The sequence below is a fragment of the Netta rufina genome, assembly GCF_964035555.1.
Source record: "Netta rufina genome assembly, chromosome: 5".
Classification (NCBI taxonomy): domain Eukaryota; kingdom Metazoa; phylum Chordata; class Aves; order Anseriformes; family Anatidae; genus Netta; species Netta rufina.
This window is the reverse complement of record NC_140128.1, coordinates 32808545-32869492: the sequence shown is the minus strand read 5'-3', so window position 1 is coordinate 32869492 and position 60948 is coordinate 32808545. Positions and strand designations below refer to the sequence as shown.

Genomic DNA, 60948 nt, shown 5'->3' with positions numbered 1-60948 from the left:
TTTCGTGCCCTCCTGAACCAGCATCTTTGTCACAGGTTTAAGACAATTAAAAAAAAAAAAAAAAAAAAAAAAGGAAAAAACAACAACTTGAGCGCAACCCAGTCAGTGTTATAAAATACACCGTGGGTCTTATTAACAGTCAACAGTAGTTAATGGACAAAAACGCAGTGCTGTACCAGCTACACCTCCTGTACTGGGGGGAGCAAGGCAGCGGCCTACGAGGCCCTCAGGTGGCGGCCATAGGCAGCGCCGGGCAGGGGAAGGGGCAGGGAAATGGAGTCTCTGCCAGCAGGGCGCTACGGACTACAAGTACCAGAGTGCACCGCGCGGCAGGTAGCCGCAGGTTGCTCCCGGCGGGCTCTGTGCGGCACCCTGGGTAATGTAGTTTACCCGCGCAGAGGCGCCTGGCAAGCTGGAGGCGGGGCTGGCCGAGAGGCGGACTACAACTCCCGTCAGGCCGTGCGCCGCGGCGGGGCAGGAGGGCTGCTCCTGCGGCCGGTCGCCGGCGATAGTCGCGACTTGGGTGTCGTGTCGGGGCGGCGGGGCCATGGACAGCCGCTGCTACGGGTGTGCGCGCAAGTTCGGCGTCTTCAAGAAGGAGGCAAGTGTCGCGACAAGCAGGCCGCCGTCGGGTGTCACCCGCCCAGCTCTGCCTGCCTGTTAAAAAAAATAACTAATTAATAAATTGGTTAATTAATTAATTAACAGCGGCGTTCTGTGTCCCCGCAGTGCGGCTGTGCCAGCTGCGGCCGGGCCTTCTGCTCCAGCTGCCTCAGCTTCAGCGCCGCCGTGCCCCGCTGTGGAGGCGGCCCGCAGAAGGTGTGCAAGCAGTGCCACGGCAGGCTGACCGGGTAAGGGGGTTGCTGAGGGGGAGCCGTGCCTTCTGTATACACAGGCACGCTGCCTGTGCTGCGGAATTCACAGAATTTCTAGGTTGGAAGAGACCTCAAGATCATCGAGTCCAACCTCTGACCTAACGCTAACAGTCCCCACTAAACCATATCCCTAAGCTCTACATCTTTACAGTTACAAGCCCTGCCGTCGCTGAGCTGCTGTTTTGTGAGCTGTTCTGTCCAAAGGCGTGTACCAGGGTTTGTGAGGCTGTGCTCTCTGGTGTCAGCGTAGCCTGAAAGAACTGCGCTTAAATCTTCATGGATGGACCCTGAATATCTATAGATGTCCTAGTCAGAGGAGACCAGGTTACACGCCACCATGTGTTTGCTCATCCTTCCAAAAGCGCAGCATTTTCAGAAGTGTCATAGTTCAGCAGCTTAACGTTATTATCAAAGTAGTACCTCTGAGCAAACAGCATCTCAGCTACTCGTTTTTGAGAGGTCTCTGCTATGTGTGACCTGAAAACTTAAATTTTGAAACTTAGAATTAATTTGCTTCTGAAAGAAAAAAACATGCAAACGTATCCTGTAGGTTGCCTGTTGAAAACAAACAAATTAATTCAGTAACAGTGTGGGTCATACACGTATATGAACAAGTAACACAAGTACATGAGAGCCCCTCTCTCTACCAGTTCCTCTGTGTTCTCTTCCTTCTTTTGCATTTCTTTTACCTCCCTTCCCTGCTTTTCTGCTAGAGCAAGGAAGTTCTGCTGACACGAGCAAATGGGAAATTTTCTTGTTCTGCAGTTGTCTAAAGAAGAGCCTTGTATTCCACAGGTCTTTACTTCAAAAGCACTGGCTTGTGAAAATATCATCAGCTGTTGATATCAGGTGCAAATACAGAAGTTGCAGTATTTCAGCTTTGAAAATTTCTGACTTCCCATACTCCAAAGCCATTTATAAAACAGCCCAGCCTTTTCCCAGGTCTCTCTTGTTGATTTTTTTTTTCCTTATCTGTTTAATGTCAGTACTGTAGAGTTACAACAGAAAAAAATTGTTCTCTGACTGAATAGCTGGTAGATAGTATACATAGACTGCTGTTCTGTGGGCTGCACGGACTGAAGTTCTTCATGCAAACAGCTTTCACAACTGACACCTTTGAGCTGGAAAGTGGTCCAGTAAAGACATTGCCTTTGTTTGTTGTTATACAGGCCTTAGCACAGATGATTTTGTAGCTTTGCCTTCTAAGAATGAATAAAATATGCTACCTTACGTAAGTGTGTGGTTTAGCAGATCAGCATGAACACAGGGAGGTAGGACACAGTTACACAAGACATGATTGTGTTGTGCAGTGTTCAAGTGTCCTAGAAGAAGTCATCGTGATACTGGTGATTACATAATGATTTTTGTAACATTTTATTTAGCTTATGCATTATATAATTCTGTTTGTTGCATGCCACAACCCCTTTCAGAGAGTTGTACGCTTTGGAAGCTAATTACACTGGGAGGCTCATCTAACTGCTCACTCTCTGCTTGCTGAACTGGGATGTGCACGCTCTGGAAGGTGAGGGTATTTCAGCCCTACCTGGTGTCCATATTAACCAATTCTTTGTTCAGATGCAAAACAACAGGAACAAAGGACTAGAAGTGAAGTTCCATACTGTCCAAAGCAGCTATATCATCTTAATCTCTTTCATCAGCTAATCACCCCCCATATTAGTGAGGTTATGAAAGGGACTCTACCAGGAGGTCAGTAAACGTGTATACTGATTCCTCTTGGGTTCAGAGAGTAAATGACTGAAGCCTTTAAGTGGCTGGAGCCTTGAATTCAGAGATGTCAATGTTTTTGTCTTTCAGACAGGAACCTCAGAACAGTTCAGCAAAATGGTCACCACCAGAAAACTACAAAAAGTGAGTAGCACTTGCCAGTCACCCAGTTGTTTCTGTTGTAGAGTGATCAGAGAATGGTTGAGTTTGGAAGGGATCTCCAGAGGTCATCTAGTCCAAACCCCCTGCTCAAGCAGGGTCACCTAGAGCATGTTCTGGGCCCTTTCATATTTCCCCATGGAGACCACAAAAAGCGTGGGGGGTTGTGTTGTGATGTGGGTATTTGCTTGATCAGAATTAAGGATGGGGCTTTTGCTGTGCTGTTTGTTTCTTTTGTTGTGAAGGATATAGGGCACTCTTTTTACTTTTGAATAGACTCAAGAACAGCAGCCTGCCAGTGTTTATCTGTGACTGGTTGTGGTTGGCTTGGAAACAGGAGCCTGGTGGTGAAATGTTCCCTGGCTCCTCAGAGATGGTGCCATGCCTACTACATCAATGAGCTGTGGTTTTCCTTACTCTTGGCAGTACCTCATTGTGCCAGTATGGGAGAGCCTGATACAGGAATGAGTGGTTTTTGTTCTCTTTTACACTGACATTCTTCACATAGCCTGTTGGGCTCACAGAGGGTGTTTTCATATCTCAGGATTTAAACTCCCCTCTTTTCAATTGTTGTGTCTTTTTCTATCCTTGTCACAGGCGTGTGGCAGCTTTTGAGGCTAAGCAAAACCAGATGAAAGGACAACAGAAGGCGGCTGCCAAATCCCCAAGTCAAGCTGACTCCAGATACCAAGGGCTCTCAAAAGAGGATAGAGCTATTGCAGAGAGATTGCAGAAGCTCAGAGAGGAAAGGAAACCCAGTAAGTTTTGAAAAGCACTGGAGATTCCCTGGGTGGGAATGCTGCTACTTGGGAAGCGTGGAACCAGGAGGGAGAGGGAAGTGCTGGACGCTCAGTGTCTGTCTTTAGGAAATTTAAGGGTTAAATGTGATCAGAGCAGCCACATCTTGTTGCCACAGTGGCCAGGTTCCACAGTGATTTTAATTTTTCACGTTGATTTTGTTCTTTGGGGTTTTTCTTGAAACTGCTTCTCAGTTTTAGGGCAATATCTTACCCATGAAATCACTTCCACATTTTCCATTGTTTGGGGTAAAAGTCTGGGTCAAACACAGTAGCAGCAGAATGAAATGAGCTTTTTTTGGCCAAACCATTTTGCAGAAGTTTTTCTGTGGTTCATTTTGCTGGACCACAGTGGTACCAGTCTCCATGGGATTATGTTCTGGCCAGCCTTGCTACACAGAGGACAAAAAGGGACTCTGATCCCAGTCTACAGCAGTCAGATATGGGGCTGCCTCAGGGTGCTTGTGGGAGAATAAACTTTTTAAAATGCTATACGGTCTCTAAAAGGGAAAGAAACACTGCAAAGTGGTTACCTTGTTGTATAGGGTATTTTTTTTCAGCCTGATAGGCCTGGGATTATGTTAAAGAGTGTGGGAGCAATGGACTGTACTGCCTAAATGGCACGCATTTCTCTGCCTGTCCATGGTATCCCTAGTCAGCTGATTGCCAAATGAGGTTACAGTAACAGTGGTCTCATGGCTGGAAGATAAAACGTGGAGGAGGCAGTGACTCGGGAGAAGAGGGTAGCAGTTAGCATTAGGGTAGCATCCAAGTCACTGCTGCATAACTCCTCCTTCAGATCAGGGGCCGAGGGAGGTTTTTGCTCTGGTGTTCAAAGCCTGATTCCAGAACAAAATACAATCTCACTGAAAACAAATATCTTCAAGTTTTTTTCTTAACAGAATAACCCCCTACCTTGGGTTATTCTGAATTGCAGAGTCCATCCCTTCTCAGGCTGAGATCGAAGCTAGGTTGGCTGCGCTGAAGGAGGATTACCGGGGACCTGTTCCATCCACGCAGGAAATGGAAGACCGTTTGGCTGTCCTGCAAGGAAGATGTCCTCCTTCCCAGGCTCCCAGACCAGTAAGCTCCTGCATCTGTTTGACCAGCAACGTGTTCTGAGCTGGCACAGTAATTCCTGTGTCCCAGCATGTTAGTCTTTCTTTACCTTTCAGCTTTTTTGTGTCCAGGTAGCTCATTTTGCATCATTGCTTCACTAGAAAATTTTTGGCTAACTTTTACCAGTATGCTGAATCAATTTCAGTTATATTTTCCTTAAGAACAAAGGAACATATATAGTACATGTGTTGTTTTTAACAATAGACGCTAGCCTTTTTCTTCTCTACCCATTTGTGTACCTAAATGGCTTGATATTTTTTCAGAGCCGTTTATTTGTGGTTTTGGGCTTATCCACCCTGCATTCTAGTTGTATCTTGTGGTTGTTATTGTATCCCCTCTGAACAAAATCCTGTTAATTATTCCAGAAATGGAAGCCCAGGGCGGTAAAGTGATTAGCCTGAGACTGAAGAGGAAGGAGATGGATTTTCTGCCTTCAAGGCTTATATGAATGATCTTGTCCCTGATAAGTTGTTTCCTCATTCTCCTTTTTCAGCAGTGCTGTGCACACAGCTGTTCTCTTAGAACTCAGTGGGGCTGGTAGTTGGCACTGCTGAGAATGGGACCGTGTTTACTTTGAAGGTAGTGGCAGAGCTGGGGCTGGGTTTCAGCAGCATCTATTCCTATACATTCAGCACCTCCTTGCCTTGTTTAGCTGATTGCATTTAGAGTTGTGGGCATTCAACAGCTCTGAGAATGAAGCCTTGAAAGTCTTACACCAGATACCCATAAGCTGAGACTCACAAGATCAGTAGCTGCATCTTTTTATGCTGATTCTCCATAGGGTGATGTTGCTATCTGACTTTTCCTTTGGTTGAGTATGCTGCTTTCCTCTCATTTGCTTTCTCTTATGTCCTCCTTGTTTCTCAGGTACATCGACCCCCTGATACCAGAAGTCTGACACAGCAAACAGATGATCTGTTAACTCAGCTGGCTGAGGAAGTTGCCATTGATGAGCATTACAGTCCAGGAGCCCAGCCTCAAGGTATCTATTTTGGAATCCAAAGATCTGTGTCTTTCTAATAATGTATGTGTTGCCCTGTTCATCTTACAGGTGAGCTTGGTGTCCAGTTTATCTCCCCATTGTGACTCCCACATTGACTAAGAACAGCCATCCAGCTTCGTACTGGGTCTCATCATCTTTACTTGAGAGATGGTTCCATTTTCTCAGGGTTGTATTACTCAGATTGCTTCTGTCTGTTTCTGTAAGGCCACACTTCCTAGGGAGGAGCTGCTGCTACTCCTAATGTGTCTGTGCTCTGTTGTAAAACATCAGATTGTGGGATACCATTACTTTTCCAGCTACAGTGCTTCCTCTGTAATCTCCCTGTAAAGTGCAGATTAGCTCACTTTCTTTTCTTCACGTACAGCGTGGATACTGTTGTGTCATGCCTTCTCCCATTATAATCTGGATTAATGGAGAGCTTCAAGCTTCTCCCATACTGTCTGTTGCTTTAGTGATGTTGGCTGTACCAAAGAAACACTGCTGCTGAGTCACCAGCATGTTCTTTCTGCCTGTCTGTTTGCAGCTGTTAGTGGCCAAAACTTGAATGACCTCAATCGGGAAAGTGAAGATTTTGCTTGCCGTGCAAGTCTGGACCCAAAACAGCTAGAGGAGGAGAAGAATAAACTTCTGGCAGAGGCTGCTGCTGAGCTGCGAGATGAAAACACTAGGCAGGAAAAGATCTTAGAAGTTGCTAAGAGATTGGCAGTGCTCAGAGGTCAGGACCCAGAGAAAGGTGGGTAGCAGAGGAGAATACAGTCCCAAGAGAGGGACCAGGTTCCTGTGTCAGTAATTTATTTTCTGAGAGGCTTTTTATCCATTTAATTCCTCTGTTCTGCAAGAAACAGACTGATTTTGTTGCCTGTAAAGTTGTAAAGATTCGTTCATCCTGAAATCAGTATGAAAAATCAGTATGAAAGACCTTAGCCTTAGCATCTTAACCTCAACTAAGACATCGAGGCTGGAACTGTAAGGATGGCCTGCTTTGTCTTGTACCTTTCTTTGAGATAAATCTTGCATGCTCTGTCTCTCATTCGTGCAGTTACACTGGAAACTTATAAACTCCCTGACAGTGATGAAGAATTGGATGAGGAGGAAGCCATTCGGAGAGTGCTAAAACAGGTCAGAAGTGGCACCTGTGGCCTTGTTTATCTTCCTTTCAATCAGTCCTGGTGTGCAAAAGTCCTAGGCTGTTTAGCACAGTTTATGCCTCCATTTCTGTCTAAAATGTCTGTGAATTGTTTTGCAGGCAGACATGAGCTTTCTGTGCTCATATTCCTGGCTGATGACACACCACGTGTATGGTTAGCATGACGTTGAGCATCTGCTGATAGCTGCACTGTGAAGCAGAGTGCATTAGTTTAGGGCCCCTGCTGTCACACTGACTGTTCACAATGTACACACAGTATTCAAAGTGCAAGTAGAGCAAGCTCACAGCTGTCCAGAGAACACCAGACTGATGTGTTCAGTCATCTCCAGTTACTGCATGGGGGCAAGGGAGGTTTAGAGTCTAGAATGAGACTCCTAATTTTGTTCTAAACAAGAGGCTTCTTTCTTTCTGTTACTACCAGCTCACAGAGGAAGCGGCCCTGGATGAAGCAAGTGGATTCAACATTCCTCCAGATCAGACCACCCAGCCAGGACCCTCACAACAGAACCTGCATAAGAAAACAAAGCAAAAGGTCAGTGAACTGGTGAGGATCTCTTGAAATGATGTGCTTCAGGATCCCAGGAGAGTACAGCTCTGCAGCAAGAGTTTGATGTATCCTAGGCTCAGTGCAGTGAAGGGAGTAAAAAACCAAAACAAACAAAAAGAGCTTCTCCAAGGCAGACAAGCTGAGAAATCAAACGTCTCAGGGGCGTCTGCATAGCTGACCAACCCTGAGCACAGCTGTGACTCATCCTTGTGCTTGTAAAAGAAATTACTCATACCCTGAAATCCAAATCCTTTCAGGCTGGCTTTCGGCTGAATGGGATAGTGTCCTCTAAACCCAGAGAAGTCAATCAAAATTAGCTTGCCAAAGTGGATATCAGAGAAGGGATTTTTAACTCACCCATATAATTAGACCAAGAAGGCCATGGTCTAGTAGCATACAGCCTGGAACAGGGTAAGCGGGAGGTTTTCCAGTGCTTTCAGCATGTGCAGAATAGACTCTAGGTAGTAATCAACCATCTGTGTTCTCTTGAAACGTCAGAGGAAGGAATTAGCAACAAGATACCCTACATTCAGAATGGATTCCAGTGTGTTATGGAAATACGTACACCTTCTCCAATGTATATTATGTGAATTAAATGGACCTGTGAGTCACAGACACCTGACAGTCCTGTCCCTGGTAAAAGAAATTATTTAATTGTAAGCATTGTTGCAAACAACCATCTCATAGGTATGTCAGCCACCTTGCACTTTCGGGATCACTGATGTAAAGGCTAGTGCCATCTTACTACTGTTGTGTTAGGAAGCTGCCTTTGTCAGTGTGCAGGCATTCTATTTTGGTGTGCATATGGCTGTTCAGTTCTACAAACTCTCTGTAAAGCACAAGGAAACAATGGATGACCTTGTGAATACGTTCCAGATTGTGATTTCAAAAGATCTTTTCAGCCCAACCTGAGGTGCAGATCAGTGGTAGGAGTCTTTTGGCAAATCACTTTCTTTGTCCCTCAGTTTTCTTTGTATAATGTGGAGAAAATAGAAACCTCAATTTTTCCCATCTTCCCACCACTTTCCCTCCACACACAGCTCCTTTCAACAAAACCAGTTGATCGCTTGCCATTGCAGCAGGCATTGTCTGTCACTTGGTCTTGCTGTTGTGCCTGCCAGAAGATCTGGGCTTCAACCTTTAGCACAGTCCAGGCGATGCGGGTGTATATTGCTGTAGGCACTGAATTGAGGGTGTTTACCTTCCAGGGAATACAAATTCATAAGCAAATGCTGGTAGTTTCTTGGGTGTTTATTTAACAGTCTAGATACGCACATACATGCATATGGAGCCTATCCTTGAGCTCTGGTCAAGTTCATCTTGACTTAGGATCAACTGAGAGTGAACATCCTTGGGCTATTTGATTTGTCACCATGGCCATAATGCATTACAATGGAAGCACTGTGTCTGTATTATGTCTGCTACGGTTTGAATTCCGTGTCTGTTTTCTTTGTGAATCAGAGCCAGACTCCAACCAACACAGCTCTTGCCAGGACAGATGACAGTGACGAGGATGAATTACCCTGGTGCTGCATCTGCAACGAAGATGCTACTTTGCGCTGCCATGGCTGCGATGGGGATCTCTACTGCCAGCGCTGTTTTCGGTAAGTCTTGCGATCCCTCTTCATCTGAGGGGCAGGTCACAGGTAAGCTTGGCCGCTTTTGTTTGTTCATCCAGTTGGGCAGAAGAACAGAAAGTAGGAAGGAAGATTCGAAGAACCCAAATCTGAGCTGAATGACCAGTAGTTACCCCAGGCCTCGGGGACTAAACTGGCCCTGGGCAGCAATGCTCTGTCTGTTCTGCTCCAGCACATGTTTGGGCACATTGTTTGGCCGATCTCTGGAGCAGCTGATGCATGTGGGATGGGATAAGTGAGTCCATTGTTTAGTGACTTCTGTGGCTTTTTAAAGACGTTGATGAATAATCTAGGTTGGATTCTCACAAGAGGGGAGATCAGACAGTATAAATTTCTGAGGATTTTCTTAGGTTGAGACCGTGAAGTCTTAAACCACATTAAAAATGTCAGGTTGTTGAAATATATGGAGAAACTTCTCTTCCTCAGTTGGGTCTTGCAGTGGCTACAGTCTTACTGCCTAAAAACCCGTAACTTGATTTTTGACAAAATGTTGCTGTCTCAGATTTGGAGGGTTAATTCCCTTGAATACAAAGTTATTCATCACAGCCTGAGTGGTTTCTCTTTTTTTTTTATGTCTTAAAAGCATTGAGTAGTTGGCTGTGTTCTCATTAATTCTGGATGACATTTAGGTAGCAAGATGTTAAGGATCTGGTTGGGAAAGTAAGGGATGCTTTTATGTGTATTCTCATTTCCTGCAAAGGGGTTTTATAGAGAGATGAGAACGGAAAATGTACTAAAATCGTAAGAAAACATACAACTGGCAATATCAGATGACTTAAAAAGAAAAGAAGCAAACAACAGATCAGCCAAGCTTCTATAACAGCAGAACCAGTGGTGTGTCAGGTGAGTGAGTATATCAGTTGTATGCTGGAGATGTGAGCTCATGTCTTACTCAACACTGCCAGCTTCTCAGCATGGTTAAGACAGCTGCCAGTATGCTGCATTTTAGCCATGACAGTTATTTTTCAGAGCTGTGTGGAGCAGACTGTCATTTTGGCTGTTGTCATAGGAGTCACTAACATGCCTGTGAATCACAGACATGGTGCTGAAAGTAAGCTACCAATTACAGGAATCTCTCAGAGAGGGAAGGAGTCAGAGAGGCCTGTTGTCATTTCCCATGCCAGCAGACAAGAATGAACAGAGCTTTTCACAAAGTACATCAGAATCTTCTGCTCCAAATAAGTGTTTCAAGTAACCAGTCTACGTGGCTGCCCGTGGGGTCCTATCAGTTAGTCCTTGGGATAAGTTTCTTATAGGGCTGCTGGGAGGCATCCTATGCAGTGGCTAAGGGTGAGTTTCCTGGCTGGGTGTTTACTCCTGACTGCAGCTTGTGTTTGCTTTTTTAGGGAAGGCCACGATGAGTTTGACCTGAAGGACCACCACACTTCCCGCTATCACCTTCCTCGCAAGTAGAGGTGATCACATTCTTCATGGGCAGAAAAGGAGATGGAGAACGGGAAAAGAGGGAGTCGGCCAGATGGGAAGACTCCAACTGGATTTGCAGCCAAAATGGGTGATGTTTTGGACAGTAAAAGGATGTGCTGTAATCTGAGAGAGGCTTGGAGGGCATGTATCGTTGTCCTCACGAATGCAACCAGAAAAGTGCTGGGTTTGCCATGCCTGTTTGGGATAAATAAGGACTTGATGTGAGGAGGTGGATATGCATCTATATATTTATAAAGTCAGGCGATGTGGGTAGCAGTAAAGATGTGTGGTTAAGGCAGTGCTGGCTGATAAGCAACTTCCTGCTTTTGCTAACTTACACATTGGTTCACAAGGCAGCAAAGCACTTTGCACTAAGAAACTGTCTACATCATGGTCATGTGTGATGAGAACTTCCAAAACATAATAAAAACTATTTACGGAGGCCTGTGTTTAAAGTCTTAACTGGGAATGCCTGATAGCTCTTTAGGAAGTGTCACCCTCCTGTGATATCTCAGTCCTTCTGTCAGGTGGCTCAGGGGAAGATAGTAAGGATCATGAAGTCACAAAAAATGTTTCTGTGGTGTTGCTGGGGAGGTGCAGAGGAGTGATGGTTACTCCGCCTTGATGAGCAGTGTTGCTCCTGTACTTGAAATGAAGGTTGCTTTGTAAAGGTAATTTGCTACAAACACACTACATTGTGATCTGCAGTGGCAGTGCCTAAATTCCACATTATTTGTTAGCACGTTAGTCTGGAAGAGTTGTGTGTTAATATTAAGATGGGGTTTGGCTCTGTTGGTCCCCTGGTAGAATAAAGATGCTACTTGTATGATGCTGTTTATCTGGCTGTGAGAGAAACTCAGTTTAATTTACTTATATCCGTCCCTGGAGATAGTTCAGATGCACGTGACACATGCCAGTGGCCACAGCACCCAGATTTGCTTGAAATACCTGACTAAACTTTCCAGAAGTCAGCTGTAATCGGTATGAGCTCTTCCCAGGGCTACAATGTGACTTCTGAGACAGTTGTCTAAGGTTGACAAATTCTAGGAGTGTCAAAAAAAAAATTAAAAATAAAATCAAGGATTTGTCTTTGACAGAGGGTTTCCAGTGAATCTTGCCTGTCTGGTTTGACATCACCACTCCCAGCTGTCTGCCCTGCCCTGTGCTGAAGGTCACTGCCTCTGTAGGTGAGGTAACAAAACAGTATTTGCCTGCACTTCAGCCACCCCTGCTCAGAGCACAGTAAATACCTTAAACTACCTCTGAAGGTGGGTTTATGTTGGGCTGGATCAGGTGCTTCAGTAGTAACCCGTATCAGACAATGTGGAATAGTAATACTGCAGGTTGACCCAGCAAGAACTGCTAGCGTGTGTGTCAGTACTGCCAAAACCCTTTGTTAGGAAAGGGTAGCAAAACCTGACTCTTGTGGAGGATGTTCTTTCCCCTAAGAGTCCTTGCTTCAAAAGTGCCTGCCACTTTGGGATGGACAGAGAGGAAAACTACTGAATTCTTCTGATGCAAGAGTTTACAACGAGTCCTGTGTTACACAAGATTTAAGTAGATAGTTACTGACCTGAGGGGTTTGCAGTCTTCAGAATGAAAACAAAATGCTGTTCTAGCTTTGTATTGTTGTGGGAATGATGCTTCATTTTTATTTAACCAGGATAATTAGTCTGTCTAAAAATTCTCTCTTAGATTTAGGCAAAACACAAAGTATTTAACCTGTATAGAAGAAGATGCAAATACCTGGTCTTATATCCCATGTAAGGCTGATCCACTCCCTTGGGCTTCAGCCTGGGTCTCCCAGCTTTTGCTTCCTCAACAACAAAACTTTGAGCTCCTTGTGCAGTTAGGCAGCCTGAGTCCTGTGAACCCTGCCCTGTGCACAACAGTAGTAAAGCAGCAGTTTACAGCCTGAAGCAGCTTATTTAACTTCCTGGATTTGTTTCTGTGGGTTCATCCCAAGAAATCCAGAAATGCACCCAACCCAGCACCTGAAATAGAACTTAGTCATACGTCGAAGACTCTCTTCAGTCATACAAACACATGCTGACTCTTTCACTGTACTAATGGACGTTTTTGTGGCTGCTGAGCTTTCTGCATGTAATTGGCCATTTTAATGGCAGCCCAATCACTTTCCCCTTGAAAAGCCATTCCCACTGTAGCCCTCTTTTCCCTCTTACATGGAGGTCACTGAGGCACAAACTATCATAGTCAGCTGTCTGCAGGAAGCAAACCTAGCTGAATCTGTAATTATGAAAGAAGAATGCTGTGTGACCTTTAACTGGGCACAGTTACCTAGTAAAGGTACTGGGAACCTGTCGGTTCCTCACTGGCCAGGTCAACTTCAGTCATAGCCATTCAAGGACGTGAAGAGAATTTGGTATCTGCAAGAAAGAATATATTTCTTTCCTTTTATCTTTGTAGCTTGCCATGAGGGCACAAGAAGATTTTCTTTTATTCTCAAAATGTTTATGTGAACTATCAAAAGTAGGTTCCTCCCCAAGAAGAACTCAAAGTAATGGTAACAAATGAAGTTGAACTCAAATTAGCTTACAAAGGGAGGTTTCAGTTAAGCTTCATTAACTCGCAATTGTTGTAGTTTGTGAATATGCACATTATCTTAACTGCTGTAACAAGTGTGAAATGTAGCAGGCTGAATATTTTTAAAGGGAACATAAGTGTTGCTCATAATAAAGGAAAATTGATTTGAAGGTTATATTATACACCTTCATAAGCCTTCAATTAGAAACGCACATGAACTTTCACATGATCTGAGTTATCTTGGTATAATCAAGAGGCCAAAGTTTCCTTTAAGAAACCTTCTCAAACAGTATCCATATACCAAATATTACAGCCTTATGCTAGTGATGGTGATGAGAAACAGCGAATATAACTGGAAGCTGTTCATAAGCAAAATGTAGTTCAGTCTGTCCTTATGGGTTAAGCTGAGAGTAAAAAAAAAAATAAATAAATAAAAGCAAGTTTGACTTACTACTTTTAAGAACCAATTTTAAAAGTTCTTGCACCAGAGCCAAGAAATCAGCTAGCACTGGCCATATCTTGCTTTGTTCCTGTTATCACATTTTGCTTGTCTTGAGTGCTCTTTTGTGCTGTAGTGATGTTCCTATGTACCAGAAATAACTGCATGTCACAGGGGCCACAGCTTACTCTTTCTGCTACTTGAAGAGGACATATAAAGACAACTTCTCTCAAGCAGTGTTTCAAAAGCCTGTTTTTTTTGTTTGTTTGTTTGTTTGTTTTCTGGGTTCTAACAATGTCTGCATACTTACAGCTAAAAACGCTTTTTGCATCATTCCAAATTGAGTGGGTACAGAAAAATGTGCAGCATGGAGAAAAGTCTCTCTTGGGCCAGAGATGTGGCACTTCAGGTCTTGGTGCTATCACAGCTCAGCAGAAAAAAAACAAAGCCATCTTGGTAGAGTGTGTCATTAATCTAGACACCTGTGAGCTTCTGTGCTGCGGCTAATTACAGCTATAGTTTAGGACACTTAGCTCATGATCTGTCCACCTGGGTCTTCCACCTGAACTTCTGTTTGAACCTAGTTGGTGATGTTGAGAGGGATTAGAGCTCTTGGCCAGTATGCTACTTTCCTTTCTTGAGAGCTGTGATATGAGTGGTAGCAGGTGTAAATCCATGAGCAATGCCAGATCTACAGCAGGTACAGATGTGAACTGATTTTTTTCTGTTGTTATTTTACTTACAAACTGGAGATTTCAGGAGGGCAGGCATGTCCTCACGGCCCCTTACTAAGCCAAGGAGGGCACGTGCCCATGGACCTGATATGGTAAACCTGGTGGATGAGGTTTAGAGCCTCTGGGAGCAGCAGCCTTAGGACAACTGTGAGCTGCATGGCTTGACAACTCAAGAACAGCAAAGACAAGCAAGCCCTTACATCACCATTGTTACAGCAGCAAGGATTTTGTCCTTGGTGAGAGATGCACACAGCCCACATCTTGTTCACTGACACCTCTTCTGAAAAATAGGAGGGATGCAGAAGGTAATAGTCATCACTGTTATTGATGATGATTAAGAAGCTAATGTATTTAAGATATTACTAGTTCAGCCCCAGTCTTTGTTTGTTTTAGTTTACCTTCATGTCCCTTTTCTTGCAAAGTTGGCCCCTTTGTCCCTTCTTGTCTGACAGAATATGTACTCAAAAGCTAGCCTTGAACATACTGGTATGTAGGAGCCCCTCTGGATGCAACTCCGCAGCTCATCCCTTGCGTTTGAGTGGCAGACATGAGAGTCTAGGGGCAGGACATAACATGAGACTGATCTGCCTAACCAGACATCCTCCATTTGCTGTCTTATTTCCTTGCCACATGTGTCAAGTTACTGACTTGCTGAGAAGCTGGATGTAGTTTCCTCTGTATTTTTCCAGCCACACATTAGTTACAGCCAGAAGAGTGTGTGCAGCAAGTCACTGTGTCCTACTTCACTTCTCATTTGGGAGACCTACCTGTCTGCCAAAGACTCGCTCTGCAATTCTCACTACAGGGAAATTAGAAGCAGGTATGTTTTCCATTCAATTTTTCCTTAGTGTCTTTACAAAAAAAATTAAAAAGAGCAAAATCAAGCAGCACATAGCTGATTTTCTGTGTTTTAATATACAAAATAAGCATTTTTAACGTCTTTTTAAATGGTGAGAAAATCATTCCCAGGCCTTCAGAAGACACTTGTAAATCATCAAGCCCAAATTCCATAAAGAGGAATCACAATCTCTTCCATTAGCCTTAGCAGCTGTTTCACCAACTTCCCCTTAAGTATTGACCAGATGCACTTGGCTGTTTTCCTTCAATCCTACTGTGTATTTTCTGTCCAACCTTTGTGAGTGACAGAGGCTTAATCAGACAAAGTATGTTCAATCCTGTAGAGTTAGGTGTAGTAGTAACAGGTAGGAGATCACAGTCAGGTCCCAGCCAGACTTGAAGCAGGGTGCAGCTTCACAGTAACTGATTTTCCATGTTGATGAATGAGTGATAACCAGTGCCTTGTTTTCCTTGCAGCGGGTGGAAGAAGTTTTGATGACCTGCTGAGAATTGTATTCAGTACTCCCCAGCCAGCATGGAAATTCCTAGAAGAAACTAAAGGAACGACATCTTGTCCTGTTCCCACGGTTAAAATGCCATTTAAGAAACAAGTGAATATGCAACATAGCTCCCTGCTGTGCACGTAGATGTGGAAGGAGTGGAAACTTCAAACCACTGGTACAAAGTTCACAAACATGGTGATGTGTCTCAATAACAGTAAGTCCTAAGCATATTCTGAAGTTATCTTGCTGATCCCTTTTTTTTTTTTTGTGGGGAAGATGCATGTTTCCTTGTGACCAAAGCTGGTGTCCCTTATGGGTGAGGTAATTTCTTCTGAGGATTGGTGATTCTCCGGAGACCTTTCAGTCGACTGAGCAATTCTGTAATGAAGTCCTACAAGGAGAATTGTAGAAAGAAGGATGTTGTGTTAATTCCATTGCTCACCAACCCATAGAGTACTATCCCTTTTGCATTACTCCCCCATTCCTCTTCATATTGAGCAGAAACTAGGATTTCTATGTGGATGGAGAAAATGTATCTTTTGGCTTAGGAAGGGGAGACCTTTTGATAGGTGAAGAGGGGTCTAAAAGCCCCTCTGTTCTCTACCTCCCCTGGATCCCTCTCGTGTAGCCATGTTTACTTTATCTGCAGCAGCTAGCCTGCTCTCTTCATCCCTGATGCCTGTCTGTTTTACCTTGGGATGACCTCAAGATGGTGTTGTCTCTTTTAGGCTCTACTGCTTCCTGTTGCCACCATAACCTCCTGCCCACTTCTGCTGCCCTCCCCATGTAGGGCAAAGCAAGCCGTCCCTCTTGTTGTTTCCTTGTTCAACCTGTAAAGCTCCATGTTGTGGACTGCAAACCACGCCGAAGCTGTGCCAATTCTAGAAGGAAGTGGCTGGCAGAGAAGGGGGTGGAACAGAACACATGGAGGACTAATGATAACCTGGAGCAGGGGTTGAGGACTGGAAGACCAGATAGATGAGCAGTTAATGGAGATAAACCCCAACTACTTTGCTGACACAGCCAAGGACTATGAACCAAACTGGACCATCTGGTTATTCCAAGCAGAAGTCAAAGTGACTAGGGCAAACTTTACCATCTTCATGGCAAGTAACATCACTGTAAAGGACTGTGCAGCTTTTCTTCACCCGAAGAGGTTATGTACATATCCTTGTAATTAGGCAAGGTCACCAGAGGTACTGCAATTTGCTATGGTTTGTGCTGTGTGCAAGCCCAGCTTCCTCACTCCAGTGATCAGAGTTTGCCTGCCACAGCATGCTCTGGAGGTAAATGCCTAGGATTGTACCTTTGTATTCAGTCCCTTCAGAGGAAACCAGTTTGTTTCCTCTGTCTTGTTTCTGTGAATAGGCTGCTGTGATCTTTCAAGGGGACTGGATTCAAGATTACAAGGGTGAGAGCATATACTTTTGCCAATGAGGTAGCAATATCTAGTTGTAGTTATCAAGAAGCATACTCTCAGCAAGACACTTCCATGATTGCTGAATCATTAGAGCAAACTATTTTCAGTTATCTCTCTGGGAAAGTGGAGTTCTTGCCCAAGATCTGAAGTTTAGACACGCTGAAAACCATTTCCCTATTGCCAGCCTTGTCTGCCAGACCCATGTTAGAAGACTATCCACGATGCTTGTTAGTTTAATTTTGATGGGAGTAATTCATCCATCTCATTTTCTGCATGTTCATTGCTACAGCTACATATAAAGGCTGGACAAGACATTTAGTAATATCTGAGCACAACATTAATGTGCAAAGCACATGACTGAAGCAGGAGTAGGGGACCTTATTCTGCACACAGCAGTGTGCAGCAAAGGTAATTGCTGCGTGATGCACACACTACTCTGCAGAGTACTAAGCTGTGCTCCTTTGAATGCTGTGCCAACTTGTGAGAGTTCTTTAGCTCCCTAACTCAAACCAGGACTTCTGGAGATCACAGGGTGGGGGTGAAGCATGTGTTAAACTGACCTAAAGGGGTTAAACAATTATCTGCCTAGTCCAATCTCAGGGCCATCCTACATTCTTGTCATTCATACACTAGAATTTTGTAAGTTGAAAATGCATTTAATTAATGTCATGCAAGATGCTTATAGGAACTGTCTATACTTTTTCCACACTGAGAACCAAGTATCATCTCAGCCTGGTCACCTCAGGATGTCAAAAACATGGAATAAACTTTAGCTACACAGCAAAATCATTCGTCTGCTCCACTGCTCATCCTCAGCTCAGCTATGTAGAGCTGAACATATTTTTATAACGTATCAGAACAAATGTCCTAATACCTCCCATTGGAAAGTAAACACATATGCAGTATCATGTTAGGCAAAGTAACACCCCGGCTATTCAGCCAAGTAGCAACAAACACACTCTTAGAGCACAGCCTAATATATACGTTGATGGTGTTTCACTCACCTCTGTTGGGCTGGAGCATTCATGGAGGATTTCCTAAAAGACAAGGAGGAGTCATTTTAGAGTTTTATAAATTGACACTTCCCTTGAGCTACAAAAAGGGCATACAGTCTTACAGTACTTGACAGGCTAAAAGGCAGAGGGAAGCAGCCTGTAACACAGGATGCATGTGTTCTGCAGCCCAAACACCACTGCCATGTTGTATTATGACAGCAGTCTCCCTAACTGAAAGCCACCAAGTCCCTCTATCTGACCTGTAGTTTTAGTTTCTGTTCTTCATTAGGGACATCCAGGAGATCTTCAAGATCAATTTCAGGTCCATGAACTTGTGCCTCTGTTTTCTCTCTCAGCTAAAAAGAAAAAAAAAAAAAAAACAACACACAGTTAATAAACCTTCAAGCTTTTAAGAACTCTAGAGGCCATCTAGGGAGAACTGAGCACCTGAGAAGTAGCCAGTTAAAATAGAACTGTGCTGCAAAGTTGAGGTCAAGAAATAAATCATCTCAAAATAAGGAGGTTCTTGTAAAGAGGGCATGTATTCCACAGCCCCTCTGTTGTGTCTGCTACAGCCACACATCTTGATTCATCATCTGCTCCCATCTCAACCCTTGATGGCTTCTCAGGGATCATGGGCCGCGAGGTGTTCCACCTCTTCAAAAATATTCAACATCAATTGCTAACTGCAATGTGATGTAACCCAGCTTGGGACAACCCACTTCCATGAAGCTTATGTACAGGTGTTCACCAAACAGAAGTCCAGCAGGCTTAAAGAGGCACTACTAATACAAGGAGATTTAAAGCTTTTTAGCTACATACATTTATGGGAATTAAAGTTGTGTTTTTGCAGTAGAAAACTCTACTAACCACCTTGCATATTCAAAAGTGATTGTGATAACAGTGAAAGTGATAACAGTGGCATAACAGTATGGAGTATGTTAAGCAGATAAGGGGACAGTGGAAAGTCCCAAAATAAGGGCAATAGGTGAAAAAAGCAAGACGAGCAGTGCAAAATCAGTAAAAACAACAAATCATGGACCTTCTAGTCATGAGAGAAGAAGGAAAAAAAAGAAGGGAAAAGGAGAAATTAAAGGTTGGTCAAATAATATTGTGCACATATGGTATAGTAACAAGCATCGAGTAGGTTGTGAACCTGTAGTACTCAGCCAATGAGGAAACAGGAGGTAAGAGAGAATATAAGGCTATGATATACATGTACGTGTGGCACGCATTCATGCTTGCTGGATGCCCACCATTGCAATTGCAAATAAAAATGCTGCTTCACTGAGATCCTCTCCTGAGCCTGTTATTGTCTACAGATTGTGTCTCACACATTCACATGGTTCGTATTTACACTAAGGATGTTTGGAGTCATAAAGAAACAACTATGCTTTTGGAAAGCTCAACTCTTTTGTCAGCTTTCTATAATAGGAATATGCCATAGTCTCCCTTAATGTGAGAGAGACCCCCTCCAAGCTTTGGTGATCAGAGTAATAGACTCATTATGTTAGATGGAAACATTTGTATACTTGGACCTAAAATGTGTCTATGTCCATACACTTCCAAAAGACTGTTAAGGATGGCAGGCTTTGTTTTCCTATGTATTTGCAAGATGAACCTTTAACAACATGATTACCAGTGATATTTTAACAGTAACCAGCAGAATAAGGATAATGAGTAAACAGCACAGCACCTAGTTGCTGGATAGCATTTACAGATGTATATGTAAAACATTAAACAATAAAGGCAGTACTTACGGAAAAGAAAGAAACTATTTCTGATCAGTCTCTGATACCATGCCATGGGGGAAGTAAAAAGCAGTAGGTATTCAGCTTGGCTACACAGCTGATTTGACAACTAGTAATAAAAGTTGCACTTGCTGTACTGTGACCCATAACAACATTTCTTAGAATAGTTTTCACGTGACTATTTAGACAACAGGTCTTGATACAGCCTGACTTTGGCTAAAGAAATAAATGGATCAGGAGGGCAATGTAGGATAAGGACAGTTCAATTAGGGACTTTGTTCCTACTTCCAAGCACAGGGAGTGGTCTCAAAAACCCAAATTGTCTCCTGAGTCTTAAATTTTTTGTAAAAAGCCTCGTGGCAGCAAATAGCATAGCATTCAGATTATCTGTATCGGGAGATGACATTTGAACCTTGCTGGCATTTGAACCTGCAGCGCTGTTCATTCCAACTCTGTCACACGGACTTCTGGAAGACTCTGAGGAGTATTGCCCTCACTGCCAAGGGCAGGTAGAGCAGAGGACAAGAAGGTGGTGTAATGGAAGGCAGTGGATCCAAAGAAGCCCAGCAGGGCTAACCAAATCGTCTTGCCACAATGCACAAAGCAGAGCAGGATCTGTTTTACACTTGGATGTTTACAAGTCATATATCGTGGCACATTTATTTATTTGAAAAGACAGTAAGCAAATTTCTGTGGTACCTTATTAACAGTCTCTGACGTGGAACAGCATCACATGCAGTTCCTGGCAGGAATCTCTTCAGTTGCCCCAGCACATCAGGAAGTCAATAAAACTATTGTTCTGGAGTGGTGCTAGCAAAGGCAATCTCCTGGCAATCTGTTCCCGTAAGGGCATGGCTGCATTTCTCACTCGTGCCTGCAGGGATTTTGTAGTAAGGAAAAAATACCTCCTTTGGGTAGCTGCTCCGATGACAGCAAACAGCTCCCAGTTAGTCAATTCACAGAAAACCACAAGTAACAAGGTAGCCTAACTCGTTTTTCTGAGACCTTTACAAGAGTAAATCTGTAGACTTAGACAACTGAGAGTAGCCCACAAGGAGTTGCATCTTGGACTATGTTACTGGTGGTACCAAGAAGTGCTTTTCATCTATCTCAAAAAAGCTTCTCAGAACCAATACATTAAAACTGCAGTAATTCCCCAAAGGGCAAGAGGTCCTGATGCTTGGAGCAGCAGCCATTCTCTCTTCAGAGCTACCTTACCACTTGTGCTTGCTTAGTCCTTCAAGTTGTGAGCATCCACTCCTATCTCTTAAACATCCACTGCTGAAGTCCTCCTCAGTAGGACTCTTAATTTTCTCCTTTTGCTGGCTTCATAAATGCAGATATCACAAATGTATACATATTTTAAGCTGGAAATGGGATCCTCTCCCATCCCCTCCTTCAGGCATTGCCTGTCAGGCAACAATGTTTTAAGTAACATTTGTCTCAGGGCACAGTGGTGTTTTGGTGTGGTTACCAATTCAGTGGCACCATTTCCCCTTGGGGAACATGGATAAATACAATCTGCCGGTTTCCTCATAGCAGCCTTGAACTGCTTGTCCTTAACTTTACAGTGGCATTACATGGAGACAGTAAAAATGAATAAAATAAAAGCAGTTAGGTGTTTAACACCATCTCAAGTGACGGGATGAAATACAGTAAATGGCTCTAGTCCTTGTAAAGCTACATAATCCAAAATGGAAAAAGCAGATTTTGTGACACGAGGAGGCTGGACGGAGCACATTGCCAGTCAGGCATCCAGACCTAGCTGCCTACATACCTAAATCTCCAGAGATTGCCAGGGTCTAGCCTGCCTCCAAAATGGCTGTGGACGGCACATACACCATGTAATCAAGAGGCCTCAGATACAGCTGAGCACTTACTACTATAATTTTATAAAATAAAGAAAACAACTGGAAATTCAGAATTATTAAGCTGTGAAGAGATTACAGCGGTTTACCCTTAGTCATTTTACTAATCAAGTTATAAGCTTGTTCAGAAAGTCTAAAAATGTTACTTAAAAGAATAGGAACAATATTATTTTCATAGCCATGCATTTGCAACCAAAGGAAGGCCCTCTTTCTCAGTATTTGTTTTCTCCTGCATGTTCTTTGCATATGAGAAACCAAAACAGAAGGTAACTATTTTTGTCTCCCAACTCAGCATGAGAACCCAGTATGTTCCCACAAATATCAAACAGAGATATAATAATCACACAGAAAACAATGATAATAAACAACAAAAATACCCAAACCAGCAACAACAATAATAAAAAGCCTCAGAGAGAGTTCCTGAAGTTCCCCTGCTCAGGGGAAGAGCTGACACTGTTCCGTGGTGCTCAGACATGGACAATCATGCTGGAGCCCTCCCAAAATAGTTAGAAATTTCTCTGTGCCATTGTGACATATAGCACAAAAATCACCTTTCCTGAACTGTTCTAGCATGTCCACTTCCACTGCTGATTGCAATTTGAAACTGGTGATGCTCAGAGTGGAACAGAGCATCAGAGTCCAAGTAATCATTGGCTCTTTTGTCCTCTTATCTCAAAAATGCGTTTAACACTGTACTGGGGTGTGAATATAGAAAACAGGGCAGAAAAAGCTTGAGAGTTAATTTAGTCCATTCCCATCCAGAACATGATTAACCTATTTTACACAACCTGTTAAACCCATCTATTCTTCTATTGAAGACACTTACGATCTACTGGGTTGTGAGTCAAGAAAGATATTTTTTCTTACAGCAACAGCTGTTACCCTGCAGATTAAAGCAAAACCACAAAGTTTCAAGCTATTTAAATAGGTTTGAGACCCTGAGGTGCAATTTACTACACCCTAAAGGAATTACCCCATCTCAAAAGTGGAAAAGCACTGTCCCCTCTGAAAGCTCCCAGTGTAGGTGCCATCTATAAGCACAAAATAGGAATAGAAGTGATAGTAATGGGTTAAAATTTCAGGGTACCCAGTCAGTGCTGACTTAAAGATCACATCTCTGTGGAAAAAAAAAATGCCACGTACCCTACAACAGCCTAAAGCAAATACTTGTACCATTCAGGTGCTGTACCTAGACACTCCTACTAAACCTTTCCTAGTTTGACCACTCTCAGATACGCAGGAAGGATTTGGGACTGATTGTTCCTCTAGTTAAGGAAAATGCAGGGAGGAAGACAGCTCTAGGGGTCTGTGAAGGTTTAAGGTCTCTATACACATCATCTCAGCGTGTGTTTTGTCTTTCTTCCCCTGCTGCCAGTAGTGTGTCCAGAGTCTGCAGCTACATCATTTATCCTGAGTGCCTCATTCAAACAGCAGCTATAGCCACACTGCTGTGACCAAAAGGGACAAAAATACACTAAACACCTCTAATCCAGCTAATACGGCTTGCAGCAAAGCCACTGACCACACGGAGCTTAGCAGCATGTGGCTTGGTACACCTGCCTAAGTTTTGCTACTTGTGCTGAGCAATAGCCACCCTCCCAGCAGGTGTAATACCAGACGGCTTACAGCTAGCTGGAATACATCAATACAGGCTTCTCTGACTGTGGGCACACCATTCAAAGAGAGTACTGTTGCAGGTGGCAATAGGACACCTGACAAAGATGGAAAACAAGGATCTGTTTCCAGTAAGGCAGAGGAAGCTTTGTCCCAGCACACAGAGCCCTTGGCCCATTCATCTAACGAGCAAGGGGCTGATTTGCCCCAAGTACTCACCGGGTACTGGTACAGCTCCTGCAGCTGGGCATCAACCCATTCCTCCAGGTCTAGCCAGCGCTGTAGGTCCTTGCGGTTGTACTTTATGGTTAGCTTGCCCAGTTTCCTGTGTGATGATTCCTCCCCAGGTTTCTCTGGAGTCTGGAAAGTCACCCGGGGCAGTGTGCCGGAGTTCCTGGCCATCCTCACTGCTTCTTCCTCCTCTTCCTCCTCCTCTCCACCTGCAGGAACTCACCTTCCCGTGGGCCGCTCTCCTCTGTCTCTTAACCAATATCTCCCTGCAGCTTGTGGCTCAGGGCACAAGCTCCTTGCTTTCACCAAAGGCAGGCAGCATCAGCGATGCCAGGGAGCACGGTGGGGGACAGCACACAGCTGGGGCAGTGTCCGGGCACAGGCTCTTGGGTTTCACAACCAGTGCTGCTGACGAGCAGGGAGGGAGGGGAGAGGGGTTGTTGTAATAGCATCTGCTGTTAAAAGAAGCCAAGTGAAGCAGGGAACTGATAAACAAGGTTTGTTAATATTTAACGCAAGCCAGCTCCAAGAAGTGGCGGGAGGTGGGGAAGAAGGAGGTTTTAAATTACTTTTCCTACAGGTGTAACTGATGTGCATGTGCAAATCCAGAGGGCTGATCCATACATCATTCATTAAATCCTGTGGAGTTTGAGCTCCACCAGCCGCTGTGAACTCCTATCACCTGCAGCTACAGGGTTTGGTTCCCACTTAAATGGCACAGGTGCTACAGTAGGGCTACAGCACTAGACCCACCACAGGTAAGGAGAATCAGTCTGGGGTCAGGTGGCCACATCTACTCTTTTATAAGAATAGGAATAGTGGGGTCAGTGCTGTTGCAAGCCAACCTCTGTCTCAGCAGCCCCATTTTACATTGTTCTAAGTTCTGTAAGTTCAGTCCAGCTTTCTCAAATATCTTTTTGTAGAAATCTTGGTGACGTGATCATCTGAGCAAACAAAATCTGTGCTCTTTAAAAAATTGTACAGGATGGGGTGTAATGGCATAACTATTGAGGGATAAAGTGTTATCTTCTTCTCACAGGAAGGTATTTATGGTAAACAGGAAACATCATAAACTGTTACGATATTCATCATTGATTGACTTATAGTCTCTTTCTTACTGGAATATGGGTTAAAGGTCTGCAACATTATTCCCCTATCCCATTTTAGAGGGACACGTGAGCAGCGCTGATCAGAGGGGCAGAAATCAGATGAGACGTGTTTATGAGGTGTCAGGGCAGCAGGAAGCCCGTCCCTGCTTCTGATGCTATATCACACCTGTTTATCCGTCTGTCCCCAGAGCCTTCCTATGACTGACCTGCACTGGGTGCTGCCCTGTCACACAGATCAACCCACCAAGCTTTTATGTCATGAAGCAGATCAGCACCTTCAATCCCATGGTTTGTGTGGAAATAATAAGTAAGGTGGAGACTGGCTTTCTCTGGAAGTCAGGCCCAGGCCCCCTGCCAAAACCACATCACTGTGCCCAGAGGTGGTGGCACAGCCAGCCAGCAGCAACTCCTACACAGGCTGGTAGAAAAATAAGCAGGGATGTTCCAGCCCTTCTTCTCAACTTGAGTTTGGGGGAATTAAAAAAAAAAAAAAAAAAAAAAGTATTTTCTGACAGACAATTCCACAAAATGTTTATCCTGAAGCTTACTCCAGCCCCATTAAAGGGAAGGATAAAGTATTAAAGTATACCTAAAACTGGTATCACGTCACCTGCTTTTCAGACAGACTGAAGCTTCTATTCAGAAACCAGCTATCAGCTAATTAATTTGCTAAGCTTGCCCCATTTTTCATCACTGCTTGACTGTATTCACCCCCTAGTCTCACTCCTAAAGCTGTCTTACTTACAGCAAAATTTCTCAGAAAAATCCATACTACCAGAGGGTGGGAGCATACTCCCTGAGGAGAGATTCTTAACAGTTAAAAATCTTGCAAAGCCCATGAATAAGCTTATAACATGTTTACAACTGTCGACTTTTCAAAGGTTAATAGACAATCCAAACACGAGGTAAATCTGGACCAAAGGACACACTTTGCCAGGTATTAAATTGTCTCCCAACAGAAGGGCTCTATCTTGGTGTTCAAAGTCTGACTTTTTTTTCAAATGGGGGAAAGCAACCTACATTTTCCTTGGTCCCACTGCCACAACTGCTGACAGATTTTCCTGCAGAACTCCAGGCAGGCTAGCATTAAAACAAGAAAAAGCAGTCCATCCAAAAATTTGCGGTGGCTGAAGCTGGCAGCGAATTTGTCCCCTTCCTTCATTACACATGCTGACCCTGGTGCTCATCCTTAGGCCAGGTGAGCTCTGCATGGAAGACGGAGCTTGCCCTGTTAATCCTCTGTCAGCTGAGCTGAATTTATGAAGCATGGGATGGGTGTGAGGAAGAGGGGAGTGCACCCTGCCCTAATGGCAGCTGCCTGTTCTTCGAGCAGATGGAGCCTCTGACTGGTAACCCCACTTGAGCATGACCAATGGGCTGAGATACCACACCTGAGAAGGTCCACAGGCAGATTCACTCCACTGTCTGTGCTTTATCAGCAAAGCTACGAGCAGCCCCTGGTGCCCTCGTGCTGCTTGGGCAGTGTCACCACACAGGGGAGCAGGTTGGTCACAGGGCTCTTGGGAGAGCTGCACGCCAAAGTGAGCTTCACTACAGGATGTTTATTATCCTGCTCTGGGTTATAAGCGCTTAGTCATGAATTCTTTGTAGCAAGAAGGTGGCGATGCAAAAATAAATGTTTACAGATAAAGTGGGCCTCCTTCTGTCACAAGCTGTTCTAATCAATCATTAAAGCAGGAGGAAGAAGCAAAAAGGCAATGTGTAAAATCACCCCGTGAGGGCGCGGTAGAGGTTCCTGTGGGCACAGGATCAGGTGCCTCGTGCAGGATGGGCAGCGTTGTCCCTGGGGAGGGAGGCAGCATCTCCCATGGGCACACCAGCCACCTGCCCTAGGAGGGAGCTTTTGCCTCTGAGAGGAGCGGGGTGGGATTCAATACCACAAAAGGTGAGCTTTTGCGATGGCCTAGGGCCCCAGCCGAGGAGGGCCACCAAGCTGAACACTAGTGTCATGGTGCCAAACAGCTGAGGCACTGGAGCAAATGAGTGCAAGAGATGGATCCAGTTACGCTCCTCCTGGAGCTCACGCTCTCCACCCTACACCTGTGACCGAAGCCAGTGCTCCTCTTTCTCTCCAGGCTGACGGCTGTTACGCACCCTCAATAATTCAGCAGGGCCCCAGCTCCTCTTTCCAGAGAAGCTGGATGGCCTCTTACCCTTGCGTCCCAGCGCAGAGAGGATTGTTTTTTTTCCTTCAAGACAGCCAGGAGCCACTCTCCACCTGCTTTAGAAAATAATCACTTTCCCTGTGGTTACAAACATGGTAGTTAGCACAAATTAAGCCGGGAAAGGCAGCAGAGGTGACTGTACCGATGCTACGTTGACAGCACAAGGTAAAGATGTTCTTCATTCTCTTGTGGGCAGCAGCAGGCACTGAAGTAACTCTGTGGATCAGAAAACAGACAGGACTGGAGGTCAGAAGAGCCCTGTACCCCTGCACCCCAGCTTCCACCAGCCACTGCCCTCTCCCTCTGGTGCCTCCCCTGCAGCATGGAAACAGAAAAAGCTGCCCTGTTGCCCCCGAGCTCTTGCTAAGCAAGGAGACCACATTGTCCATTCCCAGCCCCTGAATATCTGGGGAAGCAGCCGGGGTGCTTCAGCACACACAGCCCTCACCCGAGAAGCAGTGCTGCCTTCCCACCTGCAGGTGGAGAGCCTTCGTGCTCCTCAGTGGTGGCTAAGTACTCCTCCTCTCCGGAATACTGAGGGACAAACAGCTCCCAGTATTTGTATTTGACTGGGGAACCCCAAACTGGGGACTTGGCACTGCCTCAAGAAGCAGACCAGTCCCAGCAGTAAAGGCAAGGGTCTAGGAGAGGCAGCCCGCAGCCCCCTCAGCCTTGGTAATGCAGTCAGAAGGGTGAGGGCTAAAGGATCTTGTTAAAGGCAACGTGAATTAAATGCCACTAACTGGGAGTCATTGAAAAATCCATCCATGCTATTTTTGGTTCCAAAAACACGTGTTTTGATCTCCATCCCCAAATGCAAGGGAAAGCAGAGGAGGTGCTGGCAGCTGGCCTGAAGGTGTCGAAGACTACAGCTTCCCAGGGGCTGTGGTGTCTGCAGGAAGGGAGGGAGAAGGGGGAGCCTGGGGAACACCACAGCCCATCAAGAACAGCTTGGGTCACCTGTGGGAACTTCAATGGGAAATGTTAAATTTTATCAGCTTCCTGCAAATTGAAGGCTCTTTGCTTCACAAAAGGAGCCATTTCCATAGCTATCTCCTTATAGGAGCCTACTGCAGACATGGTGAAAATGCAGATGCTTCTGCAGCATAACAGGTTTCAGCACAATTTCCCCTTCTTCCTTTCCTAGCACTCCTGTACTTAACAGCTTACCGTGACTAGCAACAATAAAATAAGAGGCACAGCACCGTGCAGGATGACAGACAGGAACTTCCCCACAGAAACAGTCCTCCCTCCCCACAGCTGCCCTTGGTAAGGTGGGAATGGCTCTGGTGAGGACTCAGCAGCCTGTCACCCTTTCCCTGGCTTGGCTCCTCAGGACAGGTGGTTAGTCATGGCCTGCTGAGATCCCTCCCTGTCTCCTTCCTTTGCCACAGCTTTGTGCCGTCACTTGCATCCGGGTCTCGCCCCTAAACCACACCAGGAGGTTTAACCTGAGGCAAATACGACAAAACAAGCAAGCAAGCAAACCTGTCTCCTGAGTGCTAGTTACACACAGAGCGGTTCCCAGATACAGCCAGGCAGAACGGAGCGGCTGTCAGGAAGTCACTGCAAGCTGTGATGCCACTTGGCTGGGCAAAGGGGACCTGGAGGAAGTCTTCCTTGTTTTTTCTGCCTTTTTGGGACCCTTCCTCCCAGCAGCTGGGCGCCCACCTGGTGGGTGCTGGGTCCGCACAGCGGTCACATCAAGGTAGGTGACGCAGGTTACCACTCATTTTTTTTTACAAGCCGTGCATGTCTAAAAGCTACAATTCTAGTCAAATATTAAGCCAGTGTGTATTTTAACCCCCACAGTAAGCTGCTGAATAGCTATTATTGCAGGACCCAGAGCAGACACTTCTCAGCCCATAAAAGACAAACATTAACTATGACTCACTGTTTCAGGACCCCTTTAAAAACACTCCCAAGCCATAAAATCACACAGCCTGCTTTCTCTTCACGCTAATATGAGTAACACACAGCTCAGCTGGAGTCATGGGAAATTATTTGTTTGCTAGCAGATGAGGCCTGAGATGGGAGTTCTGGGTTAGGTGAACAGTGAGCAGGCTACTGAGATGGAAGGAAAGATGCTGCAATGGAGAGCGGTTCCTAACAGAAATCCTTTATTTTGGGACTAACCTCAGTTAAAACATTAACTACTGAACCTCCCCAGAACAAATTGGCATATTTAGAAATGCTACTGGCATAGAGGTGGGATGCATCACTTCTACAATGGAGGACAAAAAGCATGAAGTTTAAAAGTCAAATAAAGAAGCCAGACCCATCTGCCAAGATGAAGAAGTGGGTCAAATTTAAGAATATAAAGAATATAAAAAGTAAGGTCGCATTTTTAGGAAATGGTCACAAGAATTTTAGCTGGAGGCTGATCAGCTGAAAATGGCAGAAAGAACAAGTCCAAGATCCACTAAAGATGTACTGATCATAAGATGGCTCTTCAGTGAACCTATGAATGATACTGAAATGATCCTAAGATGTATTCAGCAATGGATTTCCATCAGAGAGACTGAAGATTAAATACTTGACAATGGTGATCCATTTTTAGCCTAAGGCATATAATTTTATAACATATTTAATAATAACAAAAAAAAGAAAAAAAAAAAAGAAAAAAAAAAAGGAACTGGAAAACAGACAGAAAAAAGACACTAAGATAACAAAGGGGGAATGGAGACTGCTGTAAAAGAAGTGATTAAAAGATCATGGCTGGCTTCCACTAGCAAAATGAAGACTGAGTTAGGATATGATTTCACTAAAGTAAATACACCTGAAGAAGATAATAGGAGAGAAGCTTTTGAAATTAAAGGACAACGATGCACAAGAAAAATCAATATAAGGTATATAAAGTAAGTATAAATACTTTAATGGTGAGCAGCAGAAAAGCTTGCAGCATGACACTAGCACAGCCTTCTGATGGGAGCAAAAGGGATTACATCCCCTAGTCTAAAGGTGAGGCTTGATTAGTTTATGAAGGGGCTCACTCTTCTGTAAACATTTAAAACAGGGGGAGGAGGGGCACAAGGGAGTGCTTGAATGCCTCAGGCAGTGCAGAATAAAAGACAACCTTGTCATTTATTTATTTGTTTGTTTGTTTATTATTTCCCCAGCATCAGGGGTACCACAGACAAAAACAAGCAGCAGGAATTGAAATGCGGGACAACAGCAAGGTCCCCAAAACTGCAAAGGTAGCTGCTGCCCAAAGCACAGCCATTGCTCACCATCTCTTCTCAAAGATTTACCAATCAATACCATCTCACATGTGCTTCTGCCTTTGAAGTGATGCAATGTTTCATTAAAAATAATGTCCAGGCAAATTATAAGCACCCTCTGCCCTCCCAGGCACTATGACGGAGGGCTAAGAAGACTTTACTCAGGGGTTTAGGAGTGCTTGCAGAGGGAGTGGTGACACTGATGTAGCTGGTGAACAGGGGAATTTGGTCCTAGCTCTGCAAATAGAAACAGGAAGGTAAAACACGCACCCAAGTTACAGCAGGCAGCCTTTCTGCTCCTGTTTGGGGCTGATCTGTATGAGAGTGAGGAGCACTGCAACATGGCTCACCAGGGGGCTGAGCACCAAAAAGTCTCACTGCAGTGGTGCAGGGGCTGCTGCCCAGTACACTGCCAAGGGTTTTCACCAAAGAGGAGTGTTATGTCCCAAAAGCAGCGAATGAATGGTTTTGAGCATGAAATGCCTGGCAGTGGGTGCAGGCCGTGAGGCCAAGGCAGGGGGCTGACTCATTTGGGTCAGTGAGACCTGGGATCCCTGCCACCCCACCAGTGGTGATGCTGTGCTGCGAGGGCTACCACCATAGGACATGTGCTCACAGCTTTCAGCACAACCCATTTGGGCTTTTGGGCCGGCTGAAGCATAGGGATGGAGTGTGTGCCCTTGCATCTACACGACCAAGAGTACCACCCTGGGACGCATAGGGCTGTGCTGGGTGCTCCCATGGGAGCCTTCGCTCCCCTTGCCAGCGGAGTGGGAAATGGTATCACCCTGCTCTCCTCCCCTTCCTCTTACGCAATGCAGCCAGGAGGGGAGTGACTTGATTTTTTTTTCCCTCTCTCTGGGAGTTGGTTTGCACTTCCTGCCCCTTCCGTGCCTTTGTCTCCACTGGACGCTGCCGAGGGCACACCTGAGGGGTGAAGGCACAGGGGGACAAGGGGGACACCCTTCTCCTAGCATCGGTCCCACCTGAGACTGCACAGGTGGGAGCCGACAGTGTTTGTCTGGGGGTGAGCTGCAGGGTGGGGGGACACTTCGGCCACTGTGGGGAGAGCGGGGACCTGGAGCATGGCCAAAAGGTGGCATGTACCTGGGCACCATCCCTCTTAGCTTCATCTGTCTTCTCTCTCCCTTTAGGAAAGGACTAGGGTCTCAAGGCAGTGAGGACCAGGGAGCCAGGATGGCCTGCAGGAGACCGGGTCCGCAGTCCAGACTTGGGGTCTGCCTGGTGCTGGTGGCAGTGGCAGTTGTCTTCGGTGAAGAGCAGGAGACAAAACCCTTTGGAGAAACCTGCCTGGAGGACTTTACGGTGGGGATGCCGGGTCTGGTGCTGGACACAGACGCCTCCGTCCAGAATGGAGCCACCTTTTTGTCGTCCCCGATGGTCCATCGGGGCAGGGACTGCATGAGGGCTTGCTGTAAGGACCCTGCTTGTAACTTGGCCCTCGTTGAGCAGGTCCCAAACTCAGAAGAAGACCACATCCAGGGCTGCTTTCTCCTCAACTGCCTCTACGAGCATACTTTCGTCTGCAGGTTTGTGAGGAAGGTTGGCTTTCTCAACTTCTTGAAGAAGGATGTCTACGATGCCTACGAGGCAATGCAGAAGCACGGATCTAATGGTAAGGTGCCTATAAGGGATCTGTGCAAACTGGGGCTGGGTGAGCACCGAGGGCTGCTGGCTTCAGTTCTTTCACCTCTCATTTGTGCAGCTGTGCTGCCAAATAGCCAGGATAGAGAGGTGATAACCTTGGGTTTCTGTACGCCTGTCCATGGCAGAGGTTTTCTCTAACTTGGATCGGTGCCTCAGTTTACCTATTAGTAAATGGAGCAGGAGCCATTCTTTAACCTATTTGAGTCGGGTGGAGTGAGTGTTTACTGAATGCAGGCTGTTTTTTTTGATACTTGACAACTCAGAGAAAAACGCTGCTGTTTTTCTTCTCCCTCCCCCCAGGCTTTTAAGGTTGGAAAGTGAAATCCCCTAAAATCTAAACATCGACGCCTTTTAAAGGGCCACATTAATCTGCTAATTGCTCAGGGTCAGGATGCAAGGTGCTTACTTTTCCTTACTCGCCGGGGCAGCGAGGTGCCTCGGTACCACGGGGTTTGTTGGGGTTTGCGTGGTTTTGCTGGGTGGGTTTTGGTTAGAAAGCTCCCCTTCTGGAGGTGGGTTTCTCTTTCCCAGCCTCTGCTTCCCTGCTCGGAAAGTTTGCACCTGGCCTGGTGGAAAACAAAGTAATCTGTAGCTGGCCGCTTGCCATGCACTCTGCAGTCTCTGTAAACATGCAGTGTGTTCAGAAACACCAAAAACACGCCAATTCCTTCTTCTGCCTCCTTTCTCCCTTGTTTTGGAGGAAGCCGAACAAGTCTCTGGCTTGACTGGGTGTTTTGGCAACCATAACCAGTTTATTACCTGTTGATGGATGGGCAGGGCTGCCAGGAGATCCCCATGCAAGACATCCTCCTCGGGGCCACTCCCAGCCCACCCTGGGGGCAAGGAAGAGCAGCTGTACAGATGCCAAGGGCAGCAGCTGGTGCATGGGCTTAGGCCCTATCGTGTGAGCTGAGCGGTCTTGGATCTGCTGTCGGGATGTGCCAGCCTGTGAGGCTGACCACTTTTGTCATGGCAGAGGTGGTTCTCCTGTCCTTTCTCCCCACTAGTGGCATTTTAGGGCCTTCTGGTGAATCTCTAGCTCCCTGTTGCAGTAGTCGTCCCATGTCTTTGTTCCAGGCTCAAAACCCTTTCCAGGGGAGCTGCAGTCAGTGAGGAGCTAAGCCACATCTCCAGGAGTCCGAACTCCTACATGCTTTGCTGTAGGAGGAAAAGGGAATGCATCATCCCCAGTGCATCCTGATTTCACAAGGTTAGATTAAAATATAATGTGCTGTTGAGCAACGCAGCCCTCCACCAGTACAGACCGGTGTGCTGTACAGGGAGGCTGCAGCCCCTCAGCTGCAGGCTGTAGGGCCCAGCATGGCCTACGTGCTGGACTCCGGGAGGCCCCCCCAGATCACTGAGCTGCCTCTAGAGATGTTGTTTGCTGCTCCAGCCTTATCCCTGGCCATGGCAGGACAGGGTGGGTGGGCAGAGCTGGCTCCCCTGACTAGGTTTGGCATCCCAGCCAACGATAGGCAGGTGCTGCCTTGCAAGCCAGCCCTGACACTGCTTCCTGAGGTGCTGTGGTGGGGCAGGAAGGCTGCGTGGAGAGAGGGAAATCATGCTAGAAAGGCTCTGTTAGCACTACTGCTTGCCGTGCCCCTCCTCGCTCACGTGGGGCTTGCGCCATGTCACCACTGCAGGTGTAGGAAGGGCTCGGTCCTTCTACACCCTGTGTTTGCTCTCGGAGCACGCAGGGTGCCAGGCAGGGCTCCAGCTGTGGCAACAGACACCAGGGAGCGAGCTTGCTGCTGTGTGTTTGCATCAGGCTGTTCGTGCTCTGCTTTGTTGGGAAACACGTTTCTGGGGCTAAATCAGGCTATCCTGGCTGAGCCCTCCTCCCCGGGGCAGCTGAGTAGACAGTTAAGAATGCAGATCTTGATTTTGGTTGAGAGCCAAAAAGAATCAACAAAAACAACAACCCCAAATCCCCCTTTCCCCTCCCTAGTCTGTGATAGTGGAGCGGGGTCAGCCCAGGAGGAGGTGGAGGAATGTGGCTGCTGGGAGGGGGGACACGGAGGTGCAGGTGCAGGAGGCCAAGTCAACGCACCCCTGGGCACAATAAGGAAGTTCGGCATGGGTTCAGTTTCTGGACTGTTTGAGGATGCCTGAAGAAGCAGGGTGAAACAGGTGAGTAAGGAAGCAGTTTTCAGCATGCCAGGCTTTCCTCCCATGTGTTTTTAGGGAAAAAAAAAAAAAAAAAAAAAAAAAAAAAAAAGAAGAAAAAAACCCCTCTTGGACCTGATTTTGTGCTGCAGGCAAAGCTGTTGGCCCACTGTTGTGCTGCATCTCTGTGAAAATGGAAAGCTCTTCTGGAGCCTGGGTTGTCATCACCCCCCCGAGGCTGGGCTCCAAAGGATGGCAGGAAGCTTATGCACTGCTTTATAGTCTCTTTCCTTTACCAGCTGCCAGGTATCCTCAGAGCCTCCAGGGTATGCTCCAGACAGTCTCTGCAAAAATTAGGATTAAAAGCATGTTTTCCTAATGAATAGTGAAATATATATTTATGTAGTTTAGAAGCCCCACTGGGTGACATTAAAGAAAAAAGCCACATATTCCAAGACTCACTGGGAGCAGGCCTGGTGAATTAAGAGGTTTATATGTGTTCAAGAGGAGACTAGATAATTCTTGAAAGAAAGAGCACACCTGCGGACTGCTGAATAGACAAATTTAATTTTGGAGTGTTTCCTGACACTGATGGAAGCAACTGAAAGCTAGGAGAGTATTACGGGGGAAGCATCATGTATCCCTGCCCCGTTCTTGCTCTTCGTTGAGCATGTACAGAGAGACCACTGGAAACTGGGACAGGGGCACCCCTGATCTACCGCACTGCAGCCACTCCTGGGTTTTTATGTCTTCAGAAAAAAGGTACTGGTAAGAGAGAACACAGCTGCAATCTAACCTCTGCACATCATCTAAGTATGTTTTCAGTATTCTGGAGTGCAAGAGCTTCTGAGTCCAGTGTAAGATGGCGATGGCAGTTTGGTTCTGCCTCTTGCCTGCTCCAGCTCCTGTACATCCTGAAGCCTCTGCTGGCATTGTTAAGAGGCACTGTCCCCTTAAATCACTTCCCAGACTGAACTTTGCTGCGAGTTTTCTGCCTGGCTCATTCGGGAGGGGCAGGCTCACCGTGCACTTTGTCGGTAATAATGGAGCCCATTTTTGTTTAGGTAACCATGAGCTTATTCTGGTCTGGGCAAACCAGTTCTGGGCGTGAAACTGGAAAATAACCTCCCTGAACCTTTGTCCGTTTCTTGAACTGAACCCCTTGTGGTGGTTGTGAAACACTCGGCAACACTCTCCTTGACTTTGAGTGGGAGACAGGCTTGAAGGTGGGAGACAGGGAGCGCGGAGGAACATTGGGGGTGCAGGAGGTGCCTGCTCCCACCTAACCGTGGATGGAGCTTTGCAGGTTACAGCATTGGTGACACACTCAAAATGGAGAGCTCCCCGGGCCGACATCTGCCTTTGAAGGTTTGGTCCAATCGCCATCCCCAGGTGCCCAGCACAGGGAAGAGGGGGAACTGCAATGTTGGTCCCCACATCACCCATGCAGAGACCGATGATGGGTCCTTGGGGACCAGTCCAGCTCCCTGCTGCATGGCTGTAGAGAGGTTAAGCTGACCTGCTCTGTGCTTCTTCTGTAAACCATTGCACAAGCCTCTAGAAACTAATCCTGAGAGCTGCTTTGCCTTACATGAGTTGTAGAAAAACTTTATGGCTTTATTGTGACTGGATTTACTGCCCAGCCAAGACAAATCCCTGCAGAAATTTCTCTTTTTCCAAGCAACTGTTCTGTTACCCTTCCCCTTTCCCCCTTCCTCAGGCAAATTAAAATCACCACAACATCCTTCATTACCTTGCCTGTTATTGTGCAGTTTCCTAGTGCAGGTGGGTGAGATTTGCATGACCCCAAGCTGCGAGCTGTTTGCTTTCGCATGGCAGCCGTGGCACACAGGGCAGAGCAGGGATTCAGTGCTGGCAGGGGAGCAGCACTGCTGCCCTGCCTCCTTGCTTGGGCTCAACTGGCGCCTCAAAGCCTCCGAGGTTGTGTGTCTCATGCCTGGACACCAGCCTGGAATTTGGGTGGCCTTGTTTCTGTTCCCGCCTCTGCTGCTGACTTGCCTCGTGGTTTTGAGTAGTAGCTTTTGTCCACAGCGAGGTGCCTCCGTGTCGCCAGCACTAGCACTGCTCATCTTGCTTCTGAGCTGCTGCTGGGGACACAAGCAGGCAGTAGGTGACAATACACAAGCAATGGCAATCTCAGCACATTCTGCAGTATTTTAAGTATTGCTTTACAGTCTCAAGTACTCAGGGTGTTATCTCCCTGAGCACTGGAATGAAGGAAATCTGGTTTTCTGCGAATTTGTGTCTTGAGGGCAGCAGCTGATGTGAAAGCCCCAAAAGAGAAGCCCTCTGCCTGTGAGCTTTGCTTTCTCCTGCAGGATTTCACTGGCACCTGCCTCCCCACCTCATGCTTACTTTTGCACCCCTTGTAGGAATTCAGTATCTTTTAAATTTCTGTTCCCCTGTCAACTTTGGTTTGGATTTACTCATTGGTAGAGGTGAAGCCAGACAAACTATATAAGCCTCGAAACTTACTCACTGTGTAAGATTTGAAAAGTTAAAAAAAAAAAAAAAAAAAAAAAAAAGCAAAACATGGGGCTTGAAATCTGAATATATTATGGGTCATTTAAATCTGGGATTTTGTTTTTAAGCATTTTGGATTTATCCTATTGAGTTTTTCTCCAGGATCATTAAAAAAAATAATAATAATCCTTTTCCTATCTATTTTCTGATTGGAAGCTGAAGTTGTTGCTTGACAATGTGACCCCAGTAGCTGGTGCTCCACAGTAAAGAGCACAACAGCATCGTAAAGCTTTAATCTCCCTACTAATTATGGACTTCTATGGAAATTTTCCAGAGACCAAAGAGCATTATAGCAAAGGCAACTTTCATTTTCAGACTGCCTTTCAGAGCAAAAAGAACTGAATGGAGGAGCTCCCTTCCAAGAGCAGCTTGTTGGCATTTACCCTGTGTTAGTAAGCACTTGGTTATGAAGCTCAGGTGGAAAATTCCCACTGAAGGCTTTACATAGTCAGTGTAATGAAAATGCTCCAAAGTTGCTGAGCTTTCAGAGGTCCTAAGGAGAAAAGAGAGAGTCATCTGAAAAAGAAATCCTTTGTTCCTAGTGAAAGGTCCTCTTTTGAAGTCACTGCACATAAGCAAATCCTCTGGTTTTCTGGGGTGAACAGGCTTGGGAGTTTCTCTCATCAGAGATGGAGTCTGGAGAGGTAGCTGGCCTGTTAATCAGAACAGACCTTTTACTTCACTGTTCAATCCACAAGCCAAAGCAACTAGATTTATCAGTGATAAAATGCTTGGCTTGTCTTTTATGTATATATGTATGTATTTATTTATTTATGTATTTATTTATTACAATGTGCATGCTTAAAAATGCCGAGGAAAAATATGATCTGGAGTAAGATCTTGTTGTAAGATAACAACCAGCCTCTGTGGTGCTGAAGAACTGGTCTTTCCCTCACCTATTGGGCTCACCCTGGCAGGAGGGTGGCAAGGAGCAGACTGTTTCTCCAGGTCATGCTCGTGGTGTTTGCCTGTCAGGAATGGCAGGAATGTGTCCCCTTCCCAGGGTTCGTACTGCTGTGTACAGCATAGTTGTGTGGCTGTTTTCCTCTGTTTCTTTGGGGAGAATTGGCAGCTGCACTCATGCTTTTGGCTATGAATGCTCCTGTGGCCCTTGGTAAGATCTCTTGAAAATAAAGTGAAACTCCATTTATTCATTCTACCAGCTCTGCTCAAACCAAGAGGCACCAGGCTCACCAGCCCAGCTCAGTGTCTTCCAGCAGCCTCTGTGCCAGGTGAAGGCAGGATCTATCACTTTGGCATGCAGCCCTGGGGAGGGAGCAGCAGGCAGCGATGCCTCACCCAAAGGCCAAAGGACATCAGGGTGGGCACCTCTGCCTCTGATGCAGATGTCATCTTTCCGGCCTCTTTCAGGCCTCTCGGCCTGTTTTGGTGGTTGCTTGTCAAAGGCTCATTGGGTCATCCCACCCAACGCTTCCATGAGAAGATGGGCTAAAAGATAAGGCTGGTGACAGTCTGCGGAGAGCAGACCAGTGTGATAAAGTTAACTGCAAGCCCTGCAGCTGCATGAGCTAGAAGTAACCAAGCTGTTCTCACACAATGAAACCACAGTCCCTCCAGCCTGGTGACAAGGGTGGCTGGGGACCAGGCTGCAGATGGAGCTTGGGAGGGCTGGTACGTAAATACCCTTGTAAATAAAATACCCCTATAAATACCCTTGGCAATTCTGCATCTGAAAAGGCTGAGCACAGTGCTTGGAGGTCAAAAAAGGGAAGGTTGATTTCATCTGGTGGCAGCAGCCTTTGTAAAACCTGAATGGGACTGATCATCTTCACTTCGTTTTGGTATTTGAAGATATGGAAAATAAAAGGTTCTGGGTGGACATGTGGCCAGTCTGACCTGGAAAACATGTTGCAAAACCCTCCATTCTACTTAATTTATAGATGAAAGAACTTACAAGTAGGTTGTTTCAAACGTCAGTTTTGTTTGTATGTATGCCTTACAATCCAGGTCCCTTCAGTAGGCTCTTGCAAGAGGCAACAGCTGGGACATGAATCCAGAAATACTTACATGGGAAATTAGGAGCAGGACTGTAACAATGAAAGTAATTAGCTGGAGGAATAGTTTTCCAAGGGCTTTGGGCACTTTTCTTCAGTCCCAATTGTATCAAAATGGTAGAGTAACATAGCTAGATTAAAAGTGAACATTGATGCAATTCCAAAAGGCTTAGGCTGAACTTGAACATTGTGTCTTGGACTTGGTACGGGAACTACCAGGTGGAGTTTTATGGCTGGATGTACGCAGGAGACATTCATGACAAAGGGGGTAATGAGTCAGGCTTACGGTGTCACTGCGTAGTCTGATCTGGCTGGCATGGGCAGAGATCAGTTTTCCTCTCCTAAGCGCACAGCCTGTGCTTAGGAGAGGAAAAAGTGCTTAATGGACTGAGGAGGCTGCTAGCAAGCTAATCCATGTGATGGCACAGAAGTAATAATGGCGTGAATGGCATTTGTGTGCATTTTCTAAGGCGCGCATGTCAGTGTGTAAGATCATGTGGAGGAGGGCTGTTTTCCACCCAAACCCCACCTTGCACAGTTAAGTACACAACACAGCACTTACGGCTGGCAGTAGGAATGATGAGAGTCCGTCCCACATTCTTGAACACCCACATCAGGTCATCTCCCGAAGTGTCGGGGTGGAGATTGCTCTGTGCTGTTTTGCGAGGATGTGGTCCAGCTGCTGGAAGCATGGTGGCTGTAGCCACAGGGACACCCTCCTCCAGTGACTCCTGTGGGCAGAAACAGCTCAAAGGCACTGACAGAGTGGGTTGTGGAATTGTTAAATTACAGAGGGCAGCAGTAACGGTATTGATCGCCAGTTGCTTGCTCAGGCTGCAAGAAGCACAGCTGTTTAAAAGTGTTTTTCCTTTCAGTGGATGATGTCTGTATTCATTTACCCCAGAAGAGTCCCCCCTTCCCCATGATGGAAACAAGGACTGGACCCTTCAGCCTCTTACCCAAGCCTTTCTCTGCACTTCTTCCACAGATGACCGTCCTCCAATAGCCCGCATTGGCAGGGACATGCGGGTACAGCCGGGGGAGCCAGTGATGCTGAGAGGCGCAGAGAGCACAGACGACCGTGGGATTGTCAGCTATGAATGGAAACAGATCCTCGGTGACCCCTCTGTGGAGATGAAGGTACGGAGATGCATGAAGGAAGCAGCTTGTTCAGTGTCACCTGCGGTCTGCTCCAGGCTGGGCTCTCCATGTTTAGCTGAGCTGGAGCAGAAATCGTGTCTCCTGACAAGCTCCAAGATTTCTGGAGTGTGAACACCATCTTGTAGATGTTAAATGTGACTTGTGGCTCTAGAAGAGCAAATGGTTGCTGTTAAACTTCCGTGAAATACTCTAGAAAGCCTTGGAGCTTGTATGGAGCTCTTGTGGAGTTCCCATGCAAGAATTAGCAAAGGAGTGTACCAGGCCTACAGCTGATTTTGAAGACTAGCAATATCTAACTCTAGGGTGCTGAGGGGGCTACAGAAATCTGGAAATGCTGCTTTCCTTCTTTCTTTCCCCTAGCATAGCCAAAGCAACTTTCACCCTACCCACCCCAAACAAAACTAAACAAACAATAACTAACTAAGTAACTAAACCAAAACAAAAAGAGTCATCTTTATCTTTACTCCTCTTACCTACTTTGGAAGAGTAGGGAATATGTGAAGACAATTAAGAAATATTTGAGTATTTTAGAGCAATGCATAAAGGTATCACAACTGCTACATTTCAAAATGCTCTGCTTAATGAACAAGTCTGCCTTTGCTCTTTGGCCATGCGATTTCCTGCATGACACTGGCTGCAAAGTCCAGGACAAACTTACCACTGGCCTTTAGTATTAAGCTAATGTGTTTTTAGTGTTTCAACTACCTTAAGATGTTATATAGCAACACTGTCTTGAAACGTAACTAAAAAGGCAGAAACGGGATACAAATAGATGCCCAGCATTGTCAACAAACTTTGAGAAAAAGTTTGTGTTTATAATAACAAAACTTTATTTTCTGACAAAATAATTTCTTCTCTTTTAGAAACCTCTTAGCAGGCAAATAAATATGCACTCTATTTCATTTCTGAAACTAAATATACTTTCCATATTCCAAATTAAATATATTTCTCAAATATACCTAGCATATTTCCTATGTGCTATATAAATTATTCATGACAACTTTAATTTTTAAAGAGGTAAAATAAAAACTGCAGACACTTTAGGCCTCTCCGAAGTCTTTTGTTTCCCACATGCCTTCACAACATCCCCAGACGTGAAAATTCTTGTTAGGCTTCTGGTACTCTTTTGCTCTGTTACTCCAGCTGGGTATCAGCAGTCAGAATCCAGCCTGTGGATTTGGTGGGCACTGTACAGCACTGAGATCAGGACATGGAGGTGCTTGAGCGGGTGCAGAGAAGGGCGACGAAGCTGGTGAGGGGCCTGGAGAACAAGTCCTACGAGGAGCGGCTGAGGGAGCTGGGCTTGTTCAGCCTGGAGAAGAGGAGGCTCAGGGGTGACCTTATCGCTCTTTTTAGGTACCTCAAGGGAGGCTGTAGCGAGGTGGGGGTTGGCCTGTTCTCCCACGTGCCTGGTGACAGGACGAGGGGGAATGGGCTTAAGTTGAGCCAGGGGAGTTTTAGGTTAGATGTTAGGAAGAACTTCTTCACTGAAAGGGTTGTTAGACATTGGAACAGGCTGCCCAGGGAAGTGGTGGAGTCCCCATCCCTGGAAGTCTTCAAAAGACGTTTAGATGTAGAGCTTAGGGATATGGTTTAGTGGGGACTGTTAGCGTTAGGTTGGAGCTTGGACTCGATGACCTTGATTTTCCAACCTAGAAAAATTCTGTGATTCTGTGATTCTGTGAGATATTTTTAATGCCAAAATTCTGCTTGATTGTTTCCAGCCAAGTTTCTTTCTTCTTAATGCAGCAGAAGCACGGGTCTTGCTTGGCTTTGCTCATGCCCTCATTATGTGTGCCTCTTCTCCATTAGCCTTTCTTTTGCATTCTCAGAAGCAGGAAGAAGACCAAGTAGAAATCTCCAACCTACAGGTGGGCACTTACGTCTTCCAGCTTACTGTCACAGACACCGCCCAGCAGAGAGACTTCACCAACATCACCATTGTGGTGCTGAATGCTGAACAGACTGAAGGTGAGCCTGAGCCCACAAACATGTAGCTGGAGTCCCCAGGCCTGGGTGCTGTTCTGGCATTGCCAGTGCTCGTCTCAGGGGTTAGATGGGAGAAGAGCATGGCCAACAGACCAGGCTTGCATGTCAGCTTTTCCCAGTAAAAGTCTGCACCTGACAAGTAGTGGAAAGTCTCTGCATTCATAGTGCTCTATTTTAGAGTTTTCTCATCCTCTGCAGAAGTGGTGCAATAATCTGTTCCTCTCTGTATGACACTGCTCCCTCTGCTGGGTAACACCAGAGTGGCTGGAGCATGGAGTTTATCAAGGGTGTAAGAGAGGAGAACCCAAAAGGCCTTGTTGACTCCACAATTTTGTTGTGAAGGGCCTAATTCCCTTAAGCCATGAGACAGGTGGAGCTGTCTGCATGACATTCAGAGTCACCCTAAAATGTTTAGTATGACAACCACATTATGGGCAAAGGGTTCTTGGACAAATGGTTGACTAGAATTTCTTCTTCTACTTCAGGTACCATAAAAATATAAGAACAGGCATATCAGGTCACTCTAAAAGTCTGTTAGAAATCCAGTACACTGCATCCAACAGCATCCAGAATTTGATATTTGTCAGTAGCTAGAACATGACAAGCTATCAGTAAATCCCTAGTATGCGTGGCTAGTCACCAAGGAATTTACAGCCTTTTTAAGCAAAAGAGCATGCCTCCGTGTTAAATATCCATGGATGACTCTTTGCACAGCAGTAGCATCCTTTAGCAGAGAGTTTCATAGATGAACTCTGTGCTGTGTGCTTTTATGAATGTGGCACCTTCTAATTTGATTTTGTGGCCATAAAAGCCTGCCTCTCATATAAGTAAACATATAATGTGATTCTCTACTTGCCTTCTGCATACCACTCAGGATTATGTAAATCTTTCAGACAAATGTCTACACCGTTGACAAAATTTCCTTTGAAAGATTTTCTCCTTGGTGCGAATGTAAAGCAAGCTAACCAGAGCCTTCTGTGCTAACTTTCTCGATAGAGCATTGCTTGACTCCAAAGAAAGTGGGTTGGTGTCGCGGCTCTTTTCCACGCTGGTTTTACAACCCAGCCCTTCAGCAGTGCGAGGAGTTCATTTTTGGCGGATGCAAGGCCAACAAGAATAACTACTTACGGGAAGAGGAGTGTAAACTCGCCTGCAAGAATGTTAAGGGTGAGTCTGCTTCAAAAATCGACCCCCTCTTTCTCACAGGACTGGGATGTCCATGTGGGCAGGTACTGCAGCTTCTTGGCTGGCAGCTAGCGGTAGAGCTGAGGAGAGCTGGCTAATTACAGTGGGGAATCCTGCAGTGCTGATGTGTCTGACCCAGTTCCTGGAGCTCTGCTCCCCACTCAGTGCCAGCTCAGCTCCACTCAGTCAGCATCAAGCGTCACCACAGACTTGTTGGTGTAACCAGACAGGACAGGCAATGGCAAGAGCTGTCTCATTCTGGCTCAGCCTCTTCAGAACCAGGTATACCTGGTGTGTCTCTGGCTGCAGAAACCCTCACCAAAGCCTTGTGCCACACCTTAAGCCTAAATTCAGTATTTGCATCCCACACTGCTACAGGTCTCTGTTCTAGAAAATATATATTTATTAGGTGAAACATGAAGGCAATATAAAGCTGATCCTAAGCTGGCAAAGTGATGTGGTAGTAAATTTATTTTGTTTTCCCCCTTATCTCTTCAGGTTCTGTTGGTGGGCGACAAATGCCAGGTAAGCCTCCTGCACCCCTCTGTGATCCTACCCTAAGCTCAGGCTTAGTGTCTCATATCCATTCCTGTGGCTTTTTGATTAGCAGTCAGTGTGGAAGCGAGGTGTTGGAAACTAATTTCTCTACCAAGCCTTTCACTTTCACGTCATAGGTTAATTCAGGTTGGAAATTACCTCTGGAGGTCACCTGGTCCAACCCACTACTCAAAGTAGGGCCAGCTCTGAGTCATGTAAGGTTACTCAGGACTGTGTCCAGGCCAGTTTTGGGTATCTCTGAGGAAGGAGATTTTATGCTCTGTCTGGACAACCCTCATTATATTTTTTTCCCTTCTATGGAATCAGTTTCCCTTGTTGCAACTTGTGTCTGTTGCCACTCATCCTATTACTGTGCACCTCCAAAAAGAGTCTGTCTTTTCCATAACTTCATGCTAGGTCATGTGCTCCAACCTCTTCCTGAGTCTCTACAGCTTCCCTCCGGTATGCCAGTGTCTTTTGTGACTGGGGAGCTCAGACCTGGGCACAGCACTGACCAGCTGGGACCACCTCTGGGTCAGAGGGGAACAACCACTTGTCTCCGCCAGCTCTCCCAGCCCGGCGTGCAGTTGGCCAGCCTTGCCACAAGAGCTCTCTGCTGACACACATCCAGCGCGTCCATCCTGACCCCCAGGGCCTCTTCTGCAGGACTCCTTTCTCTCTTCTTGGTGTCGGACCGGTGCTCTTGCATGGGGTGGTTCTGTCTCAGGTGTGGGACTTTTAGTTTGCTGCTTTGTCTTGGCATTTGCCTTTGCACTTCGTGAGCAAAGCTGAAAACCTTCCCCCGCCTACCCTGCTCTCCCTGCATGCCACTGTGTCCCCTGCTACCCCCATTCCATATTATTCACAAGCTTTTAGTGGCTTCACTGCCCCAGTCTCTGCCCTTAAGCCAGGGACTGGGAAGCCTGTGGACAGACCCTCCCAGTGAAGACGGAGGCAAAGAAGGCATTGAGTCTTCAGCCTTTTCTGGGTCTTTTGTTACCATGTCCCCATGGTGACTGGAGCATTAACCTGTCTTGCTTCCACGTTCGTGAGCTTTTTTTTGAGAGGAAGCAAGGCTGTTCTCAGAGGAGTGCTTGCCTTATAAACGAGAAATTGCATTTTTTTTTCTTTTTTGAGTACAGTGGCACTGAAGAGAGAGCTTTGCCAGCCCTATCACCAGCTTTTAAGTCCTTCATAAAGCATCTATGTGGCAGGGAGAAAGAATGAATTTTAATGAACTATTTGAACTGTTTCTGATGTAGTATGCAATGGGAACTGTCAGGCCCCCTCCTTCAGATGCAAGGATGGCTGCTGCATTGATGCCTATCTGGAGTGTGACGAAACTCCAGACTGTGCTGATGGATCAGACGAGGTGTATTGTGAACAATGTAAGTTCTTCAAATTCTGGGTTAGAACACTTAGTATATGCACAGGAATGAGCACAATATAAGTTGCATCTGTTGACTCAATGCTTTCTGTTGCCCTGTATTCTTACTGCTGACGCTGCATGAACTCTTTTTGCAGTATTGCCATATTTGCAGGTTCTGCTATCTCCCTTGTTGCTGCTGACTGCTACAGCTGCTTTTCCTGCTGGGATGTTCCTTGCACTCTCTTCTCTGTGCCTGCCTGTAAGACTTGAGAGCCTGTCCTCTCCTCCTCTTCCAGTATTTTATCTCCGAATGACCTCACCTGCTCTCCTCATCTTTGGAGATGGGAAAATAAGCCGTTATTTCTCCCAGTTTGTCCAGCATCTCAGTCCCCTCAACATCCTCACATTATGCTAATATAAATGCACAGTGGCAAGCTGCTGAAATTTCTAATCCCTCCTTCCTTCCTCCGTCTTCTCACAGTATTCTCATAATCTCTTCCCTATCTGTGTGCATTTTGTTACCTTTCTAGGCTGCAAGCATATGATTTGCTTCTCTTGACCTCTCATTTCCTGCACTAATACTCTTTCATACTTTTTAAAAATCTGGAGTAAGAACAGTTTCCCCATTTTTTGTGATGGAAAAATGTAAGAAAGCAGCCTTTGCTTTTCTTAGTTTCTCCTCTGTATTTGTGGAACTGACATTGGGAATAGTTTCTAGTTGTTACACTTTATTTTCCTGTGTTCCTTTCATAGCACGGAGATATCTAAGAACCTCAGGTTACATCTTTTTCCTTGGCTTGTAATAGTAAACAAATATTCAGGAAAGCCCTGTCTGCCCATGTCTAAGTGGATGGAAGCTTTTCTTTATTTTTTGTATTCAACTGGTGAGAGAAGTTTTAACATGAAATGTTTCTTTTGCAGATGCTCGTGAGTTCAATAGACTGCAGAAAATCAACATTACACAAAAGCAGGGTATGTACAGAGCACCTAGGCGGAGATCTGCCAGCTTTTGCCTTTCTCTTCAGTTTTGTAGTGGCAGCTCACCTTGGCAATGCCAATTTGAGCATCTGCCAACTGGGCAGTGAGCACCTGAGAGCCACAGGTCTCACCATGGATGCCCTCTGCCACAGTGCTTGTGCTCTTCTGCCATGAGCAGATGTTCCTGCTCTGGGAATGTGCTGCTTGGGCTAGAGCATCTCTCCCTTGCTTTGCCAGATCACTGTGTGGACTTGCCCAACACTGGGCAGTGCTCAGAGAGCATCCCCCGCTGGTACTATAACCCGTTCTCCGAGAAATGCGACCGCTTCACCTATGGGGGCTGTGGTGGCAACAAGAACAACTTTGAAGAAGAGGGAGAGTGCATGAAATCGTGTTCAGGCATCACAAGTAAGCAGGCATAGTGAGGGCTGGAGTTTTACTGATCAATCTTGGAAAATCCCTCAAGATTAAGTTCTGTGGTGACAAAGAGGCAGTGACTTGGGAGCCTTCAGAGAAAGCAGTTCTGTTCTCAACCCCTGGCCATGCCCCAGAGCGTTCTGCAATATACAGTTGCTTGTGGGGAACAGTGCATGTCTACAGCACTTCTCTGGAGTGCAGTCTGCCACTTCTCAGAGCTGAAAAAACGTTTTGGGTGCTGATGTTTAAAAATGTTCAGAGGAGCATGACAAAACCAGCCAGAGATATGCTATGGCCTCTGTAAAAACAACATCATTTTCTAGCTTGGCTCCAGCTCTCCACAAGAGGGAGGGGAGAAATGAAGAAAATTCTCAATGACACATATTAGGAAGGAGTTTTAAACAAACAAGGGAAAACTTTCACCCTGTAGTGCCCTGTAGGTGTTGCTGTGGAGACCAACAGCAGACCTAGGAGGAATTCTGACAAACTGCATCTGCTAGGAGGCAATGTTGCTGCTTTTCTGAAGTGACAGCCTCAGGCAGAGCATGCCTCACAGGGCTGCCCCAACAGCTCAGTACCAGGGCTGTCAGGAAGGATGGTGTATGCATGTAGTCACTTCACTGTACTGGGAATGCACTCCTCAGAATCCTGTCTTAGCCCTTGTTCCGCCCTTTCTTTGTAAAACTTTTTTCCTGTCTCTGCTCTCAATTCAGAAGCAGATGCCATTGGCCGGAGATGGGAATCATTCGAGCCACAGGGTGCTATGCTAAGTGAGTAACAGTTCTTCATACAGAGCTTCTTTGTTGCTTTCACTCTGTCCTGAAAAAAACAGTGTCCTGACTTGTGGGACACTAGCAGTGGCCAGAGAGATTCTTCTGTGGACTGTGTGTCTCTGGGCCAATTTCTTCATCTGTGACTCGGTAGCTCATAGCAAAGGCTCCCGATTTCCTTTTTATCAACATGCATGAACGTTCAACATCAAAAAATGACAAGGAAAATTCTTCCTAATGGCCATATTTACAAAAGAACTGCTAGCTTCTGAAAAAAGAAAAAAAAAAAAAAAAAGAAAAAAAAAAAAAGGAAGCCCAAGTGGTTATGTGAATAATGTGTGGTGCTTGGTTGTGGGGACATCTTGTGACCCCATACCCTCCTCTCTACAATTCTAAAGAACACCAAAGCCATTGAACTACAAGTTCTTAAAGTAACAACACATTAAGCTTGGTGTCCTTTTTCACCACGGGGCTGTAAGACTTCTTTCTTCAGTAGAAAACTGGAATTATATCTTTCTGTACTTCAACCCTAGAGGGTGATTTAACCCTCACGTTCACCCCAGCTCTCAAATGCATCATGTTTGCCATCATGTCGATCAATAACATAGGAGTTTGGTCAGTTGTAAGGCTGTTGACTGCTGTGCTCACAGCACTGCAAGCTATTGGGGTGCTTCTCTGCGACCACCCCGCTGATGTATGAAGAAAGGTCAGCATTAGAGAAGTGTTTGGTGTTTATACATCGACAAGTCTGCCAAAGTCACTGAATAGCCTTTAGAGGGCGTGGTGCATCTGAGAAACGACAGGAGCCTTGACTTGAGAGAGATGATGGCAGTACCTTGTCCGTACCCTTATGCCATGTGGTTCTCTTCTTTGCTCTTCACCCAGTTTTTCAGTGACCACTCGGTTGCCAGCCCACCCCTCCTCCTTTTTGCCATCACAGCTTCTCCAGCAGCTTTTGTGTGTGCTCCTTCTTGACCCCCCGTGCTGTGCCAGAGCTTGTGGAGCAGCCCTCCTAACACATTCGTGTATCCCCTGCAGGTGCCTTTGAGGTGGTGATTGCTGTCCTCCTTGGCGTCTGCATCATGGTGGTCCTGGTGATCATCGGCTACTTCTTCCTGAAGAACAGGAGGAAGAACAGCCGTCGCCGTCAGCCGACCACTGCTACCAACTCCACCCTCTCCACCACAGAGGACACCGAGCATCTGTTTTACAACGGTGCCACCAAACCAGTCTGACCCACAGCCTCTCTCTGTCCAGCCGCGCACTGGGACATTCCCAAGAACTTCTGGAGTTTTGTTTTTAGACAGGGGCCTGTGCCTGAAGGGCTTTTTTTTTTTTTTCTTAAAGACATTTGTAGCATGAGGCCAAGATCTAGCCATGATTTGGTGGTAATAGTGGTTGTGATTGTCCTGGCTAAATGGCTGCTCTGGACTGAGGACCTGGGAGCATTCTGATGCTCTCTGATGTCTATTCCTTTCTAACCTCAAACAATCCAGTGAAAACTCTGAATGACGACTTTCTTCCTTCTCAAACATGGAGCACAAGTCAGCTCTACTTACTGAAGGACCCTGAGATTGCATCTGTGTAGCGTTCATATTGGTGAATGGTGCAAGCTCACCAGAGCCAGCAATTTTGTGTTTGCAGTGCCGCTTCCTTCCACCCAGCCTCATAGTTTCTGCCCTTTCCCCACTTTGCAAGGTGACCCTGCCTTCCTGCAGTCCTCCTGGTCATGGTGAGCCTCGTGGGGACTGTGTGCTTCGGGTAACTGGCTGGACCTGTTCTGAGAGTTCTGCGACACTGTCCAGTGGTTCCTGTTCTCATGATTTCTCATGACAGAAGGAAACAGAAATACCTGTTTTAATCACTAGGCTTTGCTTTTTAACAGAAAAGCGCACCTAGATTTTTTTTTTCTGGCTGGCTGTCACATTACAGCCACCTACATACAGTATGTGTCCACCATTTTCTCTCCCTGAGTTGCCCTGGTTTCTTTTCCAGTGTTCAGCCTGACCCTGAGCACATTGACATAATACCTATTTATTCTCACTTGAAATGAAAGGGAATGTCCTGACTTTCCTGTTGATGGTGAGGGGAGGGCAGAAGGACCCAGCTCCCCCCATTACTGCTGTGGTGCCAGCCAGTGCTGACCATGGCAAACCTTGTGCTCCTAAAGGGGCTGCCCAGAAACCTTGTGGGAAAGCACTGCCTGGTGTTTGGGAAGCATCCTTTGAGGGAGGTAGGGAAGGAGAGGTTGTTGAGGAGACTTGCAGTGAAGGAACCAGAGGGTTCCTTGGAGGCACTGAGGCCATCTCCATGGCCCTGGCTGTCCCACCGAGCAGTGCCGGTGGCTGCTGCTCCCTCCAGGAAGCTTGTGCTGCTATTTTGGTTTTCCTGCCCTCTCCTCTGAGCACACAGCTGCTGACCTGAGTCCCTGGCATCAGGAGCAGGCCAGCTACATCCTCCTGCCTGCTGGCCTGTCCCTCCTGGTGCAAGATGAGCCCAGCACCGGGAGGTCCAGAGCTCATCCCTGGCCTCGTGGCAGCACGTGGCATCCCCACCTCGCTGAGGTCCTGCGTGCTCCCCGTAGGCTGATGTAGCAGGGTGCCCCCCAGCTCTGTACGGCTACGTCTGCAGCATCCAGGTTTGTGCCTCTGGTTGCTGAGGGCTTCAGCTGTGGGCTGAAACTGCTGTTTCTGTAGTGCCTGCTACGCCCTGTCAGGAATGGGGTCGGCACCAGTCCCTGAGCCCCCTGTGCCTGCTGTTCCTGGAAAACTGCTGTGAAGAGAGAGGAAATCGGGTGCGTGTGTGTGTGTGTGTGTGTGCAACTAAACACAAATCTATGTACAGATTTTAGTTTAAATGCTTGGACCCTTTCCGGGCTGAGGGCTGTTGATGGCTCGGGGCATGGCTCAGCTCCCATGTGCAGCTCTGGGATAGGCGTTGAGTTGTGCTAGTGCCTGGGCTGAAGGGGAAGAAATTGCTACCCCCAGACTGGTGACAATCCAACTGCACACTTCTCCCTGTCACAGCAGGGCTCGTGCTCTCAGCCATCTGCCCCAGTGTCCCTGGGGCAGGTCCGATTCCTCCATGGCTTTTCACGGTCTGTCTCGTATCATTTCTTCCATCACTCCGATTTTCCCACAGCCTATGCAATAAACTTACCATCTTGATTTACTTTTTGTGCATTCACTCTGATAATGCAAGTTGCAATAAAAGGGAATTGTTTGTCTTATCTGGCTTGGGAGTGGTGTCTGAGAAGCAACAACCTGCAGAGGGGGAAGGTGCCGTTCCCATGCCTGCTATCTCCCACCCTTTCATCTGCAGGTGTTGCTGCAGCCACAGTGCCGTGGTTTGGGGAGGGCTGGGCGGGGGGCACAGCGCGAACAGGTGAATGCAGCAGGTAGGGTTAACTAGAGAGAGCAATCCTGCCTGGGGAGTGCTGGGGGTGAGATCATTGCCCACTAAGTCAGGGAGAGATGAGGCAGGGTGTAACCTGAAACTGGGTTCCAGCTGGTCAGACTGGTTTCCATCTGAAACCAAGAACAGGCACTGCACTTCAAACAGGACTTGCTCTCCTGCATCTCCAGGCCGGTGAGATGGAACTTACTGCGATGGAAGGTTAGCTAATGGGCCAGGGATGTGCATTAAAACTGGGCTGCCCTGCCCCTGCATCACCAAACTGGTGATGCTGGGCGTCCCAGTGCTGCTCCCCACCGGGAAGGTTGTCTGCCCTGTGCTATGCTCCTGGCTTTGCCCTGTCAACACCATCTCTCTGCTCATACCTGACCTACACCAGCTGTCCTGTGCACCCACGCTACCCCTGTGTGCCCTCTGAGGGGCTGTCCCAGGAGAAAATCTCGATGGGGTCACCAGTGGGTGGCAGGGAGTGGGTAATCTGTGGTGTGGATGTTGGAAACAGAGGCTGCTTCTCTGATATGCCCAGAGAGGGCTACGTGTGTTACACTCGCGTTCACTTAAAGCTTGTCGCCCTGTTCCAAGCTTCTTTGGGATGGAGGGCACGAAGTGTGTCAGGATGTCAGCACAACCCAGGGAAGCTCAGAGCCTCAGCAGACCCCAGTGCAGCCCCCTGTGAATGTGTGCACCCCAGCCCTGCACTCCCCAGCTTGCATTGTGCAGGGTCAGACATCCACAGCATCCAGCCTTATTTGTTCATAACCTCCACCTTTGCAGAAGGAAGACCACAGAGCCGCTCGTGTCCAGCAAATCTTTTCACCCACCTCACTCCCACTGCCAGGGGGGCTTGCCTGAGGCAGTGGGTGATTTAATCCCAGTGGGCTCGAGGAGTCCTCGGACGCCTTGTGTGGCTGCCAGGCTGGCGGCAGGAAGCATTAGCTCACAGTTCGATATCAGGTGTCTCCGGCCTCCCCGTGGCACAATGGCTCTGTAAACAAACACAGCAGCTGCCCCCGGCAGGACAAGGGATGGCTCCACAGTGGCAGGCCAGAATATTGTCTCCTGCACAAAGGCCACAGTGATGTGATACTTTCTGATAAGTTGCTTCTGCTTTCTGGCTTAATTTATTGCTTAAGGAAGACATTATTTTGGCTTTGAGGTCAAACAGTTCATTCAGGTTATCAACAAAGCTCTAAAAGTGGGGGGAAGGAGGAACGGGCATGTCTTCAAGCTTTGCAGAATGTAAAAAGAAATTTGAATGCACTCTGCGGAGTGTGCTTGTTTATGCATCTAACAGGGTTTTCTTGGGACTGTGGGCTGCAGCCCATCTCCACCACATCTTTCTCTGAGGAAGACAACCAGATTCCCCACTGGCAGAGGTGGCACCAACCTAGTGCTGGAGAGGACCACCTCATCCATCCCTTCCCATGACAACCCAGACCTTCCTCCAGGGTGCTCTGGCCCCAGTGCAGGAGTTAAGGTGGCCAAAGCAGCTGAGGGCCAACGTGGCAGAAGAGCACTTTGAGTGCAGCCAGCAGGGGGACAGTGCTGTATGTTTTCCAGCCAGTTCTGGGATTCCTCAACTGAGGATGTCTAAAGCCTCAGGAACACTAACATGGGGTGAACAGCAGGAGGCTGTTCAGGTGAAGGATGCAAGGCTCCTTTGCAAGTTAATTGGCAGTGTCCTTTGCTGTAAGCCTTATCTTCCCTTCCACATGTGGGTAACTCAGCCTCCTGGGGTTTAAATAAGTAAGTGAACTTCCGGCAAACATTGAATAAAGGGCTGTGAAAAACTTAACTAGGGGTTTCTTTGCAAGGCAGCGGCATCAATTGGAGCCTGTATCTACAATACTTGTCCTATGTGAAGACATTCTTACAGAATAAGGTCAGATACAGATTTGAAATGTCATGGCTATTCCAGTAAGCAAACACTGCTTGCTAAAGGAGTGCCTGTGTGGGAAACAGTCTATGAAAACTTTCCAGACACACTCTTTTTTTTTTTTTTTTTTTTTTCCCTCCTTGAAGAAATGGAGAGAGAAATTAGAAACACTCTCCCATAGCCATCTAGCATGGAACCGTGTTACTATAATAATTTATAGTCACAGGGAAATACAGTCAGCTATGACAACCTTTATTTAAAAGAAATTATAGCAGATCCAATCTCTTCCGTAACACAGCCTGTAGAAATGTATGGAGGAGCTTTTTTGCAAGGAAACTTGGCTGACCAGTGTCACAGGGAAGTGACTATTTCCTGGGCAAGGTGACACTTGAGGTGTGACAGAGTTTCTGTGGCCCTTCAACAATGATCATCTCTCCAAAGTGTCCTCATCTGCAGCCGTGTCAGGAGTTTTGAAATTCACGATTGGTTCCTGTAAGAGCTCTAAGAGATTTCTGGCAGAGGCCAGACCCAGCGTTTAATTACTGTGTTCTCCAAGTTGCCCAGAGCCAGCCTGCATTAGAAGTTACACAAAACAACAGCTAGCAGTTGGTGTGAGCTACAGAGACTAGCAACACTGGTGGAGCCAGCCGGGTGCTGCAGCAAGAAGAGGGGGAAATTCCACAAATCTCAGCATAGACAAGGTGTCTGTGGCTTTGTTCTCTGCTCTGACACACCTGGCCCACATGCCACATGCCTCAAGATTGTCAAAAAATACTTGCAGCTGTTCTCAAAGCAAAGCACTGGCTGTGCTGGCCCAGGGATTCAAGCTTCTGGGACTCTCCCAGCTGTAAACTTCTTTAAATTAAGCCATAGCATCCCTCTCATGTAGGCATGGGGGGAGCAGTTCCCTCCCCAGCTGCACCCAGGGGCCGAGTGCTGGTGCCTGCCTCCTGGCTGTGCCTCCACTGCAGGCTGCCGGCTGCACTGATGTGTTTTTAATGCATCTGAGGGTTATTGTTCAGCCAGAGCAGGTTTCTGAAGTGGTTTGCCAGCCCCTTTGAGGAGCCCACAAGAGGGGGCAGCAGTACCTTAATGTCCTGCCTGGTGTTATCTAGGACATTGTAATGTCAAACCAACAGAGACATCTTGTGCTGCAGGCATTAGGCACTACTGAAGTGTGAGATGCCGTGGCCATCTATGAGCTATGAGGTCTTGTTCTCTTCCTCTCTATCTGTTATGGCCCATGTTACCATACTCCACCCAGCCTCCAAGCTTCATAGCCACCTAGGGGGCAGGGGAGAGCCAATGCAACCTTCAAAAGAGCAGAAAACTGACTGCAGGTCTCCCAAGTCTCTTGTGTGTCCTCCATACACTGTGTCTACTTCCCTTTGGTTTCATGTGGCTTATACAGAGCCAGCCTCAGCTCCCAGGCTTATGAGTCCAGCAGCAAAATCTTGCAAATTTTTTAAAAAGTCTGGGGGTGTTTCTCCCACGTGTTTTTTTTTTTTTTTTATCTATTATTTGGATCTATTTCCCAGATTTTTTTCTGACTTCTACTCCTCCCCCTAACACATACAGTATGTTTTGGCAGAAATACGAGATTTTTTTTCATGTAATCACAGGACTTTAAGGAAGTGGAGTTTTCATTAAAACCAAACTAAGCCTAAACGGTCCTTTTGCAGAGTGTCATCAAATTCAGAAGTTTGCAGCCGTGCCTTCCAAGCCTCACCATACACCCCTTTTTTCTGTCTTGGAGACTATAAATCCATATTAGAGGATGAAGGAACATTTGTCACACACTCAGGGAGGCTTCAGTACCAGGGCAGATGCTGGGCAGCAGCGGGGTCCTTGCATGGACTGTGTGGCTCCACATCTGAGCAGACGGAGCTGCTGCCGAGGATGCAACGCTCTTATTTTAATGCCCTTGCTAGAGGTTTTTGGTGCACAAAGTTTCTGTTAAACCAGTTTGAACTGGTTCTCTCTCTTATTTAGAAACTACCCATGCTCACGCTGTAGAATTACACCGTGTCAACAAATCTTCCTTTCCTTCTTGCCCTAGTATTCTGGGAGAGGGGGAGGTCTTTTTACCTTTCCCTGAAGCCTAAGCAAATCTGTTTTAAATGCAAAACAAATGTACCCAGGAATTGCCTCTTTCCTGCCATGTCTTCTGCTGACTGCTCCTTCCACTGCCCCTCAGCCATAGCCATGTCATTTCCACCCTCCTTTCACTTATCTCCCCGTTTAGCTGCTAAGAGACAGATCAGAGACAGGATCTACTCAGAAAGCAAGCTTGTAGATACAGGGAAGAGCTGGCACGTGTGTGCCCCATATCATCCTGCCTGTCGTCTTACACATGCACGTTCTCAGACAGCAAGACTTTATCTTCTTTCTTCTCTGTTGCATTCCAGTCACACTCCTGAGGCACGCAAGGCTGTAAATCCCATGAATCTACCTGGCCATCAGGAAAATGAGTAAGCATCTGAAGGATTCTGCTTGCAAATAGTCAGCGAAGCCAGGTACTGCCATTTGAATACTAAAAGCGTTGTATATGAGGGAAACTTCCACTGTTGGCCAACCCTGGGGCAGCTGGGTGAGGCCCAGACGGAAGCCCAAGCACCAAGAAAATAGCTATTTGTTTTCATCAGTATTTTTTCACCACTAGGCTCTTCTTCTTCCGCAAGGCCGCAGATGAAAGGAGCTGATCTAAGATCTCGCATGAAGTTTCACAATACACTTGAGCTTCTCCCAGGCTGCTAAATGAAGGGGTAATCCCCAGCTGCATCTGCCTTCTTTATGTTAGCAGTGCCCCCCAAGCATGCTGACAAAAAGCTATCAACTTCAAGGAATGCATTTCCTGCTCATTCCTCTCCAACCCCTTGGGGCACCAGTTGAGCACCAGGGCTAGCTGGAGGAAACATTTTGGGCTACTGTAGAAACAGAAACTGTGGTGATTTGGGGGGTAGCTAACTTAGAAACGTCCAACTATCCTCATGAGCCCCAGAGCCTCTCCTGGCCCTGTATGCCCTGAGCCTACAGCACTGGATTGAGGCTCCAGAAAACTGCGTCCAGCTTCTGCTGGTTGTTCTTGAAGCCACAAGCCTGCTTGGTGAGTCTCCTCACCTGCAGATCGGGAATGACATTGCTATCTTGCCTCCACACCCTCCCTGCAGAGCACCGTTTGCACTGATGTCTAGGGCAGGTGGCTCACCTGCTGTCCTGCCTTGGCCCTAGGCGCTGGGGGTGAGAGGAGCACTGCCCCAGACTGCCCTCACCCACCCCTTCACATGGACCAGCAGCCTCATGAAAGGCTCCTTCTTCCCCATGCCTCCAGGCTTTCTGCAAATTGCCTCATCCAGCTGCTGGGAAATGGGGGCTTTCCCAGCTTTTATTTATTCCCCACTGCATTCGGGTTTATGTTAATTGTACGTGATTAACCGGCTGTGGGCTGGAAACTCTTCTCAGAGCCTGCTCCGAGCAGGCCATGAGGTAAAACGATGGCAGCTTCTCCCTCGAAGCCGGGACTTGTGCAGCAGAAGGCAGCTGGGTGTGAGAGGCCTGGTGTGAAGGCTCAATCAGAACCTGTGTTTGGGGCAAAAGTTCGCTCATATTGCACAAGTAACCAGGACGAGGAGTGCCTGGCCGGGTTGTGCATGTGACTGTCGATGTGTCAGGAGAAAAGCCCTTTCCAGAGCCTGGGGCAGAAGGCTAAGCCCCAGTTCTCAGGGTCCACACACCAGCAACAGCCATTTTATTCATGCAGTCACTGTGTCATGCATAAAGCAGGTGCAGAAGGCCACTCAGAAGTCCTCACTGGGGGGAAAAACAGTGGTGGTAGCACTTTTTCTGGGGGGTGGGCAGGGGTGGCCCTGAAGGGTTATGTGGGTTTCTAGGCTGGAGGGAACCAAACCCCATGTCCCCTGCAACACTCTCTGCACTCCAGAGAAGCTCCTCCAGAAGGGCTTTGTGGTTGGGGTGCTCTCCACTCTCAGACCACCTGCAGGTTGGGTACTCTGGCCTCTCCCTGATCAAAGTGCAAATGCCCAGTCCTTGTCTGAGGAACTTGACTCAAGAGAAATAACAGTGAAAAGATGATGCCGGGGAGCACAGGGTGCTTGTCCTTCTCTGGAGATAACTGTCCTACCTCATTCCTTCCAACAAATGCCCTTTCTACTCTATAGCTCCTAATGACTATTCCTATGGGATGGCCTCATTGATACATATCTAATGAAACACAGAACAATTAAGCTCAGCTTGCAGTTACCTTTAGAGTCCGCTGCTTCCCTTTCTACGTGAAGAATAGCTGATGTGTCCAGGTATTTGCTTTTTCAATTGAGTGTTGCCTCTTGTCACCAAGCTCCAGTCTTGGCCAGATCCATGTGCAGTGTAGGGCAGGAGAAAGGCAGATGTACTGGGTTGTTTCTCTTTTGTGAAGAGGAAAAAGGAGGCTAAGTTGTGATGATTTGTGAATATACCCGGTCCCTTTTGGCAACCAGATGCACTTCTAAGTCAGAGATTACTGAATCCTCTTCTGTCACCATCTCACAGTCAGCATCACAAGCCTTGTGAGAGATGTCACGCGTAAACAGACATTTCCCCTCCAGAGCCACCAACGATGCTCATACACGTGCTTTTGGCAAGGGTTGTGGCTGACTAATGCTCTCATTGCCGGGTATATTGGCTCCCTCCACCCTGCAGGAACATCCACAGCAAACGGACCCCTTCCTCCAGCGCTGCTGCGCGTCCCCGTTCCCACCGCAGCCACCGGGCAGGCGGAGCTGTGGTCACACAGCGGGCAGGTAGAACAGGTCCCTGTGGCGTGACAGGGCTTGTTCAAAGCCTGACTTCCTATTCCTCCTGTTTGCCCCCTCCCCTTCACTTTCCCATAAACTCTACCTTTGTTTGACTCTCAGCACTCCCTTCTTTTGTGTCTTTTTTTTTTTTTTTTTTCAGAGGCAGGTGGAATTTGTGATATGCATTGCAAGATGTCTGGAACTGCTCAGACAGTGTGGCACAATCTGAATATAACAGCACCAGGTGATCAGATAGCATCTTTCACTGGTCACGCAGGAAGCATGTTGCTCTGTGTCCCTGGGACCCTTTCTGCACAAGGCATAACGGTGTCAGGAAAGGAAGTAGTAATAAATTTTTGAACCACTGAGGAGATTTTAGCACTGGGCAAGGCATGGTACAGGATACTTGCAAACCCTGCAGAAAGCACAATGGGAGCCTTAATGACTGACAGTGTGCCTCGGCTGCAAAACAATCATGCATCTAATTCCAACAAAGCTAACTTCAGCCAAGTGTCCTACAGAAATATTCAAGATAATGAAATGTCACCCAGGTGTATCTACACGTTGAGCTGGGATTCTGCTTGAGCCTTAATGTGGGAAGTAAAAGAGGGCAGTGTGGGTATCCACCAAGCCGTTACATGGTTCTTGCTTTCTGCCTGCTGTTGCAGCTTACTCTCTGTGCTGCAGCTGCTCAGAGCCACACATAAACACCAAACTCTCCCCTCCAAGGTGCCTTTCATCTCCTTGGAGCAGAGAACAAAACAACTCTGCCTCAATACATTCAGAGCTTGGCTGGCCACCTCCCTGTGAACAGAAATGACTGCTGCCTCCATGACATGGCTTTGGGGCTATCTGCTGCAGTGCTGTGCTCCCATCCCCAGTGTCTGCTGTCGATTTTTGTGAGCCACCTGTGGGTGGCTGATGGGGGCAGAGTCCTTGTCCCAGCCCTGGCAGTAAGGAAATCAGCTCTCTGCTCAGTTTTCCCAGGGAAAAAAAAAAAAAAAAAAAAAAAAAAAAAAAAAAAAAAAAAAGTGATAATTGGGAGGCCAGATCCTGACTGAAGACCCTGTTAGGAGGGAAGAGCCAATGTGCAGGTACTTCTCAGAACTGGCCACTGGCAGTCAGCAATGAGACAAACCATGTTCGGCTCCTGACCAAGTCCATGCTTGTTGGTGCTGCAATTAGAGTGGAGCAATACATGTTGCACATAGTACGGACCAAATTTCTCATGGAGATGAGTGTTGTGGAGCTGGGCAAAGCTCAGGAGCCGTCCCCAACCTGGTGGTAATTGTAAGGTACATCAATCCTTTGAAAATGCTTCTGAACACAGGGCTGGAAAGGGCCTCCTGACTCAAGCCCACTTATCTTCTATTTTCGACAACTTTGTCATCTATTAGTTTTCATAAACAAGACTGTCTTGGTCTTCAAGGGGAGGGGTTCGTCCTTTTCTAGCTGAAAACCTCTCCAGAACCTCCAGGCTCTGTGAGCAGGAAACCATCTTCTACTTTCCAACCTGCCTTAAATTTTGTCCACTCCATACCCATTTAATTTGCATTAAAATTGTTCTTAAGAAGTTCATTTTCTCCCCCAACTTGAGAAAGTTCAGAATCCAGTGACAAACAGCCAGTAGCTATGTCTTGAGCTCTCCTTGCAGATCATCCCAAACTGTTAGCAACTCACATATCTGATGGTTAGAGCACTGAATCTTCTAGCCCTATAGGATTAGCTATAAACCTCAGAGAAGAAGAGAGATTTCAGAAATCCTTAGGGTGTCTAAGGAGACTGGGGCTTGCTGATTCACCCTAGGGTAAGTCAGAGGGCCTGCCCTGCTGCCCGGGCATCCCTGTACCTCCCTCCTGAGGGTAGGTGTCAGAAGGATCCTGCTGTGGCCAGTGACTGTTTCTAAGTCACTTGTCTGCCAGCAGCACTCAGCCAAAGTTCAGACAAGGTGAGAGGAAAGCGAACCTTTGTGTTTTCATGACAACATGTATTTTAACCTAGATAAGTCTGTTTCTTCATTTAGTTTAAAAGCTTCTCTGCTTTCAGCCTCCTAAAGTTGTCAGGAATCACTCCTGTGCCTTGGCAATGCATCTTCAATCCCCAAGCTTTAAAGCCTTGCATGTTGTCACTGCTGAACTGAGGCACCTATTTAAATCAGGGCCAGGGACTCCACTGATGCTGTCTGCTTCACAGAGACAGAAGAAAGAGATCATCCCAGCTCTGCGGGGTTGATGAGCTGACGCAAGCATGACCCCATGCCATCTACACCTCCTGGAAGCAAGTCAGATTGATGCTCCACTGATAAACATATCAGCGGCTGAGGAGCTGTCTGCAGCGCGGCTCCCATAATTACTAGCTCCAGTTCAAAGACTTTTATGCAAAGGAACAATGGGCACCAAAACACTGTTGCTGCGTGTTATGCACCACAGTGTTTTGCTGTGATGGAAAGGTTTGCCCTGTCAGACAAGCCCGCTTTTCATGTGACTGTCCAATTTATAATACAGAGGTAATTCCTGCCAGTAAGGAGGCTATTGTCCACCTTTTAAGAACAGCAGGTGGCTAAGAAGATGAAAAACAGGTTTTAGCAAAAAGGAAAGTGCCAGTCAAAGGAAGGGCTGTTTTCTTTGTTGGAAATCTGTCCCTATGATCAGAAGATTTCTCTGTCACTGGCAGTGCCCCTGAGATGGAGGTGACAGCTCATTTGCTTTGCCCTCTCCGCCAACAGCTGAGCACATTGTCCTGAGTAAGCATGCAGAAGATGTTTTTGCCTCATTTGTCTGCTTTTCCTCCCTACTCACCCTACTGAGACTCGCAGCCTGTGCTCAGCAGGACGTGGACAACCCTGTGGGACGTGACCTGCCGCCTGGCCAGGCCCGGCCACGGCAGGGTGTTCACCACGCTGCTCTCGCTGACTTCAGATCCAGCTTCTTGTGCAACCTGTCAGTCAGCAATCAACGTTATGACCGTGCAGAGCCAGAGTGGTATTTATTTTGCAGATAAAAGCTTTGCTTAGGTCAGTTGTACCCCACTCAGTCAGCACTGATGAGACAGTGATCACTCCAGCTGTGGTGGCCTGGAGAGGCTGTAAAATTTTTTGAACTCAATTATCCCTTAATGACTGTCATGTGTTTGCTGAGACATGGTTTATTTTCAGTCAGTTGCTTCCCTCCCTATTCATTTTTCCTTCTCAACCCCAGAATACTATCCCAGTGTGTTTGTACAACAGCACCCTGATGCCAGATCTACAGGCAGCACATTCAAATTATCACAAAATTACAGAAATCTGTCCTGGCTGGTGGACTGCTTGGAGGGGAAGAGGAGAAACAGAGGGGGAGTGGTCCTCATGGCATTATCCCAGCGGGCACCCCTCCCTTGTACTTCTCCAGCCTCATTCATAGCGTGGCAGGCTGCTCCCTGAGCAGCTGGAGAGGTTGTGCTGAAAGTCAGTGTCCCTTTGAAGTGCCAGATTTCTTTCTCTCTCCTGCAAAAGCTTTCTTAGAGCACTGGAGAGATGTGCAGGTAAGTGGGCTGCAGGCACCTGAGTGTTTATTTGCACAGCTGGCATCTCTACAGGTTTCAGTGAGTGATGCCTACAGTCAACACTTACAAAGTCCATGTTGGCAGACTGAGTTTAATAACAAAAATGTTTACTAGTAAGTAATGACAACATTAATGGTAATAACAATGGATTTCACTTTATTTCCAACTGCTAGAGCATTTCTCCGTTTCTTTTCTGGCATGTATATTTCTAATTTTGTTATGACCCACACAGTTCCCTGGGATTTCTGTAAGAGAGAAAACATTCCCTCTAGGAAACCATAAATCCCTTCTCTCCCAAATAATCATCATGTGCTGTTCACCTCTGAGGAATCGCTTTCATGTCAGGAGCCAGGGAGTCCCTTCCCACAAAGCCAAGGGATCTTGAAAGCCCTCCTTCCAGCCAGGCCTCTTAGGGCATCTAGGTTCAGAGCTGCAAGGGCTGCAGGTGCGACTCATTTCTGCTCAGCAGGAAGATGGGAACCCAGGAGCTGTCCAAGTCAGGAGCGGTCAGTGTGGTTGGGTTGCTCCAGGCTGCACCCAGACTGGCTGCCGAGAACGGGTCTGCGGTCCAGCAGCACTGTCTGTTGCAGTGGATGCTCACCAAAACAGGACAGTTTCACCTGAGAATTTATTGGAAAAAAAAGTTAATCTATCAAAACCTGAAAATGTTGGTTAGATAATTCCTGGTTAGAACCAACCT

General features: G+C 46.7%; 3 protein-coding genes across 4 annotated transcripts; 2 read left to right on the top strand and 1 right to left on the bottom strand.

Annotated features, from left to right (window-relative positions):
- Nucleotides 1–474: 474 nt before the first annotated feature.
- Nucleotides 475–11019, top strand: ZFYVE19 (zinc finger FYVE-type containing 19). 2 transcript variants are annotated; one of them, XM_084288290.1, is made up of 11 exons: nt 475–601; nt 730–851; nt 2691–2744; nt 3357–3517; nt 4494–4639; nt 5543–5657; nt 6202–6411; nt 6718–6797; nt 7247–7357; nt 8834–8976; nt 10356–11019. In XM_084288290.1, the coding sequence occupies exons 1-11, from the start codon at nt 548–550 to the stop codon at nt 10420–10422; spliced, it is 1263 nt and encodes a 420-aa protein (XP_084144416.1). In that variant the 5' UTR covers nt 475–547; the 3' UTR covers nt 10423–11019. The 2 variants fall into 2 exon arrangements, with proteins under 2 accessions (XP_084144416.1, XP_084144417.1); XM_084288291.1 differs by lacking the exons at nt 475–601; nt 730–851 and adding an exon at nt 1679–1724.
- A 4782-nt stretch (nt 11020–15801) lies between these two features.
- Nucleotides 15802–23541, bottom strand: PPP1R14D (protein phosphatase 1 regulatory inhibitor subunit 14D; the record flags this gene model as incomplete). The annotated part of the gene is made up of 4 exons (XM_084286955.1): nt 15802–15882; nt 17916–17948; nt 18167–18262; nt 23359–23541. 4 exons carry the CDS (start codon nt 23539–23541, stop codon nt 15802–15804), a joined length of 393 nt encoding a protein of 130 aa, XP_084143081.1.
- A 7542-nt stretch (nt 23542–31083) lies between these two features.
- On the top strand, nt 31084–48013 carry SPINT1 (serine peptidase inhibitor, Kunitz type 1; the record flags this gene model as incomplete). Its single annotated transcript, XM_084287909.1, has 10 exons — nt 31084–31522; nt 39211–39362; nt 41216–41354; nt 42369–42539; nt 43056–43082; nt 44357–44482; nt 45385–45435; nt 45679–45849; nt 46572–46628; nt 47667–48013. The coding sequence occupies 10 exons, from the start codon at nt 31084–31086 to the stop codon at nt 47861–47863; spliced, it is 1530 nt and encodes a 509-aa protein (XP_084144035.1). The 3' UTR covers nt 47864–48013.
- Between the last annotated feature and the right edge of the window lie 12935 nt (nt 48014–60948).

Coding starts and splice junctions, on each gene's coding strand:
- ZFYVE19 (XM_084288290.1), top strand. CDS start 548: ATGGACAGCCGCTGCTACGGGTGTGCGCGCAAGTTCGGCGTCTTCAAG. Junction 3,518..4,493: donor CAGAGAGGAAAGGAAACCCA/GTAAGTTTTGAA, acceptor TCTGAATTGCAG/AGTCCATCCCTTCTCAGGCT. Junction 6,412..6,717: donor AGGTCAGGACCCAGAGAAAG/GTGGGTAGCAGA, acceptor TCATTCGTGCAG/TTACACTGGAAACTTATAAA.